Here is a 71,893-nt window from a genome sequence, read left to right as displayed (position 1 = left end):
TACTAGCAACATTGTGGACTGCAACTGATGGACTGTCTGTCCTGAGGTGTCAGTCCCAGGGACACCCCCTTCTCCAACACTGAAAAAGAGTCAAGGAAGAAGTTAGTGACTGGTAAGTGAGATGCTCCCCTCCTTCTGTGCCCTCTCCACTTAGGCCCTTATAGTGATGGGGAAGGCGTTCCTATGATCTCTGTTTGAGTAGCAATTTTTCAGAACAATGAACTTGTGTTGAATTACAGTTGTAAGCGCAAGCAGTTCAGCCTCTGTGACTTTTGGTAGCTATCAAAAATGTACTGTTGCTAACATACATCCTCACATAATCATGGTGGGGAAATCGGTGACCCACATATACAGAAAGGAAGGTGCTTTCACCTGGGATTTTGGTGCATTCCTTTAGTCCCAGCACTCTTGAGGCAGGGACACAGGCAAAGGCATTACAAAGGCAGTGTCAGGCAGATCTTTGTGATTTCAAGGCTAGCCTGATTAGCGAGGTCAGTTCCCAAATATTCAGTGATATGAAGAGAAACATTGTCTCAAGAAACTAAACTTATATATAAATTAATTCTATTTCTTATGTGTCACCCCATACAAGGTTAATGCCATATGCCTCAGAGGACAATGTGTTACAACCTCTGAAACAGTTAGAGCACAGAATAGTGCAAGGAGGTTAAGATTCAGGGACAGGTCAGGATGGAGGAAAATATCAGGCGATCAAATGTCAGTCCATTATGTGTACTCAACTCGGGTTCGATGAGATGGCTCCTTAGAGAAGAACACTTGATTTTCTCGCAGAATCCCCAGGTAGAATTCAGAGCACCTCATGATGGTTTTCAGTCTCTCTTAATTACAGACTCCAGAGAACTGATGCCCAGGTTTGGCCTCTCTGGGCACTCCATACATTTGTTACGCAGTAGTTCATGTGGACGACACACACACACACACACACACACACACACACACACACACACACGAAAAACAAACATGTTAAATGGATAATTTCAAAGATTGATACAATTTGAGACAAACCCAGTAATCCAAATCAACCCATCTCAGAAAGATACTCCGCCTTGTAGAATTTCTTTCAAGGTAGGATCTTGATTATGCACACATGGACCCTATGTTTCATATCATGAAATGCAGGCAGAGTACTGATGTCTAAAGGGCTCGTGTTTGAGGTTTGAAATGGGAGGAGATGTGGCGACAGCAGTAGTGTGTTCACTTTACAGTATGCACTCTAGGAAACTTACCATGTTCAGTAACTCTGACGTGAATAATCAGACAGAAACCACATTAATTACAGTACTGTTCGGCCAATGACCCCAGCATATTCCTGGCTAACTCTAACATCTTAATAAAGCCAAGTAATATTAACCTGTTATCACCGTGAGTCTGTGACCTATTGGCAATGTTCGGGCATTCAGGCATCTTTCTCCTTCGGCAGCTACATGGCATCTCTTTGAGTTTGCCTGCTTTCTCTCTACATCTCAGTTCGAATTTCCTACATGGCTTTGACCTGCTCAGTCATTGGCTGAAACAGATTTACTCATTAATGACCAGTGGTAATAAAACATATTCACAGCATACAGAGGGGACTCCCACATCATCCTAGAATCCTGAAAATTAAATTCCAGGAAAATAATCTTATTGCCACTAGAGCTTTTTGCTACAGCTTTAACATTAAATAAGTAGTACCACTGACTTATAGCATATGTTGTATCTATGTCACATGTATTATTACATAATTAGGAAACATAAATTAATAATAGTAAAGTTCTAAGGAAGACATCAAAGCCCTCTCTATATACTCATGGATAAAATCGCAGTCTTAAGTTTCTACAGTCACTTATAATGTCTTCAAGTATTTATAAATTTATAAACTATTTCTTTCCCTTCACATATATGCATATATCTAAATATTATTCTGCATTACTATGTATGTATCTACATATCTACACATTCAGCTAAGCCTCTAAACTTCATGTATGCATGAATATCTATGTGTATCTACATCTTACCTGTGTGTGATGAATAGCGTTGTGTCCCAAAGGTTTGGGCAGCACTTACACTGCATAGCCATAATATCTCGAAATTTCCATATCTTTCTCCCTCTGAAGGAAAAGCTGTGGTTTTCCCAGAGAGGTACACTTGGCAGCATTCTCTCTCTCCTGTTGAGCCCGCCTCTTCATGGCCTCCCTCTCTGGCCTCTGCTCTTCAGTGATAGGCTGTGAGATGACTGGCCCCGGAATGTTGACTTTCTTCCAAGGAATTGGTAAGTGGCTGAAATCTTGCCGCAGGTATTGGGATTGAGGCTGGGGAGGATCTAGGGTCTTGTTTGTGGCAAAAGAAAGAGGCTCCCTGTGGAGTGAAGTGTGAGATGATGCTCTGTAGGGTGCAGGCAAAGAGGCAGGCGGTTGAGGCCCAGGGCAAGACTGGATGGGCTTGCTTCTAATTGGACGTGTGGCACTGGTGGCAACTGGCAGAGCCGACTTGTCAGAGGCCATCAGTGATGTGCTGGCAGGAGCTGGTTGGGATGACTTGAGTTTGGGTTGCCTAGCAGTGTGGGATTGAGACCTCACTGGGTAAGCTGTAGTGGGCCTGTGCGAAGCCAGGCAGTGAAGCTTTCTGGAAACAGGTCTGTCTTGAGGCTTGTCCAGGGCTAGGAAAGGCAGAGGTACTAATTTGACCTTCCCAGCTGGGGACAGCTCATCCAGGCACAGAGATGGACACCGCTTGGGAGCACTGCTCTCTGTTCTCTGAGCATTGCCCGGGATTCTACCAGGGCCTCGACCCTCACGGGGCGCATCTCCCAGGGATGTGGCGGTTGGGCCTGTCCTGGGATCTTTGTTGCTGCTCAAGTTCAGCAGAGCCCGGGAGGAGGAGACGCCAGTTTTCCTCTCACTCTTCTTCCCCAGTGGGTGAAAGACCTGCACAGACGCCAGCATGTGCATGCCGAGGTGAGTTCGAGGCTTCTTAAAGCTGTCATGGCTGAGCTCAGGTGGATTCCTCTTCCTCTTGGTCTTTGGGATGGCGGGCTTCTCTTCTGCCTTGACTCTGTGACTTGATGGCTCCAGCTCCTCTGTTTTCTTGGAGCTGTTTCCTCTGGTGTCCTTGGCCTTTTCTTTCCCCTGTGCCCTTGCTACGCTGGGCCTCTTGGGTACAAATATCTGAGATTTGCTCTGCACGTGGTTGGCCGTGTTGTCTATGGTTCCAGGATCATCTTCCTTCAGCATATCCTCGTGATGGGTTCTGGCCTGAAGAGCTCCATGAAACACATCAGAGACTTTCTGGTTTTTCTTGATGCCCAGTTCAGATAGTCCACTAAAGATGCTGGTGCGTGACTGGGCCTGGTCCCTCCTGATGTCTTTGGAGTCTTTGGTTTGGCTTGCTGTGTGATCTTCCATTTGGTCAAGGCCAGTGTTGAAGTTTAAGAGTTGGGGAAGGTGAATATCTGCCACCAGAGTAGTCATGTCTGCAAAGTCATTGCTAGACTCCATGACACTCTGCAGAGCCTCAGGGTCTTCCAGACCAAGGCTACTGTTTCCCAAAGTGACATTTTGAGAAGCTAGCTTCTGCCTCAGGCTCCCAACATCACTGTAGTTCAAGGGCTGCTGCATGCCAGGGTATGCTGAAGGGAGGGGTGATGCGTCTTGGTTACATTTTGTGCCCTCATAGGAATCCAGAGGTGTTGATTGCTCAGCATTCATCTCATCTGCATTGTTCTTCTGTGTCTTTTCCAGGCTTGCGGCTGGAGGCAAGGCCAGGAATTCAGAAGGACTGTGCATGAGGGCAATTAATGACCTGTTCCCACTGACAGGTGCTGTCTTCATCTGGGCATCCTGGGTGCAGGCATTGCCGAGGTCTGGACTCTGCAGCAGACACAGTGTCTGCCCTGAAGGTGTCAACCCCAGGGTTGTCTCCCTCTCCACCACTGAAAAAGAGGAAGTTCGAAGTCAGTGCCTGGTAAGTGAGATGCTACCCCCGCTTTCAGTGCACCTGAGCACTGAGGCTCCTGCAGCAGTGTTGCAGGCATTGCTATGAGCTCTGCTGGAGGAGCAGGGAAAGCAGCCCTCTTTGGAGACACATAGTAACTACTCATTTGTTTCTCATGACCGTGTGAGATCACGTTTTCTCTTGTGTTTGTGTGGTGTGTACATGCTTAGTGATCATGGGGAGGTGACAGAATTCCTTGGTGTGCGCTCTTCCCTTTCTCCCCCATTTTCCTTTGAAACAGTGCCTCTCATTGCCTTGGGAGTTTGCTCTGAGACAGGTTGTGTTGCTCACTGTTTCCTAATCTTACTCATCTCCACCAGTTTCTTTCTGTTCATTGTATTACTCATATGGCCCCTGAAGCCTGGATTTTTATTTGGGTTTAGGTATCCATATGAGTTCCTCAATTCTGAAAGGCAAGCGGTTCAAAAGCCCTGACATTCCTTAAGGTTCACGTTTCACAGAATTTTTGTTAGTGATGTCAAAATGTAAGACTGCGAAAGCTTTGAGCATCAACTTTGTAACAGAGAACATGTCTACATAGTCTTGGCCTTGGGTCACTGCTGAAGATTCAGAAAGAAAGAGTAAAAGAAAAAGAGAAAGTGGAAGAGAGATGTAGAGGAGGAAAAGAGACAGAGAAAGAGAGAGAGGTTGACTGTTACAGATAGGGTGAGATGCTTCAACCCTGCTTATCAATATTACACAGGTCAAAGCAGACTGTCACTAGAGCTTAAGTGTTAGAGAATGTCACAGCAGACACTTGGAGTGTGGGAGAAGACTTCCTCCAGGTCAGATTCAGGGTTCCATTTCTCTGGATACTAGTTTCAACTCAGGGGAAACTTAGTTGTACAAAAACAGATAAAATTCTCGATGTCATCTAGAATCTGGAGACATAGATTAGGAAGGAGGTGATTTTAGTGAGCTGCTGCATGGGCCTGATTAGCCTTGGCAGTGAAATGCGTTCCTGTGGTGTGGTCCTTGGACATGTCTTAATGAAGGTTGAATGTCACTCACTTTCCTGTATTCTCTCTCATTATAGAGACTGAATTTAGGGGTAATGAGCCTGAGCCACAGCCTACATGTCAGGACTCCCATTCTTCCTCTGTGTGGACATCCACTTCTGAAAGGTAGAGCTGTGTCTCCTCTGAGGGCTGATCTCACACCTCCCTTCCTGACTTTACTCACCTTGAAGACTGGTGTCTGGCATGGTTTGAGCAGATGTGGGCCAGTAGATGGGAGAGGTGGAGAGAGGTGTTTGGATGTTCATTGGCTGAATCTCCTGTAGTGCCATCACCATCCCTGGGTGCAGAGAGGAAGCCTGATTCCCAGAGCAGGACACAGAGCCATAGGCCTGCAGGCACTGCCAGAATTCTTCAGCCATCGGAGGACCCAGGCTGTTCTGGTCATTGTAATAGACCTGACTTCCATCCAGGTAGCAAGGTGCCAGGATATATCGTTGATCTGGTAGATTTGATGGCGTTGCCTCTACAAGGCAGGCAGACAGTGTTGGATAGGATGGCGGTAATGCATTGATATGGAAAGTATTGTCACACTGGGCTGTTATAGACCTAGACGATGGGGTGGTATTCTGGTCAATGACAGTTACAGGGGCATCCAGGAACGGAGCTTCCCTTCTGGTGGTGCTTTCTCTGAGATCCCAGTGGAGAACACCTGGATAGGAAAATGTCGAAGTAGAGATCTGGTTCTGGTCAGTTGGCTCAGTCAGCATGGTCGTGCCAGCTCGTTGGTAAAGACAGGCACTGTCCATGAGCTGCTGGCAGCATGTGCTGGAGTCTGATGACAGGAGCCATGCTGAGCTCACAGCTGGGGTGCAGACCCCGTAGAAATTGCACACAGTTCCTGCTGAGGGTGTGGCATTCCTCAGCACAGGCACAGAGGGCTGCAGAGCACATTCTGTCCCAGTGAAAGGTGCACTTTGGCAATTTTCTGTAGGAAGCAAGAAGAGAGTTGGAAAAAGTTGAGATGGAGGCTTTCTACCCCCTGGGAGGGACTGTGTTATCTCCAGGTTGTACTGAGTGGGAGAGTCTAGCATCTATGTTCCCTTACATATGCCAAGCAAGTGGGTTAAGATTGATCGGTGGGGCTATGAAGGATGACAATCACGAGATGAACTGTCTGCTTTTTCCTGTGTGGGCATGGAAATCCTGGTCAATCTGGCTTAATCCTCACTCAGATCTAGACACGATGCTCCTTTTCCCTGATTGTAATATAATAATGCCTGTTGGGACACTTCCTCGCAAATATATTCTACAACAGAGGTTATTATTGGGAAGAGACCCATAGGCATATTCCATACCTGGAACTTTGTCCTGTTCTCTGCAGATCTTACAGTATAGAGTGACCTAAACTCACTCTACGTTGATCAGTCTGGCTTTGAAATCACACAGACAGGTCTGCTTCTGCCTCTAAAGTGCTGGTGCTGGAGCCCCTGCCATGTCCACCAGGCCAATCTCTATTTTATTGAGTTTTTTTCTGAAATGATGTTTAACAAATGTGTACCAAATTGAGGTAATTATTCCTGCCCCCTCTCTCTTTTTTCCCCTTGCATTTCTTGTGTAATTGAGGATCTCTTATAATCTTATAACTTTTAAGCATTATTCAAATATGATTTCAGAAATACAACCTACTGACAACATTTCTTCTTGTTTGCACCAGTTTAGTGTGTCCTCTTGAGACTGCTAATGTTTTATGGGGTTCATCTCTGAATATGATTGCTTCTCAATTTAATATCTGTTGATTAAATTGTTTTCTTAACAGCTCCTCAGTAACTTAGTTTTTTTATCTCTTCTAAGGGGGAATCCGTGTGAGAATCCCCCCTCACAACAGCGTGTCAGTTGCCATGGTCAGACTCTAACTGACTGGACTTCGCAGCTTCAGTTGATCCTATCCAACACCACCAGTGCACATGAGACATGGGGAACTGGGCAGAAAGTGGTCTGGATGGAGTGTAAGAGCCAGGGACCAGATCAGGATATTCTTTCTATATGTGCCAGGGAACCTTTGTATAGACTAATCTGAACAGTACGTTTGGTTAAACATGGCTTGGGAAATGACAATGCCTTGTCTGTTTTGATTATAATCTGTGGTCGTCTTCAACATTGTGTTCTAAACTACCATTGTGGACCACCAGGGTCCCCTCTGCAGTGTGCCTTCATATATTTATATACTTTCTAGACCCGTACTGTGTTTGCCCCCTTCCCTGACTTCCTGTGGGTCTGTCCTTCCAGCAACACTGTCAATATTAATTTCAGTACAACAACTGCCTTCTCAGATTCCACAGTCCTCTTATTCTCTTCCACTCTCCATGTTTAATCCAGGGAAGTCCAAGTGACTGCACAACATGGCAGTCGCCATTTTGTCCATAGTCAATATTCATTTGGTGAGTATGGAGAGAGGCCAGTGTAGAGCATGTCAGACTTGAACTGATCTCCATCCCACCCAGTTCTCTCTGTGTTGTGATTATAGTTGTGTGCCACCATCCGTGGTGTGACCAATACTGTTAGAGTCGCCCTGAATTTTAAACTAAGACTGGAAACAGTAGTGGGGGGAGACTGTCTCATTAGTGGTGTGGAGTGCTAGATCTCTGCGTGCCTTGTTCATGTTCCCGTGTCTCTGTAGTTTAATACCATCCAAAAGAGCCTGATTTTATTCCCTCTTCACTTTCTTCTGAAAACCCAACAGTACAGGACCCAAGCATAGTGACACTGTTCACTCCTTGAGGCGGATGGAAAACACTTGAGAATAAACTTTTTGTCTAAAATCACCTACTTAGTAAGAACCAAAGCTAAATGTGACATTCAAATCTAGATATCTATATCAACATCAATACTATCCACATTCAGCAAAGATTTATTAGTATAGTAAAAGTCAATGGAGAAGATCACATGTTTTAAAGTCTCTATCCTTACCTGACATGGTCAAGGGGAGAGGATCAGCAATCCAAAGTACAATGGAGCAAGATGATCGGTCGGCTTTTTCTGATCAGCAGACCTCAGTGGCAAGTGTGTCCAGTATCAGACAGCACTCACTGGTCACTGGTCACCTGGACCTGTGATGATCCAAAGTTGTTTACAGTCATCACCATGGAAACACCAAGATTCTACCAGGTGCTGGTAGGGTTGGAGGGAGAATGATGTCATAAATGAGGCAACAGCCAATGGGAAGGTTCGATTCCTAACTAGAAGATGGGATTGGTTGGAGAAGATGCCAGGAGACCAACAGTAGCCATGGAGGCTGAGGTGTGGGCTAGTGAAAGAGGCAGTCATGGCATGGACGTGCCACTTCCCATGGCGTTTAGCCTAGGCTATCATGGCAGTGCTCTCATAAGGTTCACTGATGAAGTGGTGTGTAATGTACACATGATGCGTCACCTTCCAACAGAAAGTGTCCCATCAGCCTACACTTACATACAGTGAGTAGTCTTGGGCAGGAGGGAGAACTGCTGTTGAGGGAACTCAGGTGATACGCCATTGCAGTGCGTCTGGCTTTTGTGCCATCAGCATCTGTCCATGACCCAAGGAAGAGATCAAAGTGTTCCTTTGTGACTATGTGCAAGGTCAGGGCTCAGTGTGCTGTGTGCATGTTGATGAACTCTAAGACACTTGTCTTCTTGTTGCTTCTGTTATTCTTTTTTGTCTTGTTTGTCTGTCTGTGGGGTTAGAGAGTGGAGACATTACGCGAGACACAGGGCGATTTGGGGTTAGGAAGGAGACACAGACACGCTGCGGTCCCACGTGGGTGCACTTTAATGGGGGGGTAACAACAAGTAAGGGACAGGTGTGCAGAGATGAAAGGAGAGAAGGGCAGAGAGAGAGAGAGAGAGAGAGAGAGAGAGAGAGAGAGAGAAAGAGAGAGAGAGAGCTAGTGGTGACCCCTGTTTTTAACGGGGAACTCACAGGCGTCTGGAAGAAATGCCCTGTGCTTTTGGGGCTTCCAGTCCAGGGGGATGCTGGGAGCTGTAGTCTCCAAAAGGAAGAACAGCTTCTCCTACAGTCCTTCCTTATTCTGTGCTGGCCCATGCTGGACTGACAACTCTCTCGTATTCTTTCATCCCTTCTTTGTATGTTTTTACTCTTGGACCAGCCTGACCCATCATCATTACACTCATGGGTGATGCCACTTTGATCTTCCAGATCAGTGGTCCACTGAGTATCATGAAGATGCTTTTATTTGGATGCTGCTGGTAGGAACAGGCAACCTAATGGCTGAAGGTGGGCATGGATACAACTGTTCCCCTTTTCAGTCTCTTGTTGCTGTTGTGCTGCCTAGACTCAGCTACTCTGAATGGTTTTTAATTGATTATGTTTTAAAAAATTACCAATCCAAGTTACCACTTCTTCCCTTCTCCCAGTCCCTCCTCACATCCTCCCACACAACCCTTATCCAGTCCTCAGAGAGGGTAATGCACATTGGTTTGTGGAAAGTCCAAGGCCCTCCCTACTATATCTAAGCTGAGCAAGGTATACATCCAAAGAGAATGGGTTCCCAAGATGCCAGCCCAAGCAGTAGGGATAAATTCTGGTGCTATTGTCAGTGGCCCCTCAGTCTGCCCCAGCCATGCAACTGGCAACGACTTTCAGAGGGACTAGTTTGGTCCTATTCTTTTTTTTCTTTTCTTTATTCTTTTATTATTTTTCTTTTTGTTTTGGCTTTTCTTGTAGGGTCCTGGTCCCCCTATTCCTGGGGACAGTTTATGATCAGCTAACTAAGCTTCCTGTGTGTTTCTGTGCTCTCCCTGCCCTGCCTGGTGATTAGCTGCAGGGCATTTACTCCTTTGTTAATATGGTCATTTCCCACCTGCCTGGGCAGAGATGCTTGTGCAGTAGTTAGGAACATAAAGATCTCCCCAAGTCTGAATAAATGGCATTTGGCTGATCTTCCTTTGAATGACACTGGTCTCTGTGTGTTGTTCTTTTCAATCTCCATGCTCTTGCTGGACTCGCGTTCGGTACAGTGGCTCGCGAACTGTACCGAGGGTGTAACACAAAATCGGGTGTTACATTTTCTTTTTATTTATTTATTTCTTTATGGAAAAAAAAACATTTCTGCCTCCTCCCAGCCTTCCATTTCCCTCCCAGTCCCCCCACTTCTCTCCCCCTCCCTCTCCAGTCTGAAGAGCAGTCAGGGTTCCCTGCCCTGTGGGAAGTCCAAGGTCTCCCCCATCCATCCAGGTCTAGGAAGGTGAGCATCCAAACTGGCTAGGCTCCCACAAAGCCAGTACATGCAGTAGGATCAAAACCCAGTGCCATCGTCCTTGGCTTTTCATCAGCCCTCATTGTCCACCATGTTCAGAGAGTCCGGTTTTATCCCATGCTTTTTCAGTCCCAGTCCAGCTGGCCTTGGTGAGCTCCCAATAGATCAGCCCCACTGTCTCAGTGGGTGGGTGCACTTCTCGCGGTCCTGACTTCCTTGCTCATGTTCTCCCTCCTTCTGCTCCTCATTGGGACCTTGGGAGCTCATTCCGGTGCTCCAATGTGGGTCTCTGTGTCTATCTCCATCCATCGCCAGAAGAAGGTTCTATGGTGATATGCAAGATATTCATCAGTATGGCTATAGGATAGGGCCATTTCAGGTTCCCTATCCTCAGCTGCCCAAGGAACTAATCGGGGGACATTTCCCTGGGCACCTGGGAGCCCCTTTAGTTCAAGTCTCTTGCCAACCCTAAGATCCCTCCCTTAATTAAGATATATACTTCCCTGCTCCCATATCCACCCTTCCTGTATACCAACCATCCCATTCCCCCAAGTACCCCCCATCCTCCCCTTCTCACTTTTCTCTCCCCATCTCCCTTTACCCCCATCCCACCCCACTCCCAAGATCCCAGTTTTTTGCCCGGCAATCTTGTCTACTCCCAATATCCAGGAGGATAACTATATGTTTTTCTTTGGGTTCACCTTATTTAGCTTCTTGTTCCTTCCCAGTATGGCTGGATTTGGTGAGCTCCCATTAGCTCAGGTAGACTGTTTCAGTGGGTGTCCCCATCATGGTCTTGACCTCTTTGCTCATATTCTTACTCCTCCCATTCTTTAACTGGACTTTGGAAGCTCAGTTCCGTGCTCTGATGCAGGTCTTTGCCTCTGTTTCCATCAATTGCTGGATGAAGGTTCTATGGTGATATTTAAAATATTCATCAGTTTGTTCACAGGGCAAGGCCAGTTCGGGCACCCTCTCCTCTGTTGCTTAGAGTCTTAGCTGGGGTCATCCTTTTGGATTCCTGGGAATTTCTCTAGAGCGAAGGTTTCATACTAGTCCCATAATGGCTCCCTCAATCAAAATATCTCTTTCCTTGCTCTCATCTCTGACCTTCCTCCATCTAGACTATCCTATTCCCTCAAGTTCTCCTCACCCCTCCCCTTCTACTTTCCTCTTCCCCTTCCATCCTCCATTCTCCCCTCTACACCGATATTCCCAATTTTGTCAGGTGATCTTGGCTCTTTCCCCTTCCCAGGTGGATCTATATACGTTTTTCTTAGGGTTCACCTTGTTCCTTAACTTCACTAGGATTATGAAATATAGCCTCAATATCCTTTGTTTATAGCTAGTATCCACTTTTTTACATACATACATAGTGAGTACATACCATATTCATCTGTTTGGGTCTGGGTTACCTCACTCAGGATGGTGTTTTCTAGTTCCACCCTTTTGCACGCAAATTTCAAGATATCATTCATTGGTTGAGGTTGTTTCCATGTTCTGGCTGTTACAAATAATGCTGCTATGAATATAGTCAAACAAACGTCTTTAGAGTATGATTGAACATCTTTTGGGAATATGCCTAGGAGTGGCATTGCTGGATTCTGAGGTAGGTTGATGGCCAATTTTCTGAGAAACCACCATACTGATTTCCAAAGTGGTTGTACAAGTTTTCTTTCCCACCAGCAATGGATGAGTATTCTCCTTATTCCACATCCTCTCCAGCATAAGCATCGTTGGAGTTTTTGATCTTAGTCATTCTGACAGGTGTAAGATGGTATCTCAGAGTTATTTTGATCTTCATTTCCCTGACTGCTAAGGATGTTGAACATTCATATCTATCCCCATGCACAAAACTCAAGTCTAAATGGATCTTAATATAAATCTGACCACACAGAACCTAATAGAAGAGAAAGTGGGAAGTAGTCTTCAATGCATGGACACGTGAGACCACTTCCTAAATATTACCCCAGTAGCACAGACCCTGAGAGCAACAATTAATACATGGAACTTCCTGAAACTGAGAAACTTCTGTAAAGCAAAGGACACAGTCAATAAGAGAAAAAGGCAGCCTACTGAATGGGAAAAGATCTTCACCAACCCCACATCAGACAAAGGACTGATCTCCAAAATATGTAAAGAACTCAAGAAATTAGACATCAACATTTCAAATAACCCAATTAAAAAATGAGATACAGACCTAAACAGAGAAATCTCAGCTAACTTGGTGCAGGATCAAGTGTCTTTCATGTTATGCTTTACAGACCATTGTTTAAGCAATCCAGAACAGGAGACCAAGGCAGTACATTGAGGTAAGAGGTAAATCAGAGACCACAGGGGATTTCTCCTTCCTGGCACTCTTTAGATTTGCTCAGCCAACATTCTTATATATTCCAAGTTCCACTGTGTTTGTATAGTATTGCCGAGCATAGACTAGGTCCTTCTCTGTCATTTAATGATAAAGATCATGTTCCAGGGGCTGGAGAGATGGCTCAGAGGTTAAGAGCATTGCCTGCTGACTTCCAAAGGTCCTGAGTTCAATTCCCAGCAACCACGTGATGGCTCAAAACCATGGGTAATGGGGTCTGGTGCCCTCTTCTGGCCTGCAGGCATACACACAGACAGAATATTGTATACATAATAAATAAATATTCAAAAAAAAAGATCATGTTTCACAATCAGTCTGAGAGGCTACTTCCGGGAGGCAACCACTGAATTGAACTATCCTCTTTCCTTCGGATCCTGGTTTGTTTTATGCTATATAAGCTAAATAGGAGTGTGTGCATTGGTACTTGAAGTCGTCACTATTGCCCCTCTGTTGTATCTCAGTTGTGCTCCAAGTAGCATCGCAAAGTAAGCATTTTTCTGACCAATTTGTTCATTATTATTCAATTTTGGGGTTCCCATTAATAACATGGTCCAGAGGTGTCAATGGAATAGTGCATTGTGGGTGATCTCTGATGTCTTTCTTGTGCCTTGCCCCATTACTAGGGGAGCACTTTACATAGCTGTGTTGCTGGCTTCCATTAATGAAAGAGCCCTAGGGACTTTGATTTCCTGTCCCATATACCATATCCATGTGAGTTTTTGCTTTATTTTACACATCTACATATAAAAATGATGCCCAGTGCTTGTAACCCAACATTCCTTCACTTTCAAGTAACGTGGGTAATCCCACAAGATCATTACTGTTGACTTGGGTGAGAAGGTGTTTGTTCTCCCATTCTGTAGGAATGTACATTGTTAGGTGACATTACTCACGCTGACTGCATTTTATGAAAGAAATTAACTAAAATCCACATACCCTGTCAATGAACTCCTGAAGTCTTTAACTCAAAATGACAAAACTCTTAGTTGTGCCAAGTATATAGGTGAGAGCAAACTAAAACACAGACCATGCTGTGTTCAATAATACACTCAAGTAAATTCAACACTGCATTCATGTGGATGGGTATATGATGGCCATGTTCTTGTCTTTGAGTCAGTGTAAAGAGATTGGTTTGATACTACCAGATGCGTAAGAGCTGTTATGATGTGCCCTGGCCCCATGAGAATCCTGAAAACTAGGAGCTGAAGGGACTTGTTGTATTATCTAGATTACAAAATTCCATGAGAGGGGATCTTTGCAAGCTGCAGTGGAATAGACTGCCCTCCCTATTTAGAGAATCTGCTTAGTGTGTGACTTTGCACAAAGGCTATCCCCTGATAGAATTGGCATTGGCAGGTCTGCACAGAGCCTGCTCACATGTGTACGAAACATTTCTTATCGTCGGTGGTACCGTGGTATCGTCACAGTGCCTGAAAATTATGGATTGCATCTCCAAGGAGAGCAAAAGTAAGTTAGAGAAGTTGAGAAATGGGACCCTGAATGAGTGGAAATGTGGCACTCACTGAAGCCATATGCCTGCTATATTCTATGTCCCAGAAATGATCTTAAGACTCAGGAGATGTCGGTCAAGAAACTCTTCAAGACCTCCCAAAAGATGAAGCTCTTTGGATCCTTTTATTTGGTATGAGTAAGAAGTAGATGATTGTCCCGTCCCTCTGTTTCAGATGTAGGATATCTAGAAGTCAGACTTGGACTGAACTGTAATCTCCCTTCCTGCTAGCAGGCTGGCTTTCATAGAAGGGAATTTTTATGTTGTACCGTGATGCACAACAGAATCTCCTGTGACTCAGAGGATCACAGGTCACAGTGGGAAGGGAACTCCTACTGCTTTATTGAAGGGAATGGATGGGCCTTTGTATTTCCCTTCTAAACCTTTGTGCTTCTGCGTGAGATTAGTGTAGCTGCAAGTGTTGATGGAACTGCTCCAGTCTGTCTCCTTTCTCGACTTCCTTTTCTGTGTGCTTTTGGTGCTGATGGAAAAACTGTAAAAGTTTTGGCTGCTGATACTCAGTGGCTGTGGCTGCTGTTGTGGTGAGATGATTGCCTCTTATGCCAAAATGGATCATGTACAATGCAGTCCATCCAAATATCAGGGGCTGTCATGCAAGCAGGAATGCAGTGTAAGAGCTAATGCAGTCAGGTAGAGTAGTGTAGCCTGGTGTTTTACCCTAGAATAAAATGACTATCCCATCGAGATATTTTAGCTAAGATCAGTTGGACTTGATCTTTCTAGATGGTACAGAATATAAGAAGTGGAGAGTTATCTGAAAGTTGGGGACTTGCAAGTATTGCTTCCGTAGGAGCAGGAGATCAGTTGGTGGGTGTAATGTGAAGTATTGTACCCTCTGTGTATTTCAGTATACAGTGTCTTTAAACACCAACCAGGTCTACCACTCCTCCTGTCCATGCTGTTCCAAGGCGTTGGATGGGTTATTGCTCTGCACATTGCTGTACATTGCAGTTTGTTCAGGATTCGGATACCTGTGTTAGGGCCTGAACTTGGTGTCCAGTAGCAGAGCAAATGATAAGAAATACGTGACGTCTGCACACAGTGGAACTGGTTACAGTAAAAACAATGAATGCAGTCAAGGTGATTGCAGGAGAATCCTTGGAACTCGAGATAATTATATTGTACCAAATGTATCCAGTCCCACAGAAACATCTTCTTATCCTGTCTCACTATGTGGATCCTTGGTGACACATCTCTACATATAGACATTCATGAAATTGTAAGCAGTAGTATAAAGCAGAAGAACATTGCCTAAGATATTTGGTGAGAGCTAAGGAATGGCCAGGTGGTGGGAACTGAGTGCTGTTGTCAGTATACAATATACAGAATAAAATCTGTTCATTGAATAAATAGTACAATGAGACTTAAAGTCCATGAGAAGAATTCAGTACATCTTTTTGTTAATTGCTTTAATATGTAAAATAATTCCTGAGCTTTGTTCAACAAGTGTTATTCTACCAGACACTTAATTTGAAAACATAAAGATTAAAATAATCATCTTAACATGAATGTATATCCATTCAAATGCCTTTCTGTTTTTCTGAGGAGTACAGTGAAGCCCAGTAGAATCACGGAGTCCCAAATTCTGTAGTTAAAAAACACAGAGAGAGTGATCAAACAAGAGACCTCCCTAAACTATTGCTTTCCTTCATTCTCTTGTAGTCAATCGTGCCCCTGTCAGGATGCTTGGATACAGGTTGTGGGATCCTTTCCGGCTGGCTGTGTTATATTTATCTAGACCAGTGACTCTGGACAGCAAATAGGCTTTGTTAGAATGGACAGTATTGTGTCTACACAGTAGCTGGGGATTACCTATTGAGAAAATACAAACACCATAAATATCTAGGGACAGGTTGAATACATTCCTTGAGTCAAATCCAGATGTTGTACTATCTGGAAGTAGATAGGCATTGTCAGAAGTCCAGCCTACAAGTGAAACAAAGGTACTGTCAGAAAAAAGAATCTGAGTTGAGTTGCAGTTGTAAATACATACAGCTAAGTCAATACATTCAGTTAAGTCTCTTGTGATTTTAGGTCAGTAGCAAGAATCGCCTTGCCTACACATGGACTCTTCATCAAATCATGCTGGGAAACCTGGTGATCCACATGTACAGAAAGAATCTTGATTCTACCTGCATTGTTGAAGCACATCTTTAGTCGCAGCACTCTTGAGGCAGGGACTCAAAAGACAGAGGAAGCGGCAGAGGCAGAGTCTAGCAGATCACTGAGTTCAAGGCTAACCTGGTCTATGATGTTATTACCAGGACATATAGTGCTTTGGAGAGAAGTCTCTCTCAAGGAACTAAAAGAAAGTGAATAAAGGTCACCCTGCGAATATCCAATGCCACTTCCCCAGAGATCAAAATTCAATAAACTCTTGTAATAATAGAGTACAGAGTAGCAGGAAGAGTTGACAGAGTTCAGGGGAGGCCAGTTTTCTTCTCTCACTTCCCCCAAAAGAGGTGAAAGCCCTTCCCGGACTCCCGCGTGTGCATGCTGGGGTGGGTTCGAGGCTTCTTAAAGCTGTGGTGGCTGAGCACAGGTGGATTCCTCTTCCTTTTGTTCCTGGGATGGTGTGCTTCTCTTCTGACTTGACTCTTCCTAAACTGCTTCAGCTCCTCTGTTTTCTTGAAGCTGTTTTCTCTGGTCCTCTTGGTTTTGTCTTGCTCATGAGCCCCAGCTTATTCCCTCCTGATGACTATGGAGTCTTTGGATAAGGATGCTGTGCATCTCTGAATATGTTTAATACATTGAGTTATTTGAAAAATTGTGGAAGGTGAATATCTGGCCCCGGTGTAGTCATGTCAGCAAAGTCTATGCTGGAGACCATCACAGTGTGCATGTGCCAGGCTCATGATGGCCAAAGGTGCTGCTTAGCAAGGAGACATGGTCAACAGCAAGCTTCTGCCTCAGGGTGTTAGTGTCAGTAAAGCACAGCGTGTGCTGCAAGTTGGGGTGTGCTAAAGGGAGAAGTGATGGGACTAGGTTTCCTGTGTGCCTTTAAGGGATCCTTAAGCATTGATAGATTGGCTGTCGTCTAATTCACATTGTTTTCTTTTTTTTCCGCCTAGGATGAGAGCTGTTGGCAAGGCCAGGAATTTGGGAGACCTTTGGATAGGGGCAGTCAATGACCTGTCCCTATCAACAGGTGGCATCCTCATCTGTGAATCCAGGGTGGAATACTAGCAACATTGTGGACTGCAACTGATGGACTGTCTGTCCTGAGGTGTCAGTCCCAGGGACACCCCCTTCTCCAACACTGAAAAAGAGTCAAGGAAGAAGTTAGTGACTGGTAAGTGAGATGCTCCCCTCCTTCTGTGCCCTCTCCACTTAGGCCCTTATAGTGATGGGGAAGGCGTTCCTATGATCTCTGTTTGAGTAGCAATTTTTCAGAACAATGAACTTGTGTTGAATTACAGTTGTAAGCGCAAGCAGTTCAGCCTCTGTGACTTTTGGTAGCTATCAAAAATGTACTGTTGCTAACATACATCCTCACATAATCATGGTGGGGAAATCGGTGACCCACATATACAGAAAGGAAGGTGCTTTCACCTGGGATTTTGGTGCATTCCTTTAGTCCCAGCACTCTTGAGGCAGGGACACAGGCAAAGGCATTACAAAGGCAGTGTCAGGCAGATCTTTGTGATTTCAAGGCTAGCCTGATTAGCGAGGTCAGTTCCCAAATATTCAGTGATATGAAGAGAAACATTGTCTCAAGAAACTAAACTTATATATAAATTAATTCTATTTCTTATGTGTCACCCCATACAAGGTTAATGCCATATGCCTCAGAGGACAATGTGTTACAACCTCTGAAACAGTTAGAGCACAGAATAGTGCAAGGAGGTTAAGATTCAGGGACAGGTCAGGATGGAGGAAAATATCAGGCGATCAAATGTCAGTCCATTATGTGTACTCAACTCGGGTTCGATGAGATGGCTCCTTAGAGAAGAACACTTGATTTTCTCGCAGAATCCCCAGGTAGAATTCAGAGCACCTCATGATGGTTTTCAGTCTCTCTTAATTACAGACTCCAGAGAACTGATGCCCAGGTTTGGCCTCTCTGGGCACTCCATACATTTGTTACGCAGTAGTTCATGTGGACGACACACACACACACACACACACACACACACACACGAAAAACAAACATGTTAAATGGATAATTTCAAAGATTGATACAATTTGAGACAAACCCAGTAATCCAAATCAACCCATCTCAGAAAGATACTCCGCCTTGTAGAATTTCTTTCAAGGTAGGATCTTGATTATGCACACATGGACCCTATGTTTCATATCATGAAATGCAGGCAGAGTACTGATGTCTAAAGGGCTCGTGTTTGAGGTTTGAAATGGGAGGAGATGTGGCGACAGCAGTAGTGTGTTCACTTTACAGTATGCACTCTAGGAAACTTACCATGTTCAGTAACTCTGACGTGAATAATCAGACAGAAACCACATTAATTACAGTACTGTTCGGCCAATGACCCCAGCATATTCCTGGCTAACTCTAACATCTTAATAAAGCCAAGTAATATTAACCTGTTATCACCGTGAGTCTGTGACCTATTGGCAATGTTCGGGCATTCAGGCATCTTTCTCCTTCGGCAGCTACATGGCATCTCTTTGAGTTTGCCTGCTTTCTCTCTACATCTCAGTTCGAATTTCCTACATGGCTTTGACCTGCTCAGTCATTGGCTGAAACAGATTTACTCATTAATGACCAGTGGTAATAAAACATATTCACAGCATACAGAGGGGACTCCCACATCATCCTAGAATCCTGAAAATTAAATTCCAGGAAAATAATCTTATTGCCACTAGAGCTTTTTGCTACAGCTTTAACATTAAATAAGTAGTACCACTGACTTATAGCATATGTTGTATCTATGTCACATGTATTATTACATAATTAGGAAACATAAATTAATAATAGTAAAGTTCTAAGGAAGACATCAAAGCCCTCTCTATATACTCATGGATAAAATCGCAGTCTTAAGTTTCTACAGTCACTTATAATGTCTTCAAGTATTTATAAATTTATAAACTATTTCTTTCCCTTCACATATATGCATATATCTAAATATTATTCTGCATTACTATGTATGTATCTACATATCTACACATTCAGCTAAGCCTCTAAACTTCATGTATGCATGAATATCTATGTGTATCTACATCTTACCTGTGTGTGATGAATAGCGTTGTGTCCCAAAGGTTTGGGCAGCACTTACACTGCATAGCCATAATATCTCGAAATTTCCATATCTTTCTCCCTCTGAAGGAAAAGCTGTGGTTTTCCCAGAGAGGTACACTTGGCAGCATTCTCTCTCTCCTGTTGAGCCCGCCTCTTCATGGCCTCCCTCTCTGGCCTCTGCTCTTCAGTGATAGGCTGTGAGATGACTGGCCCCGGAATGTTGACTTTCTTCCAAGGAATTGGTAAGTGGCTGAAATCTTGCCGCAGGTATTGGGATTGAGGCTGGGGAGGATCTAGGGTCTTGTTTGTGGCAAAAGAAAGAGGCTCCCTGTGGAGTGAAGTGTGAGATGATGCTCTGTAGGGTGCAGGCAAAGAGGCAGGCGGTTGAGGCCCAGGGCAAGACTGGATGGGCTTGCTTCTAATTGGACGTGTGGCACTGGTGGCAACTGGCAGAGCCGACTTGTCAGAGGCCATCAGTGATGTGCTGGCAGGAGCTGGTTGGGATGACTTGAGTTTGGGTTGCCTAGCAGTGTGGGATTGAGACCTCACTGGGTAAGCTGTAGTGGGCCTGTGCGAAGCCAGGCAGTGAAGCTTTCTGGAAACAGGTCTGTCTTGAGGCTTGTCCAGGGCTAGGAAAGGCAGAGGTACTAATTTGACCTTCCCAGCTGGGGACAGCTCATCCAGGCACAGAGATGGACACCGCTTGGGAGCACTGCTCTCTGTTCTCTGAGCATTGCCCGGGATTCTACCAGGGCCTCGACCCTCACGGGGCGCATCTCCCAGGGATGTGGCGGTTGGGCCTGTCCTGGGATCTTTGTTGCTGCTCAAGTTCAGCAGAGCCCGGGATGAGGAGACGCCAGTTTTCCTCTCACTCTTCTTCCCCAGTGGGTGAAAGACCTGCACAGACGCCAGCATGTGCATGCCGAGGTGAGTTCGAGGCTTCTTAAAGCTGTCATGGCTGAGCTCAGGTGGATTCCTCTTCCTCTTGGTCTTTGGGATGGCGGGCTTCTCTTCTGCCTTGACTCTGTGACTTGATGGCTTCAGCTCCTCTGTTTTCTTGGAGCTGTTTCCTCTGGTGTCCTTGGCCTTTTCTTTCCCCTGTGCCCTTGCTACGCTGGGCCTCTTGGGTACAAATATCTGAGATTTGCTCTGCACGTGGTTGGCCGTGTTGTCTATGGTTCCAGGATCATCTTCCTTCAGCATATCCTCGTGATGGGTTCTGGCCTGAAGAGCTCCATGAAACACATCAGAGACTTTCTGGTTTTTCTTGATGCCCAGTTCAGATAGTCCATTAAAGATGCTGGTGCGTGACTGGGCCTGGTCCCTCCTGATGTCTTTGGAGTCTTTGGTTTGGCTTGCTGTGTGATCTTCCATTTGGTCAAGGCCAGTGTTGAAGTTTAAGAGTTGGGGAAGGTGAATATCTGCCACCAGAGTAGTCATGTCTGCAAAGTCATTGCTAGACTCCATGACACTCTGCAGAGCCTCAGGGTCTTCCAGACCAAGGCTACTGTTTCCCAAAGTGGCATTTTGAGAAGCTAGCTTCTGCCTCAGGCTCCCAACATCACTGTAGTTCAAGGGCTGCTGCATGCCAGGGTATGCTGAAGGGAGGGGTGATGCGTCTTGGTTACATTTTGTGCCCTCATAGGAATCCAGAGGTGTTGATTGCTCAGCATTCATCTCATCTGCATTGTTCTTCTGTGTCTTTTCCAGGCTTGGGGCTGGAGGCAAGGCCAGGAATTCAGAAGGACTGTGCATGAGGGCAATTAATGACCTGTTCCCACTGACAGGTGCTGTCTTCATCTGGGCATCCTGGGTGCAGGCATTGCCGAGGTCTGGACTCTGCAGCAGACACAGTGTCTGCCCTGAAGGTGTCAACCCCAGGGTTGTCTCCCTCTCCACCACTGAAAAAGAGGAAGTTCGAAGTCAGTGCCTGGTAAGTGAGATGCTACCCCCGCTTTCAGTGCACCTGAGCACTGAGGCTCCTGCAGCAGTGTTGCAGGCATTGCTATGAGCTCTGCTGGAGGAGCAGGGAAAGCAGCCCTCTTTGGAGACACATAGTAACTACTCATTTGTTTCTCATGACCGTGTGAGATCACGTTTTCTCTTGTGTTTGTGTGGTGTGTACATGCTTAGTGATCATGGGGAGGTGACAGAATTCCTTGGTGTGCGCTCTTCCCTTTCTCCCCCATTTTCCTTTGAAACAGTGCCTCTCATTGCCTTGGGAGTTTGCTCTGAGACAGGTTGTGTTGCTCACTGTTTCCTAATCTTACTCATCTCCACCAGTTTCTTTCTGTTCATTGTATTACTCATATGGCCCCTGAAGCCTGGATTTTTATTTGGGTTTAGGTATCCATATCAGTTCCTCAATTCTGAAAGGCAAGCGGTTCAAAAGCCCTGACATTCCTTAAGGTTCACGTTTCACAGAATTTTTGTTAGTGATGTCAAAATGTAAGACTGCGAAAGCTTTGAGCATCAACTTTGTAACAGAGAACATGTCTACATAGTCTTGGCCTTGGGTCACTGCTGAAGATTCAGAAAGAAAGAGTAAAAGAAAAAGAGAAAGTGGAAGAGAGATGTAGAGGAGGAAAAGAGACAGAGAAAAAGAGAGAGGTTGATCGTGACAGATAGGGTGAGATGCTTCAACCCTGCTTATCAATATTACACAGGTCAAAGCAGACTGTCACTAGAGCTTAAGTGTTAGAGAATGTCACAGCAGACACTTGGAGTGTGGGAGAAGACTTCCTCCAGGTCAGATTCAGGGTTCCATTTCTCTGGATACTAGTTTCAACTCAGGGGAAACTTAGTTGTAGAAAAACAGATAAAATTCTCGATGTCATCTAGAATCTGGAGACATAGATTAGGAAGGAGGTGATTTTAGTGAGCTGCTGCATGGGCCTGATTAGCCTTGGCAGTGAAATGCGTTCCTGTGGTGTGGTCCTTGGACATGTCTTAATGAAGGTTGAATGTCACTCACTTTCCTGTATTCTCTCTCATTATAGAGACTGAATTTAGGGGTAATGAGCCTGAGCCACAGCCTACATGTCAGGACTCCCATTCTTCCTCTGTGTGGACATCCACTTCTGAAAGGTAGAGCTGTGTCTCCTCTGAGGGCTGATCTCACACCTCCCTTCCTGACTTTACTCACCTTGAAGACTGGTGTCTGGCATGGTTTGAGCAGATGTGGGCCAGTAGATGGGACAGGTGGAGAGAGGTGTTTGGATGTTCATTGGCTGAATCTCCTGTAGTGCCATCACCATCCCTGGGTGCAGAGAGGAAGCCTGATTCCCAGAGCAGGACACAGAGCCATAGGCCTGCAGGCACTGCCAGAATTCTTCAGCCATCGGAGGACCCAGGCTGTTCTGGTCATTGTAATAGACCTGACTTCCATCCAGGTAGCAAGGTGCCAGGATATATCGTTGATCTGGTAGATTTGATGGCGTTGCCTGTACAAGGCAGGCAGACAGTGTTGGATAGGATGGCGGTAATGCATTGATATGGAAAGTATTGTCACACTGGGCTGTTATAGACCTAGACGAGGGGGTGGTATTCTGGTCAATGACAGTTACAGGGGCATCCAGGAATGGAGCTTCCCTTCTGGTGGTGCTTTCTCTGAGATCCCAGTGGAGAACACCTGGATAGGAAAATGTCGAAGTAGAGATCTGGTTCTGGTCAGTTGGCTCAGTCAGCATGGTCGTGCCAGCTCGTTGGTAAAGACAGGCACTGTCCATGAGCTGCTGGCAGCATGTGCTGGAGTCTGATGACAGGAGCCATGCTGAGCTCACAGCTGGGGTGCAGACCCCGTAGAAATTGCACACAGTTCCTGCTGAGGGTGTGGCATTCCTCAGCACAGGCACAGAGGGCTGCAGAGCACATTCTGTCCCAGTGAAAGGTGCACTTTGGCAATTTTCTGTAGGAAGCAAGAAGAGAGTTGGAAAAAGTTGAGATGGAGGCTTTCTACCCCCTGGGAGGGACTGTGTTATCTCCAGGTTGTACTGAGTGGGAGAGTCTAGCATCTATGTTCCCTTACATATGCCAAGCAAGTGGGTTAAGATTGATCGGTGGGGCTATGAAGGATGACAATCACGAGATGAACTGTCTGCTTTTTCCTGTGTGGGCATGGAAATCCTGGTCAATCTGGCTTAATCCTCACTCAGATCTAGACACGATGCTCCTTTTCCCTGATTGTAATATAATAATGCCTGTTGGGACACTTCCTCGCAAATATATTCTACAACAGAGGTTATTATTGGGAAGAGACCCATAGGCATATTCCATACCTGGAACTTTGTCCTGTTCTCTGCAGATCTTACAGTATAGAGTGACCTAAACTCACTCTACGTTGATCAGTCTGGCTTTGAAATCACACAGACAGGTCTGCTTCTGCCTCTAAAGTGCTGGTGCTGGAGCCCCTGCCATGTCCACCAGGCCAATCTCTATTTTATTGAGTTTTTTTCTGAAATGATGTTTAACAAATGTGTACCAAATTGAGGTAATTATTCCTGCCCCCTCTCTCTTTTTTCCCCTTGCATTTCTTGTGTAATTGAGGATCTCTTATAATCTTATAACTTTTAAGCATTATTCAAATATGATTTCAGAAATACAACCTACTGACAACATTTCTTCTTGTTTGCACCAGTTTAGTGTGTCCTCTTGAGACTGCTAATGTTTTATGGGGTTCATCTCTGAATATGATTGCTTCTCAATTTAATATCTGTTGATTAAATTGTTTTCTTAACAGCTCCTCAGTAACTTAGTTTTTTTATCTCTTCTAAGGGGGAATCCGTGTGAGAATCCCCCCTCACAACAGCGTGTCAGTTGCCATGGTCAGACTCTAACTGACTGGACTTCGCAGCTTCAGTTGATCCTATCCAACACCACCAGTGCACATGAGACATGGGGAACTGGGCAGAAAGTGGTCTGGATGGAGTGTAAGAGCCAGGGACCAGATCAGGATATTCTTTCTATATGTGCCAGGGAACCTTTGTATAGACTAATCTGAACAGTACGTTTGGTTAAACATGGCTTGGGAAATGACAATGCCTTGTCTGTTTTGATTATAATCTGTGGTCGTCTTCAACATTGTGTTCTAAACTACCATTGTGGACCACCAGGGTCCCCTCTGCAGTGTGCCTTCATATATTTATATACTTTCTAGACCCGTACTGTGTTTGCCCCCTTCCCTGACTTCCTGTGGGTCTGTCCTTCCAGCAACACTGTCAATATTAATTTCAGTACAACAACTGCCTTCTCAGATTCCACAGTCCTCTTATTCTCTTCCACTCTCCATGTTTAATCCAGGGAAGTCCAAGTGACTGCACAACATGGCAGTCGCCATTTTGTCCATAGTCAATATTCATTTGGTGAGTATGGAGAGACGCCAGTGTAGAGCATGTCAGACTTGAACTGATCTCCATCCCACCCAGTTCTCTCTGTGTTGTGATTATAGTTGTGTGCCACCATCCGTGGTGTGACCAATACTGTTAGAGTCGCCCTGAATTTTAAACTAAGACTGGAAACAGTAGTGGGGGGAGACTGTCTCATTAGTGGTGTGGAGTGCTAGATCTCTGCGTGCCTTGTTCATGTTCCCGTGTCTCTGTAGTTTAATACCATCCAAAAGAGCCTGATTTTATTCCCTCTTCACTTTCTTCTGAAAACCCAACAGTACAGGACCCAAGCATAGTGACACTGTTCACTCCTTGAGGCGGATGGAAAACACTTGAGAATAAACTTTTTGTCTAAAATCACCTACTTAGTAAGAACCAAAGCTAAATGTGACATTCAAATCTAGATATCTATATCAACATCAATACTATCCACATTCAGCAAAGATTTATTAGTAGAGTAAAAGTCAATGGAGAAGATCACATGTTTTAAAGTCTCTATCCTTACCTGACATGGTCAAGGGGAGAGGATCAGCAATCCAAAGTACAATGGAGCAAGATGATCGGTCGGCTTTTTCTGATCAGCTGACCTCAGTGGCAAGTGTGTCCAGTATCAGACAGCACTCACTGGTCACTGGTCACCTGGACCTGTGATGATCCAAAGTTGTTTACAGTCATCACCATGGAAACACCAAGATTCTACCAGGTGCTGGTAGGGTTGGAGCGAGAATGATGTCATAAATGAGGCAACAGCCAATGGGAAGGTTCGATTCCTAACTAGAAGATGGGATTGGTTGGAGAAGATGCCAGGAGACCAACAGTAGCCATGGAGGCTGAGGTGTGGGCTAGTGAAAGAGGCAGTCATGGCATGGACGTGCCACTTCCCATGGCGTTTAGCCTAGGCTATCATGGCAGTGCTCTCATAAGGTTCACTGATGAAGCGGTGTGTAATGTACACATGATGCGTCACCTTCCAACAGAAAGTGTCCCATCAGCCTACACTTACATACAGTGAGTAGTCTTGGGCAGGAGGGAGAACTGCTGTTGAGGGAACTCAGGTGATAGGCCATTGCAGTGCGTCTGGCTTTTGTGCCATCAGCATCTGTCCATGACCCAAGGAAGAGATCAAAGTGTTCCTTTGTGACTATGTGCAAGGTCAGGGCTCAGTGTGCTGCGTGCATGTTGATGAACTCTAAGACACTTGTCTTCTTGTTGCTTCTGTTATTCTTTTTTGTCTTGTTTGTCTGTCTGTGGGGTTAGAGAGTGGAGACATTACGCGAGACACAGGGCGATTTGGGGTTAGGAAGGAGACACAGACATGCTGCGGTCCCACGTGGGTGCACTTTAATGGGGGGGTAACAACAAGTAAGGGACAGGTGTGCAGAGATGAAAGGAGAGAAGGGCAGAGAGAGAGAGAGAGAGAGAGAGAGAGAGAGAGAGAGAGAGAGAGGTCGTGGTGACCCCTGTTTTTAACGGGGAACTCACAGGCGTCTGGGAGAAATGCCCTGTGCCTTTGGGGCTTCCAGTCCAGGGGGATGCTGGGAGCTGTAGTCTCCAAAAGGAAGAACAGCTTCTCCTACAGTCCTTCCTTATTCTGTGCTGGCCCATGCTGTACTGACAACTCTCTCGTATTCTTTCATCCCTTCTTTGTATGTTTTTACTCTTGGACCAGCCTGACCCATCATCATTACACTCATGGGTGATGCCACTTTGATCTTCCAGATCAGTGGTCCACTGAGTATCATGAAGATGCTTTTATTTGGATGCTGCTGGTAGGAACAGGCAACCTAATGGCTGAAGGTGGGCATGGATACAACTGTTCCCCTTTTCAGTCTCTTGTTGCTGTTGTGCTGCCTAGACTCAGCTACTCTGAATGGTTTTTAATTGATTATGTTTTAAAAAATTACCAATCCAAGTTACCACTTCTTCCCTTCTCCCAGTCCCTCCTCACATCCTCTCACACAACCCTTATCCAATCCTCAGAGAGGGTAATGCACATTGGTTTGTGGAAAGTCCAAGGCCCTCCCTACTATATCTAGGCTGAGCAAGGTATACATCCAAAGAGAATGGGTTCCCAAAAAGCCAGCCCAAGCAGTAGGGATAAATTCTGGTGCTATTGTCAGTGGCCCCTCAGTCTGCCCCAGCCATGCAACTGTCAACAACTTTCAGAGGGACTAGTTTGGTCCTATTCTTTTTTTTTTCTTTTCTTTTTTCTTTTATTATTTTTCTTTTTGTTTTGGCTTTTCTTGTAGGGTCCTGGTCCCCCTATTCCTGGGGTGCATTCGTGGGGACAGTTTATGATCAGCTAACTAAGCTTCCTGTGTGTTTCTGTGCTCTCCCTGCCCTGCCTGGTGATTAGCTGCAGGGCATTTACTCCTTTGTTAATATGGTCATTTCCCACCTGCCTGGGCAGAGATGCTTGTGCAGTAGTTAGGAACATAAAGATCTCCCCAAGTCTGAATAAATGGCATTTGGCTGATCTTCCTTTGAATGACACTGGTCTCTGTGTGTTGTTCTTTTCAATCTCCATGCTCTTGCTGGACTCGCGTTCGGTACAGTGGCTCGCGAACTGTACCGAGGGTGTAACACAAAATCGGGTGTTACATTTTCTTTTTATTTATTTATTTCTTTATGGAAAAAAAAACATTTCTGCCTCCTCCCAGCCTTCCATTTCCCTCCCAGTCCCCCCACTTCTCTCCCCCTCCCTCTCCAGTCTGAAGAGCAGTCAGGGTTCCCTGCCCTGTGGGAAGTCCAAGGTCTCCCCCATCCATCCAGGTCTAGGAAGGTGAGCATCCAAACTGGCTAGGCTCCCACAAAGCCAGTACATGCAGTAGGATCAAAACCCAGTGCCATCGTCCTTGGCTTTTCATCAGCCCTCATTGTCCACCATGTTCAGAGAGTCCGGTTTTATCCCATGCTTTTTCAGTCCCAGTCCAGCTGGCCTTGGTGAGCTCCCAATAGATCAGCCCCACTGTCTCAGTGGGTGGGTGCACTTCTCGCGGTCCTGACTTCCTTGCTCATGTTCTCCCTCCTTCTGCTCCTCATTGGGACCTTGGGAGCTCATTCCGGTGCTCCAATGTGGGTCTCTGTGTCTATCTCCATCCATCGCCAGAAGAAGGTTCTATGGTGATATGCAAGATATTCATCAGTATGGCTATAGGATAGGGCCATTTCAGGTTCCCTATCCTCAGCTGCCCAAGGAACTAATCGGGGGACATTTCTCTGGGCACCTGGGAGCCCCTTTAGTTCAAGTCTCTTGCCAACCCTAAGATCCCTCCCTTAATTAAGATATATACTTCCCTGCTCCCATATCCACCCTTCCTGTATACCAACCATCCCATTCCCCCAAGTACCCCCCATCCTCCCCTTCTCACTTTTCTCTCCCCATCTCCCTTTACCCCCATCCCACCCCACTCCCAAGATCCCAGTTTTTTGCCCGGCAATCTTGTCTACTCCCAATATCCAGGAGGATAACTATATGTTTTTCTTTGGGTTCACCTTCTTATTTAGCTTCTTGTTCCTTCCCAGTATGGCTGGATTTGGTGAGCTCCCATTAGCTCAGGTAGACTGTTTCAGTGGGTGTCCCCATCATGGTCTTGACCTCTTTGCTCATATTCTTACTCCTCCCATTCTTTAACTGGACTTTGGAAGCTCAGTTCCGTGCTCTGATGCAGGTCTTTGCCTCTGTTTCCATCAATTGCTGGATGAAGGTTCTATGGTGATATTTAAAATATTCATCAGTTTGTTCACAGGGCAAGGCCAGTTCGGGCACCCTCTCCTCTGTTGCTTAGAGTCTTAGCTGGGGTCATCCTTTTGGATTCCTGGGAATTTCTCTAGAGCGAAGGTTTCATACTAGTCCCATAATGGCTCCCTCAATCAAAATATCTCTTTCCTTGCTCTCATCTCTGACCTTCCTCCATCTAGACTATCCTATTCCCTCAAGTTCTCCTCACCCCTCCCCTTCTACTTTCCTCTTCCCCTTCCATCCTCCATTCTCCCCTCTACACCGATATTCCCAATTTTGTCAGGTGATCTTGGCTCTTTCCCCTTCCCAGGTGGATCTATATACGTTTTTCTTAGGGTTCACCTTGTTCCTTAACTTCACTAGGATTATGAAATATAGCCTCAATATCCTTTGTTTATAGCTAGTATCCACTTTTTTACATACATACATAGTGAGTACATACCATATTCATCTGTTTGGGTCTGGGTTACCTCACTCAGGATGGTGTTTTCTAGTTCCACCCTTTTGCACGCAAATTTCAAGATATCATTCATTGGTTGAGGTTGTTTCCATGTTCTGGCTGTTACAAATAATGCTGCTATGAACATAGTCAAACAAACGTCTTTAGAGTATGATTGAACATCTTTTGGGAATATGCCTAGGAGTGGCATTGCTGGATTCTGAGGTAGGTTGATGGCCAATTTTCTGAGAAACCACCATACTGATTTCCAAAGTGGTTGTACAAGTTTTCTTTCCCACCAGCAATGGATGAGTATTCTCCTTATTCCACATCCTCTCCAGCATAAGCATCGTTGGAGTTTTTGATCTTAGTCATTCTGACAGGTGTAAGATGGTATCTCAGAGTTATTTTGATCTTCATTTCCCTGACTGCTAAGGATGTTGAACATTCATATCTATCCCCATGCACAAAACTCAAGTCTAAATGGATCTTAATATAAATCTGACCACACAGAACCTAATAGAAGAGAAAGTGGGAAGTAGTCTTCAATGCATGGACACGTGAGACCACTTCCTAAATATTACCCCAGTAGCACAGACCCTGAGAGCAACAATTAATACATGGAACTTCCTGAAACTGAGAAACTTCTGTAAAGCAAAGGACACAGTCAATAAGAGAAAAAGGCAGCCTACTGAATGGGAAAAGATCTTCACCAACCCCACATCAGACAAAGGACTGATCTCCAAAATATGTAAAGAACTCAAGAAATTAGACATCAACATTTCAAATAACCCAATTAAAAAATGAGATACAGACCTAAACAGAGAAATCTCAGCTAACTTGGTGCAGGATCAAGTGTCTTTCATGTTATGCTTTACAGACCATTGTTTAAGCAATCCAGAACAGGAGACCAAGGCAGTACATTGAGGTAAGAGGTAAATCAGAGACCACAGGGGATTTCTCCTTCCTGGCACTCTTTAGATTTGCTCAGCCAACATTCTTATATATTCCAAGTTCCACTGTGTTTGTATAGTATTGCCGAGCATAGACTAGGTCCTTCTCTGTCATTTAATGATAAAGATCATGTTCCAGGGGCTGGAGAGATGGCTCAGAGGTTAAGAGCATTGCCTGCTGACTTCCAAAGGTCCTGAGTTCAATTCCCAGCAACCACGTGATGGCTCAAAACCATGGGTAATGGGGTCTGGTGCCCTCTTCTGGCCTGCAGGCATACACACAGACAGAATATTGTATACATAATAAATAAATATTCAAAAAAAAAGATCATGTTTCACAATCAGTCTGAGAGGCTACTTCCGGGAGGCAACCACTGAATTGAACTATCCTCTTTCCTTCGGATCCTGGTTTGTTTTATGCTATATAAGCTAAATAGGAGTGTGTGCATTGGTACTTGAAGTCGTCACTATTGCCCCTCTGTTGTATCTCAGTTGTGCTCCAAGTAGCATCGCAAAGTAAGCATTTTTCTGACCAATTTGTTCATTATTATTCAATTTTGGGGTTCCCATTAATAACATGGTCCAGAGGTGTCAATGGAATAGTGCATTGTGGGTGATCTCTGATGTCTTTCTTGTGCCTTGCCCCATTACTAGGGGAGCACTTTACATAGCTGTGTTGCTGGCTTCCATTAATGAAAGAGCCCTAGGGACTTTGATTTCCTGTCCCATATACCATATCCATGTGAGTTTTTGCTTTATTTTACACATCTACATATAAAAATGATGCCCAGTGCTTGTAACCCAACATTCCTTCACTTTCAAGTAACGTGGGTAATCCCACAAGATCATTACTGTTGACTTGGGTGAGAAGGTGTTTGTTCTCCCATTCTGTAGGAATGTACATTGTTAGGTGACATTACTCACGCTGACTGCATTTTATGAAAGAAATTAACTAAAATCCACATACCCTGTCAATGAACTCCTGAAGTCTTTAACTCAAAATGACAAAACTCTTAGTTGTGCCAAGTATATAGGTGAGAGCAAACTAAAACACAGACCATGCTGTGTTCAATAATACACTCAAGTAAATTCAACACTGCATTCATGTGGATGGGTATATGATGGCCATGTTCTTGTCTTTGAGTCAGTGTAAAGAGATTGGTTTGATACTACCAGATGCGTAAGAGCTGTTATGATGTGCCCTGGCCCCATGAGAATCCTGAAAACTAGGAGCTGAAGGGACTTGTTGTATTATCTAGATTACAAAATTCCATGAGAGGGGATCTTTGCAAGCTGCAGTGGAATAGACTGCCCTCCCTATTTAGAGAATCTGCTTAGTGTGTGACTTTGCACAAAGGCTATCCCCTGATAGAATTGGCATTGGCAGGTCTGCACAGAGCCTGCTCACATGTGTACGAAACATTTCTTATCGTCGGTGGTACCGTGGTATCGTCACAGTGCCTGAAAATTATGGATTGCATCTCCAAGGAGAGCAAAAGTAAGTTAGAGAAGTTGAGAAATGGGACCCTGAATGAGTGGAAATGTGGCACTCACTGAAGCCATATGCCTGCTATATTCTATGTCCCAGAAATGATCTTAAGACTCAGGAGATGTCGGTCAAGAAACTCTTCAAGACCTCCCAAAAGATGAAGCTCTTTGGATCCTTTTATTTGGTATGAGTAAGAAGTAGATGATTGTCCCGTCCCTCTGTTTCAGATGTAGGATATCTAGAAGTCAGACTTGGACTGAACTGTAATCTCCCTTCCTGCTAGCAGGCTGGCTTTCATAGAAGGGAATTTTTATGTTGTACCGTGATGCACAACAGAATCTCCTGTGACTCAGAGGATCACAGGTCACAGTGGGAAGGGAACTCCTACTGCTTTATTGAAGGGAATGGATGGGCCTTTGTATTTCCCTTCTAAACCTTTGTGCTTCTGCGTGAGATTAGTGTAGCTGCAAGTGTTGATGGAACTGCTCCAGTCTGTCTCCTTTCTCGACTTCCTTTTCTGTGTGCTTTTGGTGCTGATGGAAAAACTGTAAAAGTTTTGGCTGCTGATACTCAGTGGCTGTGGCTGCTGTTGTGGTGAGATGATTGCCTCTTATGCCAAAATGGATCATGTGCAATGCAGTCCATCCAAATATCAGGGGCTGTCATGCAAGCAGGAATGCAGTGTAAGAGCTAATGCAGTCAGGTAGAGTAGTGTAGCCTGGTGTTTTACCCTAGAATAAAATGACTATCCCATCGAGATATTTTAGCTAAGATCAGTTGGACTTGATCTTTCTAGATGGTACAGAATATAAGAAGTGGAGAGTTATCTGAAAGTTGGGGACTTGCAAGTATTGCTTCCGTAGGAGCAGGAGATCAGTTGGTGGGTGTAATGTGAAGTATTGTACCCTCTGTGTATTTCAGTATACAGTGTCTTTAAACACCAAACCAGGTCTACCACTCCTCCTGTCCATGCTGTTCCAAGGCGTTGGATGGGTTATTGCTCTGCACATTGCTGTACATTGCAGTTTGTTCAGGATTCGGATACCTGTGTTAGGGCCTGAACTTGGTGTCCAGTAGCAGAGCAAATGATAAGAAATACGTGACGTCTGCACACAGTGGAACTGGTTACAGTAAAAACAATGAATGCAGTCAAGGTGATTGCAGGAGAATCCTTGGAACTCGAGATAATTATATTGTACCAAATGTATCCAGTCCCACAGAAACATCTTCTTATCCTGTCTCACTATGTGGATCCTTGGTGACACATCTCTACATATAGACATTCATGAAATTGTAAGCAGTAGTATAAAGCAGAAGAACATTGCCTAAGATATTTGGTGAGAGCTAAGGAATGGCCAGGTGGTGGGAACTGAGTGCTGTTGTCAGTATACAATATACAGAATAAAATCTGTTCATTGAATAAATAGTACAATGAGACTTAAAGTCCATGAGAAGAATTCAGTACATCTTTTTGTTAATTGCTTTAATATGTAAAATAATTCCTGAGCTTTGTTCAACAAGTGTTATTCTACCAGACACTTAATTTGAAAACATAAAGATTAAAATAATCATCTTAACATGAATGTATATCCATTCAAATGCCTTTCTGTTTTTCTGAGGAGTACAGTGAAGCCCAGTAGAATCACGGAGTCCCAAATTCTGTAGTTAAAAAACACAGAGAGAGTGATCAAACAAGAGACCTCCCTAAACTATTGCTTTCCTTCATTCTCTTGTAGTCAATCGTGCCCCTGTCAGGATGCTTGGATACAGGTTGTGGGATCCTTTCCGGCTGGCTGTGTTATATTTATCTAGACCAGTGACTCTGGACAGCAAATAGGCTTTGTTAGAATGGACAGTATTGTGTCTACACAGTAGCTGGGGATTACCTATTGAGAAAATACAAACACCATAAATATCTAGGGACAGGTTGAATACATTCCTTGAGTCAAATCCAGATGTTGTACTATCTGGAAGTAGATAGGCATTGTCAGAAGTCCAGCCTACAAGTGAAACAAAGGTACTGTCAGAAAAAAGAATCTGAGTTGAGTTGCAGTTGTAAATACATACAGCTAAGTCAATACATTCAGTTAAGTCTCTTGTGATTTTAGGTCAGTAGCAAGAATCGCCTTGCCTACACATGGACTCTTCATCAAATCATGCTGGGAAACCTGGTGATCCACATGTACAGAAAGAATCTTGATTCTACCTGCATTGTTGAAGCACATCTTTAGTCGCAGCACTCTTGAGGCAGGGACTCAAAAGACAGAGGAAGCGGCAGAGGCAGAGTCTAGCAGATCACTGAGTTCAAGGCTAACCTGGTCTATGATGTTATTACCAGGACATATAGTGCTTTGGAGAGAAGTCTCTCTCAAGGAACTAAAAGAAAGTGAATAAAGGTCACCCTGCGAATATCCAATGCCACTTCCCCAGAGATCAAAATTCAATAAACTCTTGTAATAATAGAGTACAGAGTAGCAGGAAGAGTTGACAGAGTTCAGGGGAGGCCAGTTTTCTTCTCTCACTTCCCCCAAAAGAGGTGAAAGCCCTTCCCGGACTCCCGCCTGTGCATGCTGGGGTGGGTTCGAGGCTTCTTAAAGCTGTGGTGGCTGAGCACAGGTGGATTCCTCTTCCTTTTGTTCCTGGGATGGTGTGCTTCTCTTCTGACTTGACTCTTCCTAAACTGCTTCAGCTCCTCTGTTTTCTTGAAGCTGTTTTCTCTGGTCCTCTTGGTTTTGTCTTGCTCATGAGCCCCAGCTTATTCCCTCCTGATGACTATGGAGTCTTTGGATAAGGATGCTGTGCATCTCTGAATATGTTTAATACATTGAGTTATTTGAAAAATTGTGGAAGGTGAATATCTGGCCCCGGTGTAGTCATGTCAGCAAAGTCTATGCTGGAGACCATCACAGTGTGCATGTGCCAGGCTCATGATGGCCAAAGGTGCTGCTTAGCAAGGAGACATGGTCAACAGCAAGCTTCTGCCTCAGGGTGTTAGTGTCAGTAAAGCACAGCGTGTGCTGCAAGTTGGGGTGTGCTAAAGGGAGAAGTGATGGGACTAGGTTTCCTGTGTGCCTTTAAGGGATCCTTAAGCATTGATAGATTGGCTGTCGTCTAATTCACATTGTTTTCTTTTTTTTCCGCCTAGGATGAGAGCTGTTGGCAAGGCCAGGAATTTGGGAGACCTTTGGATAGGGGCAGTCAATGACCTGTCCCTATCAACAGGTGGCATCCTCATCTGTGAATCCAGGGTGGAATACTAGCAACATTGTGGACTGCAACTGATGGACTGTCTGTCCTGAGGTGTCAGTCCCAGGGACACCCCCTTCTCCAACACTGAAAAAGAGTCAAGGAAGAAGTTAGTGACTGGTAAGTGAGATGCTCCCCTCCTTCTGTGCCCTCTCCACTTAGGCCCTTATAGTGATGGGGAAGGCGTTCCTATGATCTCTGTTTGAGTAGCAATTTTTCAGAACAATGAACTTGTGTTGAATTACAGTTGTAAGCGCAAGCAGTTCAGCCTCTGTGACTTTTGGTAGCTATCAAAAATGTACTGTTGCTAACATACATCCTCACATAATCATGGTGGGGAAATCGGTGACCCACATATACAGAAAGGAAGGTGCTTTCACCTGGGATTTTGGTGCATTCCTTTAGTCCCAGCACTCTTGAGGCAGGGACACAGGCAAAGGCATTACAAAGGCAGTGTCAGGCAGATCTTTGTGATTTCAAGGCTAGCCTGATTAGCGAGGTCAGTTCCCAAATATTCAGTGATATGAAGAGAAACATTGTCTCAAGAAACTAAACTTATATATAAATTAATTCTATTTCTTATGTGTCACCCCATACAAGGTTAATGCCATATGCCTCAGAGGACAATGTGTTACAACCTCTGAAACAGTTAGAGCACAGAATAGTGCAAGGAGGTTAAGATTCAGGGACAGGTCAGGATGGAGGAAAATATCAGGCGATCAAATGTCAGTCCATTATGTGTACTCAACTCGGGTTCGATGAGATGGCTCCTTAGAGAAGAACACTTGATTTTCTCGCAGAATCCCCAGGTAGAATTCAGAGCACCTCATGATGGTTTTCAGTCTCTCTTAATTACAGACTCCAGAGAACTGATGCCCAGGTTTGGCCTCTCTGGGCACTCCATACATTTGTTACGCAGTAGTTCATGTGGACGACACACACACACACACACACACACACACACACGAAAAACAAACATGTTAAATGGATAATTTCAAAGATTGATACAATTTGAGACAAACCCAGTAATCCAAATCAACCCATCTCAGAAAGATACTCCGCCTTGTAGAATTTCTTTCAAGGTAGGATCTTGATTATGCACACATGGACCCTATGTTTCATATCATGAAATGCAGGCAGAGTACTGATGTCTAAAGGGCTCGTGTTTGAGGTTTGAAATGGGAGGAGATGTGGCGACAGCAGTAGTGTGTTCACTTTACAGTATGCACTCTAGGAAACTTACCATGTTCAGTAACTCTGACGTGAATAATCAGACAGAAACCACATTAATTACAGTACTGTTCGGCCAATGACCCCAGCATATTCCTGGCTAACTCTAACATCTTAATAAAGCCAAGTAATATTAACCTGTTATCACCGTGAGTCTGTGACCTATTGGCAATGTTCGGGCATTCAGGCATCTTTCTCCTTCGGCAGCTACATGGCATCTCTTTGAGTTTGCCTGCTTTCTCTCTACATCTCAGTTCGAATTTCCTACATGGCTTTGACCTGCTCAGTCATTGGCTGAAACAGATTTACTCATTAATGACCAGTGGTAATAAAACATATTCACAGCATACAGAGGGGACTCCCACATCATCCTAGAATCCTGAAAATTAAATTCCAGGAAAATAATCTTATTGCCACTAGAGCTTTTTCCTACAGCTTTAACATTAAATAAGTAGTACCACTGACTTATAGCATATGTTGTATCTATGTCACATGTATTATTACATAATTAGGAAACATAAATTAATAATAGTAAAGTTCTAAGGAAGACATCAAAGCCCTCTCTATATACTCATGGATAAAATCGCAGTCTTAAGTTTCTACAGTCACTTATAATGTCTTCAAGTATTTATAAATTTATAAACTATTTCTTTCCCTTCACATATATGCATATATCTAAATATTATTCTGCATTACTATGTATGTATCTACATATCTACACATTCAGCTAAGCCTCTAAACTTCATGTATGCATGAATATCTATGTGTATCTACATCTTACCTGTGTGTGATGAATAGCGTTGTGTCCCAAAGGTTTGGGCAGCACTTACACTGCATAGCCATAATATCTCGAAATTTCCATATCTTTCTCCCTCTGAAGGAAAAGCTGTGGTTTTCCCAGAGAGGTACACTTGGCAGCATTCTCTCTCTCCTGTTGAGCCCGCCTCTTCATGGCCTCCCTCTCTGGCCTCTGCTCTTCAGTGATAGGCTGTGAGATGACTGGCCCCGGAATGTTGACTTTCTTCCAAGGAATTGGTAAGTGGCTGAAATCTTGCCGCAGGTATTGGGATTGAGGCTGGGGAGGATCTAGGGTCTTGTTTGTGGCAAAAGAAAGAGGCTCCCTGTGGAGTGAAGTGTGAGATGATGCTCTGTAGGGTGCAGGCAAAGAGGCAGGCGGTTGAGGCCCAGGGCAAGACTGGATGGGCTTGCTTCTAATTGGACGTGTGGCACTGGTGGCAACTGGCAGAGCCGACTTGTCAGAGGCCATCAGTGATGTGCTGGCAGGAGCTGGTTGGGATGACTTGAGTTTGGGTTGCCTAGCAGTGTGGGATTGAGACCTCACTGGGTAAGCTGTAGTGGGCCTGTGCGAAGCCAGGCAGTGAAGCTTTCTGGAAACAGGTCTGTCTTGAGGCTTGTCCAGGGCTAGGAAAGGCAGAGGTACTAATTTGACCTTCCCAGCTGGGGACAGCTCATCCAGGCACAGAGATGGACACCGCTTGGGAGCACTGCTCTCTGTTCTCTGAGCATTGCCCGGGATTCTACCAGGGCCTCGACCCTCACGGGGCGCATCTCCCAGGGATGTGGCGGTTGGGCCTGTCCTGGGATCTTTGTTGCTGCTCAAGTTCAGCAGAGCCCGGGATGAGGAGACGCCAGTTTTCCTCTCACTCTTCTTCCCCAGTGGGTGAAAGACCTGCACAGACGCCAGCATGTGCATGCCGAGGTGAGTTCGAGGCTTCTTAAAGCTGTCATGGCTGAGCTCAGGTGGATTCCTCTTCCTCTTGGTCTTTGGGATGGCGGGCTTCTCTTCTGCCTTGACTCTGTGACTTGATGGCTTCAGCTCCTCTGTTTTCTTGGAGCTGTTTCCTCTGGTGTCCTTGGCCTTTTCTTTCCCCTGTGCCCTTGCTACGCTGGGCCTCTTGGGTACAAATATCTGAGATTTGCTCTGCACGTGGTTGGCCGTGTTGTCTATGGTTCCAGGATCATCTTCCTTCAGCATATCCTCGTGATGGGTTCTGGCCTGAAGAGCTCCATGAAACACATCAGAGACTTTCTGGTTTTTCTTGATGCCCAGTTCAGATAGTCCATTAAAGATGCTGGTGCGTGACTGGGCCTGGTCCCTCCTGATGTCTTTGGAGTCTTTGGTTTGGCTTGCTGTGTGATCTTCCATTTGGTCAAGGCCAGTGTTGAAGTTTAAGAGTTGGGGAAGGTGAATATCTGCCACCAGAGTAGTCATGTCTGCAAAGTCATTGCTAGACTCCATGACACTCTGCAGAGCCTCAGGGTCTTCCAGACCAAGGCTACTGTTTCCCAAAGTGGCATTTTGAGAAGCTAGCTTCTGCCTCAGGCTCCCAACATCACTGTAGTTCAAGGGCTGCTGCATGCCAGGGTATGCTGAAGGGAGGGGTGATGCGTCTTGGTTACATTTTGTGCCCTCATAGGAATCCAGAGGTGTTGATTGCTCAGCATTCATCTCATCTGCATTGTTCTTCTGTGTCTTTTCCAGGCTTGGGGCTGGAGGCAAGGCCAGGAATTCAGAAGGACTGTGCATGAGGGCAATTAATGACCTGTTCCCACTGACAGGTGCTGTCTTCATCTGGGCATCCTGGGTGCAGGCATTGCCGAGGTCTGGACTCTGCAGCAGACACAGTGTCTGCCCTGAAGGTGTCAACCCCAGGGTTGTCTCCCTCTCCACCACTGAAAAAGAGGAAGTTCGAAGTCAGTGCCTGGTAAGTGAGATGCTACCCCCGCTTTCAGTGCACCTGAGCACTGAGGCTCCTGCAGCAGTGTTGCAGGCATTGCTATGAGCTCTGCTGGAGGAGCAGGGAAAGCAGCCCTCTTTGGAGACACATAGTAACTACTCATTTGTTTCTCATGACCGTGTGAGATCACGTTTTCTCTTGTGTTTGTGTGGTGTGTACATGCTTAGTGATCATGGGGAGGTGACAGAATTCCTTGGTGTGCGCTCTTCCCTTTCTCCCCCATTTTCCTTTGAAACAGTGCCTCTCATTGCCTTGGGAGTTTGCTCTGAGACAGGTTGTGTTGCTCACTGTTTCCTAATCTTACTCATCTCCACCAGTTTCTTTCTGTTCATTGTATTACTCATATGGCCCCTGAAGCCTGGATTTTTATTTGGGTTTAGGTATCCATATCAGTTCCTCAATTCTGAAAGGCAAGCGGTTCAAAAGCCCTGACATTCCTTAAGGTTCACGTTTCACAGAATTTTTGTTAGTGATGTCAAAATGTAAGACTGCGAAAGCTTTGAGCATCAACTTTGTAACAGAGAACATGTCTACATAGTCTTGGCCTTGGGTCACTGCTGAAGATTCAGAAAGAAAGAGTAAAAGAAAAAGAGAAAGTGGAAGAGAGATGTAGAGGAGGAAAAGAGACAGAGAAAAAGAGAGAGGTTGATCGTGACAGATAGGGTGAGATGCTTCAACCCTGCTTATCAATATTACACAGGTCAAAGCAGACTGTCACTAGAGCTTAAGTGTTAGAGAATGTCACAGCAGACACTTGGAGTGTGGGAGAAGACTTCCTCCAGGTCAGATTCAGGGTTCCATTTCTCTGGATACTAGTTTCAACTCAGGGGAAACTTAGTTGTAGAAAAACAGATAAAATTCTCGATGTCATCTAGAATCTGGAGACATAGATTAGGAAGGAGGTGATTTTAGTGAGCTGCTGCATGGGCCTGATTAGCCTTGGCAGTGAAATGCGTTCCTGTGGTGTGGTCCTTGGACATGTCTTAATGAAGGTTGAATGTCACTCACTTTCCTGTATTCTCTCTCATTATAGAGACTGAATTTAGGGGTAATGAGCCTGAGCCACAGCCTACATGTCAGGACTCCCATTCTTCCTCTGTGTGGACATCCACTTCTGAAAGGTAGAGCTGTGTCTCCTCTGAGGGCTGATCTCACACCTCCCTTCCTGACTTTACTCACCTTGAAGACTGGTGTCTGGCATGGTTTGAGCAGATGTGGGCCAGTAGATGGGACAGGTGGAGAGAGGTGTTTGGATGTTCATTGGCTGAATCTCCTGTAGTGCCATCACCATCCCTGGGTGCAGAGAGGAAGCCTGATTCCCAGAGCAGGACACAGAGCCATAGGCCTGCAGGCACTGCCAGAATTCTTCAGCCATCGGAGGACCCAGGCTGTTCTGGTCATTGTAATAGACCTGACTTCCATCCAGGTAGCAAGGTGCCAGGATATATCGTTGATCTGGTAGATTTGATGGCGTTGCCTGTACAAGGCAGGCAGACAGTGTTGGATAGGATGGCGGTAATGCATTGATATGGAAAGTATTGTCACACTGGGCTGTTATAGACCTAGACGAGGGGGTGGTATTCTGGTCAATGACAGTTACAGGGGCATCCAGGAATGGAGCTTCCCTTCTGGTGGTGCTTTCTCTGAGATCCCAGTGGAGAACACCTGGATAGGAAAATGTCGAAGTAGAGATCTGGTTCTGGTCAGTTGGCTCAGTCAGCATGGTCGTGCCAGCTCGTTGGTAAAGACAGGCACTGTCCATGAGCTGCTGGCAGCATGTGCTGGAGTCTGATGACAGGAGCCATGCTGAGCTCACAGCTGGGGTGCAGACCCCGTAGAAATTGCACACAGTTCCTGCTGAGGGTGTGGCATTCCTCAGCACAGGCACAGAGGGCTGCAGAGCACATTCTGTCCCAGTGAAAGGTGCACTTTGGCAATTTTCTGTAGGAAGCAAGAAGAGAGTTGGAAAAAGTTGAGATGGAGGCTTTCTACCCCCTGGGAGGGACTGTGTTATCTCCAGGTTGTACTGAGTGGGAGAGTCTAGCATCTATGTTCCCTTACATATGCCAAGCAAGTGGGTTAAGATTGATCGGTGGGGCTATGAAGGATGACAATCACGAGATGAACTGTCTGCTTTTTCCTGTGTGGGCATGGAAATCCTGGTCAATCTGGCTTAATCCTCACTCAGATCTAGACACGATGCTCCTTTTCCCTGATTGTAATATAATAATGCCTGTTGGGACACTTCCTCGCAAATATATTCTACAACAGAGGTTATTATTGGGAAGAGACCCATAGGCATATTCCATACCTGGAACTTTGTCCTGTTCTCTGCAGATCTTACAGTATAGAGTGACCTAAACTCACTCTACGTTGATCAGTCTGGCTTTGAAATCACACAGACAGGTCTGCTTCTGCCTCTAAAGTGCTGGTGCTGGAGCCCCTGCCATGTCCACCAGGCCAATCTCTATTTTATTGAGTTTTTTTCTGAAATGATGTTTAACAAATGTGTACCAAATTGAGGTAATTATTCCTGCCCCCTCTCTCTTTTTTCCCCTTGCATTTCTTGTGTAATTGAGGATCTCTTATAATCTTATAACTTTTAAGCATTATTCAAATATGATTTCAGAAATACAACCTACTGACAACATTTCTTCTTGTTTGCACCAGTTTAGTGTGTCCTCTTGAGACTGCTAATGTTTTATGGGGTTCATCTCTGAATATGATTGCTTCTCAATTTAATATCTGTTGATTAAATTGTTTTCTTAACAGCTCCTCAGTAACTTAGTTTTTTTATCTCTTCTAAGGGGGAATCCGTGTGAGAATCCCCCCTCACAACAGCGTGTCAGTTGCCATGGTCAGACTCTAACTGACTGGACTTCGCAGCTTCAGTTGATCCTATCCAACACCACCAGTGCACATGAGACATGGGGAACTGGGCAGAAAGTGGTCTGGATGGAGTGTAAGAGCCAGGGACCAGATCAGGATATTCTTTCTATATGTGCCAGGGAACCTTTGTATAGACTAATCTGAACAGTACGTTTGGTTAAACATGGCTTGGGAAATGACAATGCCTTGTCTGTTTTGATTATAATCTGTGGTCGTCTTCAACATTGTGTTCTAAACTACCATTGTGGACCACCAGGGTCCCCTCTGCAGTGTGCCTTCATATATTTATATACTTTCTAGACCCGTACTGTGTTTGCCCCCTTCCCTGACTTCCTGTGGGTCTGTCCTTCCAGCAACACTGTCAATATTAATTTCAGTACAACAACTGCCTTCTCAGATTCCACAGTCCTCTTATTCTCTTCCACTCTCCATGTTTAATCCAGGGAAGTCCAAGTGACTGCACAACATGGCAGTCGCCATTTTGTCCATAGTCAATATTCATTTGGTGAGTATGGAGAGACGCCAGTGTAGAGCATGTCAGACTTGAACTGATCTCCATCCCACCCAGTTCTCTCTGTGTTGTGATTATAGTTGTGTGCCACCATCCGTGGTGTGACCAATACTGTTAGAGTCGCCCTGAATTTTAAACTAAGACTGGAAACAGTAGTGGGGGGAGACTGTCTCATTAGTGGTGTGGAGTGCTAGATCTCTGCGTGCCTTGTTCATGTTCCCGTGTCTCTGTAGTTTAATACCATCCAAAAGAGCCTGATTTTATTCCCTCTTCACTTTCTTCTGAAAACCCAACAGTACAGGACCCAAGCATAGTGACACTGTTCACTCCTTGAGGCGGATGGAAAACACTTGAGAATAAACTTTTTGTCTAAAATCACCTACTTAGTAAGAACCAAAGCTAAATGTGACATTCAAATCTAGATATCTATATCAACATCAATACTATCCACATTCAGCAAAGATTTATTAGTAGAGTAAAAGTCAATGGAGAAGATCACATGTTTTAAAGTCTCTATCCTTACCTGACATGGTCAAGGGGAGAGGATCAGCAATCCAAAGTACAATGGAGCAAGATGATCGGTCGGCTTTTTCTGATCAGCTGACCTCAGTGGCAAGTGTGTCCAGTATCAGACAGCACTCACTGGTCACTGGTCACCTGGACCTGTGATGATCCAAAGTTGTTTACAGTCATCACCATGGAAACACCAAGATTCTACCAGGTGCTGGTAGGGTTGGAGCGAGAATGATGTCATAAATGAGGCAACAGCCAATGGGAAGGTTCGATTCCTAACTAGAAGATGGGATTGGTTGGAGAAGATGCCAGGAGACCAACAGTAGCCATGGAGGCTGAGGTGTGGGCTAGTGAAAGAGGCAGTCATGGCATGGACGTGCCACTTCCCATGGCGTTTAGCCTAGGCTATCATGGCAGTGCTCTCATAAGGTTCACTGATGAAGCGGTGTGTAATGTACACATGATGCGTCACCTTCCAACAGAAAGTGTCCCATCAGCCTACACTTACATACAGTGAGTAGTCTTGGGCAGGAGGGAGAACTGCTGTTGAGGGAACTCAGGTGATAGGCCATTGCAGTGCGTCTGGCTTTTGTGCCATCAGCATCTGTCCATGACCCAAGGAAGAGATCAAAGTGTTCCTTTGTGACTATGTGCAAGGTCAGGGCTCAGTGTGCTGCGTGCATGTTGATGAACTCTAAGACACTTGTCTTCTTGTTGCTTCTGTTATTCTTTTTTGTCTTGTTTGTCTGTCTGTGGGGTTAGAGAGTGGAGACATTACGCGAGACACAGGGCGATTTGGGGTTAGGAAGGAGACACAGACATGCTGCGGTCCCACGTGGGTGCACTTTAATGGGGGGGTAACAACAAGTAAGGGACAGGTGTGCAGAGATGAAAGGAGAGAAGGGCAGAGAGAGAGAGAGAGAGAGAGAGAGAGAGAGAGAGAGAGGTCGTGGTGACCCCTGTTTTTAACGGGGAACTCACAGGCGTCTGGGAGAAATGCCCTGTGCCTTTGGGGCTTCCAGTCCAGGGGGATGCTGGGAGCTGTAGTCTCCAAAAGGAAGAACAGCTTCTCCTACAGTCCTTCCTTATTCTGTGCTGGCCCATGCTGGACTGACAACTCTCTCGTATTCTTTCATCCCTTCTTTGTATGTTTTTACTCTTGGACCAGCCTGACCCATCATCATTACACTCATGGGTGATGCCACTTTGATCTTCCAGATCAGTGGTCCACTGAGTATCATGAAGATGCTTTTATTTGGATGCTGCTGGTAGGAACAGGCAACCTAATGGCTGAAGGTGGGCATGGATACAACTGTTCCCCTTTTCAGTCTCTTGTTGCTGTTGTGCTGCCTAGACTCAGCTACTCTGAATGGTTTTTAATTGATTATGTTTTAAAAAATTACCAATCCAAGTTACCACTTCTTCCCTTCTCCCAGTCCCTCCTCACATCCTCTCACACAACCCTTATCCAATCCTCAGAGAGGGTAATGCACATTGGTTTGTGGAAAGTCCAAGGCCCTCCCTACTATATCTAGGCTGAGCAAGGTATACATCCAAAGAGAATGGGTTCCCAAAAAGCCAGCCCAAGCAGTAGGGATAAATTCTGGTGCTATTGTCAGTGGCCCCTCAGTCTGCCCCAGCCATGCAACTGTCAACAACTTTCAGAGGGACTAGTTTGGTCCTATTCTTTTTTTTTTCTTTTCTTTTTTCTTTTATTATTTTTCTTTTTGTTTTGGCTTTTCTTGTAGGGTCCTGGTCCCCCTATTCCTGGGGTGCATTCGTGGGGACAGTTTATGATCAGCTAACTAAGCTTCCTGTGTGTTTCTGTGCTCTCCCTGCCCTGCCTGGTGATTAGCTGCAGGGCATTTACTCCTTTGTTAATATGGTCATTTCCCACCTGCCTGGGCAGAGATGCTTGTGCAGTAGTTAGGAACATAAAGATCTCCCCAAGTCTGAATAAATGGCATTTGGCTGATCTTCCTTTGAATGACACTGGTCTCTGTGTGTTGTTCTTTTCAATCTCCATGCTCTTGCTGGACTCGCGTTCGGTACAGTGGCTCGCGAACTGTACCGAGGGTGTAACACAAAATCGGGTGTTACATTTTCTTTTTATTTATTTATTTCTTTATGGAAAAAAAAACATTTCTGCCTCCTCCCAGCCTTCCATTTCCCTCCCAGTCCCCCCACTTCTCTCCCCCTCCCTCTCCAGTCTGAAGAGCAGTCAGGGTTCCCTGCCCTGTGGGAAGTCCAAGGTCTCCCCCATCCATCCAGGTCTAGGAAGGTGAGCATCCAAACTGGCTAGGCTCCCACAAAGCCAGTACATGCAGTAGGATCAAAACCCAGTGCCATCGTCCTTGGCTTTTCATCAGCCCTCATTGTCCACCATGTTCAGAGAGTCCGGTTTTATCCCATGCTTTTTCAGTCCCAGTCCAGCTGGCCTTGGTGAGCTCCCAATAGATCAGCCCCACTGTCTCAGTGGGTGGGTGCACTTCTCGCGGTCCTGACTTCCTTGCTCATGTTCTCCCTCCTTCTGCTCCTCATTGGGACCTTGGGAGCTCATTCCGGTGCTCCAATGTGGGTCTCTGTGTCTATCTCCATCCATCGCCAGAAGAAGGTTCTATGGTGATATGCAAGATATTCATCAGTATGGCTATAGGATAGGGCCATTTCAGGTTCCCTATCCTCAGCTGCCCAAGGAACTAATCGGGGGACATTTCTCTGGGCACCTGGGAGCCCCTTTAGTTCAAGTCTCTTGCCAACCCTAAGATCCCTCCCTTAATTAAGATATATACTTCCCTGCTCCCATATCCACCCTTCCTGTATACCAACCATCCCATTCCCCCAAGTACCCCCCATCCTCCCCTTCTCACTTTTCTCTCCCCATCTCCCTTTACCCCCATCCCACCCCACTCCCAAGATCCCAGTTTTTTGCCCGGCAATCTTGTCTACTCCCAATATCCAGGAGGATAACTATATGTTTTTCTTTGGGTTCACCTTCTTATTTAGCTTCTTGTTCCTTCCCAGTATGGCTGGATTTGGTGAGCTCCCATTAGCTCAGGTAGACTGTTTCAGTGGGTGTCCCCATCATGGTCTTGACCTCTTTGCTCATATTCTTACTCCTCCCATTCTTTAACTGGACTTTGGAAGCTCAGTTCCGTGCTCTGATGCAGGTCTTTGCCTCTGTTTCCATCAATTGCTGGATGAAGGTTCTATGGTGATATTTAAAATATTCATCAGTTTGTTCACAGGGCAAGGCCAGTTCGGGCACCCTCTCCTCTGTTGCTTAGAGTCTTAGCTGGGGTCATCCTTTTGGATTCCTGGGAATTTCTCTAGAGCGAAGGTTTCATACTAGTCCCATAATGGCTCCCTCAATCAAAATATCTCTTTCCTTGCTCTCATCTCTGACCTTCCTCCATCTAGACTATCCTATTCCCTCAAGTTCTCCTCACCCCTCCCCTTCTACTTTCCTCTTCCCCTTCCATCCTCCATTCTCCCCTCTACACCGATATTCCCAATTTTGTCAGGTGATCTTGGCTCTTTCCCCTTCCCAGGTGGATCTATATACGTTTTTCTTAGGGTTCACCTTGTTCCTTAACTTCACTAGGATTATGAAATATAGCCTCAATATCCTTTGTTTATAGCTAGTATCCACTTTTTTACATACATACATAGTGAGTACATACCATATTCATCTGTTTGGGTCTGGGTTACCTCACTCAGGATGGTGTTTTCTAGTTCCACCCTTTTGCACGCAAATTTCAAGATATCATTCATTGGTTGAGGTTGTTTCCATGTTCTGGCTGTTACAAATAATGCTGCTATGAACATAGTCAAACAAACGTCTTTAGAGTATGATTGAACATCTTTTGGGAATATGCCTAGGAGTGGCATTGCTGGATTCTGAGGTAGGTTGATGGCCAATTTTCTGAGAAACCACCATACTGATTTCCAAAGTGGTTGTACAAGTTTTCTTTCCCACCAGCAATGGATGAGTATTCTCCTTATTCCACATCCTCTCCAGCATAAGCATCGTTGGAGTTTTTGATCTTAGTCATTCTGACAGGTGTAAGATGGTATCTCAGAGTTATTTTGATCTTCATTTCCCTGACTGCTAAGGATGTTGAACATTCATATCTATCCCCATGCACAAAACTCAAGTCTAAATGGATCTTAATATAAATCTGACCACACAGAACCTAATAGAAGAGAAAGTGGGAAGTAGTCTTCAATGCATGGACACGTGAGACCACTTCCTAAATATTACCCCAGTAGCACAGACTCTGAGAGCAACAATTAATACATGGAACTTCCTGAAACTGAGAAACTTCTGTAAAGCAAAGGACACAGTCAATAAGAGAAAAAGGCAGCCTACTGAATGGGAAAAGATCTTCACCAACCCCACATCAGACAAAGGACTGATCTCCAAAATATGTAAAGAACTCAAGAAATTAGACATCAACATTTCAAATAACCCAATTAAAAAATGAGATACAGACCTAAACAGAGAAATCTCAGCTAACTTGGTGCAGGATCAAGTGTCTTTCATGTTATGCTTTACAGACCATTGTTTAAGCAATCCAGAACAGGAGACCAAGGCAGTACATTGAGGTAAGAGGTAAATCAGAGACCACAGGGGATTTCTCCTTCCTGGCACTCTTTAGATTTGCTCAGCCAACATTCTTATATATTCCAAGTTCCACTGTGTTTGTATAGTATTGCCGAGCATAGACTAGGTCCTTCTCTGTCATTTAATGATAAAGATCATGCTCCAGGGGCTGGAGAGATGGCTCAGAGGTTAAGAGCATTGCCTGCTGACTTCCAAAGGTCCTGAGTTCAATTCCCAGCAACCACGTGATGGCTCAAAACCATGGGTAATGGGGTCTGGTGCCCTCTTCTGGCCTGCAGGCATACACACAGACAGAATATTGTATACATAATAAATAAATATTCAAAAAAAAAGATCATGTTTCACAATCAGTCTGAGAGGCTACTTCCGGGAGGCAACCACTGAATTGAACTATCCTCTTTCCTTCGGATCCTGGTTTGTTTTATGCTATATAAGCTAAATAGGAGTGTGTGCATTGGTACTTGAAGTCGTCACTATTGCCCCTCTGTTGTATCTCAGTTGTGCTCCAAGTAGCATCGCAAAGTAAGCATTTTTCTGACCAATTTGTTCATTATTATTCAATTTTGGGGTTCCCATTAATAACATGGTCCAGAGGTGTCAATGGAATAGTGCATTGTGGGTGATCTCTGATGTCTTTCTTGTGCCTTGCCCCATTACTAGGGGAGCACTTTACATAGCTGTGTTGCTGGCTTCCATTAATGAAAGAGCCCTAGGGACTTTGATTTCCTGTCCCATATACCATATCCATGTGAGTTTTTGCTTTATTTTACACATCTACATATAAAAATGATGCCCAGTGCTTGTAACCCACCATTCCTTCACTTTCAAGTAACGTGGGTAATCCCACAAGATCATTACTGTTGACTTGGGTGAGAAGGTGTTTGTTCTCCCATTCTGTAGGAATGTACATTGTTAGGTGACATTACTCACGCTGACTGCATTTTATGAAAGAAATTAACTAAAATCCACATACCCTGTCAATGAACTCCTGAAGTCTTTAACTCAAAATGACAAAACTCTTAGTTGTGCCAAGTATATAGGTGAGAGCAAACTAAAACACAGACCATGCTGTGTTCAATAATACACTCAAGTAAATTCAACACTGCATTCATGTGGATGGGTATATGATGGCCATGTTCTTGTCTTTGAGTCAGTGTAAAGAGATTGGTTTGATACTACCAGATGTGTAAGAGCTGTTATGATGTGCCCTGGCCCCATGAGAATCCTGAAAACTAGGAGCTGAAGGGACTTGTTGTATTATCTAGATTACAAAATTCCATGAGAGGGGATCTTTGCAAGCTGCAGTGGAATAGACTGCCCTCCCTATTTAGAGAATCTGCTTAGTGTGTGACTTTGCACAAAGGCTATCCCCTGATAGAATTGGCATTGGCAGGTCTGCACAGAGCCTGCTCACATGTGTACGAAACATTTCTTATCGTCGGTGGTACCGTGGTATCATCACAGTGCCTGAAAATTATGGATTGCATCTCCAAGGAGAGCAAAAGTAAGTTAGAGAAGTTGAGAAATGGGACCCTGAATGAGTGGAAATGTGGCACTCACTGAAGCCATATGCCTGCTATATTCTATGTCCCAGAAATGATCTTAAGACTCAGGAGATGTCGGTCAAGAAACTCTTCAAGACCTCCCAAAAGATGAAGCTCTTTGGATCCTTTTATTTGGTATGAGTAAGAAGTAGATGATTGTCCCGTCCCTCTGTTTCAGATGTAGGATATCTAGAAGTCAGACTTGGACTGAACTGTAATCTCCCTTCCTGCTAACAGGCTGGCTTTCATAGAAGGGAATTTTTATGTTGTACCGTGATGCACAACAGAATCTCCTGTGACTCAGAGGATCACAGGTCACAGTGGGAAGGGAACTCCTACTGCTTTATTGAAGGGAATGGATGGGCCTTTGTATTTCCCTTCTAAACCTTTGTGCTTCTGCGTGAGATTAGTGTAGCTGCAAGTGTTGATGGAACTGCTCCAGTCTGTCTCCTTTCTCGACTTCCTTTTCTGTGTGCTTTTGGTGCTGATGGAAAAACTGTAAAAGTTTTGGCTGCTGATACTCAGTGGCTGTGGCTGCTGTTGTGGTGAGATGATTGCCTCTTATGGCAAAATGGATCATGTACAATGCAGTCCATCCAAATATCAGGGGCTGTCATGCAAGCAGGAATGCAGTGTAAGAGCTAATGCAGTCAGGTAGAGTAGTGTAGCCTGGTGTTTTACCCTAGAATAAAATGACTATCCCATCGAGATATTTTAGCTAAGATCAGTTGGACTTGATCTTTCTAGATGGTACAGAAAAAAAGAAGTGGAGAGTTATCTGAAAGTTGGGGACTTGCAAGTATTGCTTCCGTAGGAGCAGGAGATCAGTTGGTGGGTGTAATGTGAAGTATTGTACCCTCTGTGTATTTCAGTATACAGTGTCTTTAAACACCAAACCAGGTCTACCACTCCTCCTGTCCATGCTGTTCCAAGGCGTTGGATGGGTTATTGCTCTGCACATTGCTGTACATTGCAGTTTGTTCAGGATTCGGATACCTGTGTTAGGGCCTGAACTTGGTGTCCAGTAGCAGAGCAAATGATAAGAAATACATGACGTCTGCACACAGTGGAACTGGTTACAGTAAAAACAATGAATGCAGTCAAGGTGATTGCAGGAGAATCCTTGGAACTCGAGATAATTATATTGTACCAAATGTATCCAGTCCCACAGAAACATCTTCTTATCCAGTCTCACTATGTGGATCCTTGGTGACACATCTCTACATATAGACATTCATGAAATTGTAAGCAGTAGTATAAAGCAGAAGAACATTGCCTAAGATATTTGGTGAGAGCTAAGGAATGGCCAGGTGGTGGGAACTGAGTGCTGTTGTCAGTATACAATATACAGAATAAAATCTGTTCATTGAATAAATAGTACAATGAGACTTAAAGTCCATGAGAAGAATTCAGTACATCTTTTTGTTAATTGCTTTAATATGTAAAATAATTCCTGAGCTTTGTTCAACAAGTGTTATTCTACAAGACACTTAATTTGATTTTTTTATTGCGAAAAGAAGAAAAAAAAAACATAAAGAAAAAAACAAGTTTCCACCTCCTCCCAGCCTCCCATTTCCCTTCCCTCCTCCCACCCTTCTCCCCCTCCTCACACCCTTCTCCCCCTCCTCCCACCCTTCTCCCCCTCCCCCCACTCTTCTCCCCCTCCCTCTCCAGTCCACAGAGCAGTCCGGGTTCCCTGCCCTGTGTTAAGTCCTAGGTCCTCCCCCCTCCGTCCATATCTAGGAAGGTGAACATCCAAACTGGCTAGGCTCCCACAAAGCCAGCACATTAAGTAGGATCAAAACCCCCTGCCATTGTTCTTGGTGTCTCATCAGCCCTCATTGTTCGCCATGTTCAGAGAGTCTGGTTTTATCCCATGCTTTTTCGGTCACAGTCCAGCTGGCCTTGGTGAGCTCCCCGTAGATCAGCTCCACTGTCTCAGTGGGTGGATGCACTCCTCGTAGTCCCGAATTCTTTGCTCATGTTCTCCCTCCTTCTGCTCCTCCTTGGGACCTTGGGAGCTCAGTCCAGTGCTCCTGTGTGTGTCTCTGTCTCTATCTCTATCCATCACCAGATGAAGATTCTATGATGATATGCAAGATATTCGTCAGTATTGCTCTAGGATAGGGTCATTTCAGGTTCCCAATCCTCAGCTGCCCAAGGAACTAACTGGGAACCTCATCTTGGGCACTAGTGAGCCCCTCTAGGGTCAAGTCTTTGCCCACCCTAAAGTGGCTCCCTTAACTAAGAATTGTGGTTCCGTGCTCCCCTATCCACCTTTCCTTTATCCCAATTCTCCTGTTTCCCAGGTCCCCCCTCCTTCCCTTCTACCTTTTCTCTCCCCATCTCCCCTTACCCCCATCCCACCCCACCCCCAAGATCCCATTTTCTCCCCGGAAATTTGGTCTACTTCCCTTAGCCAAGAGGACAACTATATGTTTTTCCTTGGGTTCACCTTCTTACTTAGCTTCTTTAGGTTCACCTATTGTAGACTCCGTGGTCCTTATTTATGGCTAGAAACCAATTATGAGTGAGTACATCCCATATTCATCTTTTTGGGTCTGGGACACCTCACTCAGGATAGTGTTTTCTATTTCCATCCATTTGCATGCAAAATTCGAGAAGTCATTGTTTTTTACCGCAGCGTAGTACTCTAGCGTGTATATATTCCATACTTTCTTCATCCATTCTTCCATTGAAGGGCATCTAGGTTGTTTCCAGGTTCTGGCTATTACAAATAATACTGCTATGAACATAGTTGAACAAATGCTTTTGTCATTTGATAGAGCATCTCTTGGGTATATTCCCAAGAGTGGTATTGCTGGGTCCAGGGGTAAGTTGATCCCGAATTTCCTGAGAAACCGAAACACTGACTTCCGCAGTGGTTGCACAAGATTGCATTCCCACCAGCAATGGATGAGGGTACCCGTTCCTCCACAGCCTCTCCAGCAAAGGTTATCCTTGGTGTTTTTGACTTTAGCCATTCTGACAGGTGTAAGATGATATCTCAAAGTTGTTTTGATTTGCATTTCCCTGATTGCTAAGGAAGTTGAGCACGACCTTAAGTGTCTTTTGGCCATTTGAACTTCTGTTGAGAATTCTCTGTTCAGTTCAGTGCCCCATTTTTTAATTGGGTTAATTAGCATTTTAAAGTCTAGTTTCTTGAGTTCTTTATATATTTTGGAGATCAGACCTTTGTCAGTTGCGGGGTTGGTGAAGATCTTCTCCCAGTCAGTAGGTTGCCTTTGTGTCTTAGTGACAATGTCCTTTGCTTTACAGAAGCTTCTCAGTCTCAGGAGGTCCCATTTATTCAATGTTTCCCTTAATGTCTCTGTTGTTGGGGTTACACATAAGAAGCGATCTCCTGTGCGCATCTCCTGTAGGGTACTTCCCACTTTCTCTTCTATCAGGTTCAATGTGTTCGGGCTGATATTGAGGTCTTTAATCCATTTGGACTTGAGTTTTGTGCACGGTGAGAGATATGGGTCTCTTTTCATTCTTCTACAGGTTGACATCCAGTTGTGCCAGCACCATTTGTTGAAGATGCTTTCTTTCTTCCATTGTATACTTTTAGCTCCTTTATCGAAAATGAGGTGTTCATAGGTTTGTGGGATAAAATCCGGGTCTTCTATACGATTCCATTGGTCGACTTCTCTGTTTTTATGCCAGTACCACACTGTTTTCATTACTGTAGCTCTGTAATAGAGTTTGAAGTCAGGGATGGTAATGCCTCCAGACAATCCTTTATTGTATAGGATTGTTTTGGCTATCCTGGGTTTTTTGTTTTTCCATACAAAGTTGATTATTGTCTTCTCCAGATCTGTGAAGAATTTTGATGGGATCTTGATGGGGATTGCATTGAATCTATAAATTGCCTTTGGTACAATTGCCATTTTTACTATGTTGTTCCTCCCAATCCAAGAGCAAGGGAGGTCCATCCATTTTTTGGTATCCTCTTCAATTTCTTTCTTCAATGCCTTAAAGTTCTTGTCAAATAGATCTTTCACTTCCTTGGTTAGATTTACCCCAAGATATTTTATGCTGTTTGTGGCTATCGTGAATGGTCAAGCTTCTCTGAAATCCCTCTCTGCTTCCATATCCTTTGTGTATAAGAGGGCGACTGATTTTTTGGAGTTGATCTTGTATCCTGCCACATTACTAAAGCTGTTTATCAGCTGTATAAGTTCTTTGGTGGAGTTTTGGGGGTCGCTTATGTACACTATCATATCATCTGCAAATAACGAAAGTTTAACTTCTTCCTTTCCAATTCGAATCCCCTTGATTCCATTATGTTGTCTTATTGCTATTGCTAGAACTTCAAGCACTATATTGAAGAGGTATGGGGAGAGTGGACAGCCTTGTCGTGTTCCTGAGTTAAGTGGGATGGCTTTGAGTTTCTCTCCGTTTAATTTGATGTTAGCTGTCGGCTTGCTGTATATAGCTTTTATTATATTTAGGTATGACCCTTGTATCCCTAATCTCTCCAAGACTTTTAACATAAATGGATGTTGAATTTTGTCAAATGCTTTTTCAGCATCTAATGAAATGATCATATGGTTTTTTTCTTTCAGTTTATTTATATGCTGGATTACATTGATAGATTTTCGTATGTTGAACCAGCCCTGCATCTGAGGAATGAAGCCTACTTGATCATAATGGATAATTTTTCGGATGTGTTCTTGGATTCGATTTGCCAGTATTTTGTTGAGGATTTTTGCGTCGATATTCATGAGTGAGATTGGCCTGTAGTTCTCTTTCCTGGTTGAGTCTTTGAGTGGTTTTGGTATCAGAGTAATTGTGGCTTCATAAAAGGAGTTTGGTAATGACCCTTCTGTTTCTATCTTGTGGAATACATTAAGGAGTATAGGTATTAGGTCTTCTTGGAAGTTCTGGTAGAATTCTGCATTGAAACCATCTGGTCCTGGGCTTTTTTTGGTAGGGAGGTTTTTGATAACAGCTTCTAATTCTTCACGACTTACAGGTCTGTTTAGATTGTTCACCTGGTCCTGGTTTAGTTTTGGTAAATGGTATTTATCTAAAAAAGCGTCCATTTCTTTTACATTTTCCAGTTTTGTGGCATACAGGCTTTTGTAGTAAGATCTAATGACTCTCTGAATTTCCTCTGTGTCTGTGGTTATGTCCCCCTTTTCATTTCTGATCTTATTAATTTGCGTGTTCTCTCTCTGTCGTTTGATTAGTTTGGATAGGGGTTTATCAATCTTGTTGATTTTCTCCAGGAACCAGCTTTTTGTTTCATTGATTCTTTGGATTGTTTTCTGTGTTTCTATTTTGTTGATTTCAGCCCTCAATTTGATTATTTCCAGTCTTCTACTCCTCCTAGGTGAGTCTGCTTCTTGTTTTTCTAGAGCTTTCAAGTGGGCTGTTAAGTCTCCAATATGTGCTTTCTCTGTTTTCTTTAGGTGGGCACTTAGTGCTATGAACTTTCCTCTCAGGACTGCTTTCATAGTGTCCCATAAGTTCGAGTATGTTGTTTCTTTATTTTCATTGAATTCAAGGAAGACTTTAATTTCTTTCTTTATTTCTTCCTTAATCCAGGTATGGTTCAGTAGTTGACTGTTCAGTTTCCATGAGTTTGTAGGCTTTCTGGGGGTAGCATTGTTGTTGAATTCTAACTTTAATCCATGGTGATCTGATAAGACACAGGTGGTTACTAATATTTTTTTGTAACTGTGTATGTTAGCTTTGTTACCAAGTATGTCGTCAATTTTCGAGAAGGTTCCATGAGCTGCAGAGAAGAAGGTATATTCTTTCCTCTTTGGGTGGAATAATCTATAGATGTCTGTTAAGTCTATTTGCTTCATTACCTCCATTAATTCTCTAATTTCTCTTTTAGGTTTCTGTCTGATTGACCTGTCCATTGGTGAGAGAGGAGTGTTGAAGTCTCCTACTATTAGTGTGTGCGGTTTGATGGCTGCCTTGAGTTTTAGTAATGTTTCTTTTACGTACGTGGGTGCTTTCATATTAGGGGCATAGATGTTCAGGATTGAGACTTCTTCCTGATGAATTGTTCCTGTTATGAGTATAAAATGTCCCTCTCCATCTCTTCTGATTGATTTAAGTTTGAAGTCAACTTTGTTAGAAATTAGTATGGCCACACCTGCTTGTTTCTTAGGTCCATTTGCTTGATAAGCCTTTTCCCAGCCCTTTACTCTGAGTAGGTGCCTGTCTTTGTGGTTGAGGTGTGTTTCTTGTAGACAGCAGAATGTTGGATCCTGTTTTCTTATCCAATCTCTTAGCCTGTGCCTTTTTTTTAAATTTATTTATTTATTAAAGATTTCTGTCTCTTCCCAGCCACCGCCTCCCATTTCCCTCCCCCTCCCCTAATTAAGTCCCCCCCCCCCTCAGCCCGAAAAGCAATCAGGGTTCCCTGTCCTGTGGGAAGTCCAAGGAACCCCCCACCTCCATCCAGGTCTAGTAAGTTGAGCATCCAAACTGCCTAGGCTCCCACAAAGCCAGTACGTGCAATAGGATCAGAAACCCAGTGCCATTGTTCTTGAGTTCTCAGTAGTCCTCATTGTCCATTATGTTCAGAGAGTCCGGTTTTATCCCAGGCTTTTCCAGACCCAGGCCAGCTGGTCTTGTTGAGTTCCCAGTAGAACATCCCCATTGTCTCAGTGTGTGGGTGCACCCCTCATGGTCCTGAGTTCCTTGCTCGTGCTCTCTCTCCTTCTGCTCCTGATTTGGACCTTGAGAATTCAGTCCTGTGCTCCAATGTGGGTCTCTGTCTCTGTCTCCTTTCATCGCTTGCTGAAGGTTACTATTCAGGAGGATGCCTATATGTTTTTCTTTGGGTTCTCCTTATTTAGCTTCTCTAGGATCACTAATTATAGGCTCAATGTCCTTGGTTTATGGCTAGAAACCAAATATGAGTGAGTACATCCCATGTTCCTCTTTTTGTGTCTGGCTTACCTCACTCAGGATAGTGTTTTCTATTTCCATCCATTTGTATGCAAAATTCAAGAAGTCCTTGTTTCTTACTGCTGAATAATACTCTAATATGTATATATTCCATACTTTCTTCATCCATTCTTCCATTGAAGGGCATCTAGGTTGTTTCCATGTTCTGGCTATGACAAACAATGCTGCTATGAACATAGTAGAGCATATACTTTTGTTGTATGATAAGGCCTCTCTTGGGTATATTCCCAAGAGTGGTATTGCGGGGTCCAGGGGTAAGTTGATCCCAAATTTCCTGAGAAACCGCCACACTGCTTTCCAAAGTGGTTGCACAAGTTTGCATTCCCACCAGCAATGGATGAGTGTACCCCTTTCTCCACAACCTCTCCAACAAAGGCTATCATTGGTGTTTTTGATTTTCACCATTCTGACAGGTGTAAGATGGTATCTTAAAGTTGTCTTGATTTGCATTTCCCTGATCGCTAAGGAAGTTGAGCATGACCTTAAGTGTCTTTTGGCCATTTGAAGTTCTTCTGTTGAGAATTCTCTGTTCAGCTCAATGCCCCATTTTATAATTGGGTTGGTTAGCCTTTTACAGTCTAGTTTCTTGAGTTCTTTATATATTTTGGAGATCAGACCTTTGTCAGTTGCGGGGTTGGTGAAGATCTTCTCCCAGTTAGTGGGTTGCCTTTGTGTCTTAGCGACAGTGTCCTTTGCTTTACAGAAGCTTCTCAGTCTCAGGAGGTCCCATTTATTCAATGAGGTCCTTAATGTCTGTGCTGCTGGGGTTGTATGTAAGAAGTGGTCTCCTGTGCCCATGTGTTGTAGAGTACTTCCCACTTTCTCTTCTATCAGGTTTAGTGTGTTCAGACTGATATTGAGGTCTTTAATCCATTTGGACTTGAGTTTAGTGCATGGTGATAGATATGGATCTATTTTCATTCTTCTACAGGTTGACATCCAGTTTTGCCAGCACAATTTGTTGAAGATGCTCTCTTTTTTCCATTGTATACTTTTAGCTCCTTTATCAAAAATCAGGTGTTCATAGGTTTGTGGGTTAATGTCAGGGTCTTCTATTCAATTCCATTGGTCGACTTCTCTGTTTTTATGCCAATACCAAGCTGTTTTCAATACTGTAGCTCTGTAGTAGAGTTTGAAGTCAGGGATGGTAATGCCTCCAGACGCTCCTTTGTTGTATAAGATTGTTTTGGCTATCCTGGGTTTTTTGTTTTTCCATATAAAGCTGATTATTGGCTTCTCCAGATCTGTGAAGAATTTTGATGGGATCTTGATGGGGATTGCATTGAATCTATAAATTGCTTTTGGTAGAATTGCCATTTTTACTATGTTGATCCTCCCAATCCAGGTGCAAGGAAGATCTTTCCATTTTCTGGTGTCCTCTTCAATTTTTCTTCAAAGACTTAAAGTTCTTGTCAAATAGATCTTTCACATCCTTGGTCAGAGTTACCCCAAGATATTTTATGCTATTTGTGGCTATCGTGAAAGGTGATGCTTCTCTAATTTCCCTCTCTGTTTCCTTATCCTTAGTGTATAGGAAGGCCACTGATTTTTTGGAGTTGATCTTGTATCCTGCCACATTACTAAAGGTGTTTATCAGCTGTAGGAGTTCTTTGGTAGAGTTTTTGGGGTCGCTTATGTATACTATCATATCATCTGCAAATAACGAGAGCTTAACTTCTTCTTTTCCGATACGAATCCCCTTGATCCCTTTATGTTGTCTTATTGCTATTGCTAGAACTTCAAGCACTATATTGAAGAGGTATGGAGAGAGTGGACATCCTTGTCGTGTTCCTGGTTTTAGTGGGATGGCTTTGAGTTTTTCTCCATTTAATTTAATGTTAGCTGACGGCTTGCTGTAAATAGCTTTTATTATATTTAGGTATGACCCTTGTATCCCTAATCTCTCCAAGACTTTTATCATAAAGGGTTGTTGAATTTTGTCAAATGCTTTTTCAGCATCTAATGAAATGATCATATGGTTTTTTTCTTTCAGTTGATTTACATGCTGGATTACATTGATAGATTTGCGTATGTTGAACCAGCCCTGCATCTCTGGGATGAAGCCTACTTGATCATAATGGATAATTTTTCTAATGTGTTCTTGGATTCGGTTTGCCAGTATTTTATTGAGAATTTTTGCGTCGATATTCATGAGTGAGATAGGCCTGTAATTTTCTTTCTTGGTTGGGTCTTTGTGTGGTTTTGGTATCAGGGTAACTGTAGCTTCATAAAAGGAATTTGGCAATGACTCTTCTGTTTCTATATTGTGAAATACATTAAGGAGTATAGGTATTAGCTCTTCTTGGAAGTTCTGGTAGAATTCTGCATTGAAACCATCTGGTCCTGGGCTTTTTTTGGAAGGTAGATTTTTGATAACGGTTTCTAGTTCTTCGCGACTAACAGGTCTATTTAGATCGTTCACCTGGTTTTGGTTTAGCTTTGGTATGTGGCACTTATCTAAAAACATGTCCATTTCTTTTGCATTTTCTAGTTTTGCGGCATACAGGCTTTTGTAGTAAGATCTAACGATTCTCTGAATTTCCTCTGTGTCTGTGGTTATGTCCCCCTTTTCATTTCTGATCTTATTTATTTGCGTGTTCTCTCTCTGTCGTTTAATTAGTTTGGATAGGGGTTTGTCGATCTTGTTGATTTTCTCCAAGAACCAACTTTTTGTTTCATTGATTCTTTGGACTGTTTTCTGCATTTCTATTTTGTTGATTTCAGCCCTCAGTTTGATTATTTCCAGTCTTCTGCTCCTCCTGGGCATGTCTGCTTCTTTTTTTTTCTAAAGCTTTTAGGTGTGCTGTTAAGTCTCTGATGTATGCTTTCTCTGTTTTCTTTAAGTGGGCACTTAGTGCTATGAACTTTCCTCTTAGCACTGCTTTCATAGTGTCCCATAGGTTTGAGTATGTTGTTTCTCTATTTTCATTGAATTCCAGGAAGACTTTAATTTCCTTCTTGATTTCTTCCTTAACCCAGGTGTGGTTCAGTAGTTGACTGTTCAGTTTCCATGAGTTTGTCGGCTTTCTGGAGGTAGGATTGTTGTTGAATTCTAACTTTAATCCGTGGTGATCTGATAAGACGCAGGTGGACACTGATATTTTTTTGTATCTGTGGAGGTTTCCTTTGTTTCCGAGTATGTGGTCAATTTTCGAGAAGGTTCCATGGGCTGCAGAGAAGAAGGTATATTCTTTCCTATTTGGGTGGAATGTTCTATAGATGTCTGTTAAGTCCATTTGCTTCATTACCTCCAGTAGTTCTCTTACTTCTCTATTAGGTTTCTGTCTGATTGACCTGTCCATTGCTGAGAGAGGTGTATTGAAGTCTCCTACTACTAGTGTGTGTGGTTTGATACCTGCCTTGAGTTTTAGTAATATTTCTTTTACATACATGGGTGCTTTTATATTAGGGGCATAAATATTCAGGATTGAGACATCATCCTGACAAATTGTTCCTGTTATGAGTATAAAGTGTCCATCTCGATCTCTTCTGATTGATTTTAGTTTGAAGTCAGTTTTGTTAGAAATTAATATGGCCACACCTGCTTTTTTCTTAGGACCATTTGCTTGAAAGACCTTTTCCCAACCCTTTACTCTGAGTAGATGCCTGTCTTTGTGGTTGAGATGTGTTTCTTGCAAACAGCAGAATGTTGGATCCTGTTTTCGTATCCAATCTCTTAGCCTGTGCCTTTTTATAGGTGAGTTGAGACCATTAATATTAAGTGATATTAATGACCAGTGGTTGTTCATGCCGGATATTCTTGTTGTTTTTGGAAGTAGAATTTGTGTGTCTCCCTTCTTTGAGTTGTGCTAGTGAAGGGTCGCTAGATGCCTGAGTTATTGTAGGCAGTGTTGGCAATGTTGGATTCCTTGGGTTGCGGTTTTCCTTCTATTACTTTCTGTAGGGCTGGATTCGTGGCTACGTATTGCTTAAATTTGTTCTTATCCTGGAATGTCTTGGTTTCTCCATTTATAGTGAACGAAAGCTTGGCTGGGTATAGTAGTCTGGGCTTGCATCCATGGTCTCTTAGCTTCTGCAGTACTTCTATCCAGGACCTTCTGGCTTTCATTGTTTCCATAGAGAAATCAGGTGTAAGTCTGATTGGTTTACCTTTATAAGTTACTTGGCCTTTTTCCTTTGCAGCTCTTAGTATTCTTTCTTTAACCTGTATATTTTGTGTTTTGATTATTATATGGCGAGGGGATGTTTTCCTTTGATCCAGTCTGTTTGGTGTTCTGTATGCTTCTTGAATATTCAAAGGAATATCTTTCTTTAAGTTGGGAAAGTTTTCTTCCATAATTTTGTTCAAAATATTTTCTGGGCCTTTGAGCTGTGACTCTTCTCCTTCTTCTATTCCTATTATTCTTATATTTGGTCTTTTTATTGTGTCCCATAATTCCTGAATGTTTTGTGATGAGAATTTGTTGGCTTTGCAGTTTTCTTTGATCAGAGTGTTTATTTTCTCTATGGTGTCCTCAGAATCTGAGATTCTTTCTTCTATTTCTTGTATTCTATTGATTATGCTTGTTTCTGTAGGCTGTGCTCATTGACCTAGATTTTCCATATCCAGCTGGTCCTCAGTTTGTGTTTTCTTCCTTGCTTCCATTTCAGTTTTCAATTCTTGAACTGTTTCCATTACCTGTTTGATCGTTCTTTCTTGGTTTCCCAGGGTATTATGTACATATTTACTCATTTCTTCAAATTTTTGGTTATACTTCTCATCCATTTCTATAAGGGCATTTTTCACATGTTGTTTAAGGGACTCTACTGCTTTCAAAAAGTCAATTTTTTCCACTTCTTCTGTGTTAGGGTGTTGGAGACCTTCTGTTGTAAGATCATTGGGTTCTGGTGTTTTCATGCTGATTTTCAGATTATTGGGTGAATTCTTTCCTTGATGCCTGCCCATCTCCTCCTATCGATGCTATCTAAGGGGTCTGTTAAAACTGGTTCAGGTTTCCCTGCTGGCCAGGGGCTCCTCTTACAAAATGCCCTTGCTCTGTTTCCTGGTTCCTGCCGGGGGGGCCAAGATCCCTCTCACCCCTCAGAAGGGTCTTCAAGAATAGGACCGGGCTCCTCCTCTGCCAGGGACCTCCCCAACCGAATGCCTACCTCTTTGGTTTAATTGTAGTGGGGCGATCTGTTCTCGGTGTTTCGCGCGGTCCCTGCAGCCTGCTTCTGCTGCTGGGATGGTTCCCGCCACCAGCAGCCTGTGTCCTCTGCTGCCGCTCTGGTCCCCGCCGGTTCCAGCCTGTCCCAGTTGGTCCCCGCCCTAGCCTTTGCCTTTTTATAGGTGAGTTGAGCCCATTGATATTAAGTGATATTAATGACCAGTGGTTGTTAACTCCGGTCACTTTTTTAGTAGTAGGGTTTGTGTGTTTTCCTTCTTTGATTTGCGCTGGTGAAGAGTCTCTAGATGTCTGAGTTATTGTGGTCATTGTTGGACTCCTTGGTTAGTGATTTTCCTTCTATTATTTTCTGTAAGGCTGGATTTGTGGCTACGTATTGTTTAAATTTGTTTTTATCCTGGAAAATTTTGTTTTCTCCATTTATAGTGAATGAAAGTTTGGCTGGATATAGTAGTCTGGGCTTGCATCCGTGGTCTCTTAGTTTTTGGAGAACATCTATCCAGGACCTTCTGGCTTTCATGGTTTCCATAGAGAAGTCAGGTGTAAGTCTGATAGGTTTACCTTCATAAGTAACTTGGCCTTTTTCCTTTGCGGCTCTTAATATTCTTTCTTTATTCTGTATATTTTGTGTTTTGATTATTATATGGCGAGGGGATGTTTTCTTTTGATCCAGCCTATTTGGTGTTCTGTATGCTTCTTGAACCTTCATAGGTACATCTGTCTTCAGGTTGGGAAAATTTTCTTCTATAATTTTATTAAGTATATTTTCTGTACCGTTGAGCTGCACTTCTTCTCCTTCTTCTACTCCAATTATTCTTAGGTTTGGTCTTTTTATTGTGTCCCATATTTCCTGAATGTTTTGTGATGAGAGTTTGTTGGACTTGCTGTTTTCTTTGATCAGAGTGTTTATTTTCTCTATGTTATCCTCAGAATCTGAGATTCTTTTTTCTATCTCTTGTATTCTGCTGGTTATACTTGATTCTGTAGTCTCTATTCGTTTACCTAGATTTTCCATGTCCAGCCGGCCCTCTGTTTGTGTTTTCTTCTTTGCCTCCATTTCAGTTTTCAAGTCATGAACTGTTTCCTTTATCTGCTTGATTGTTTTTCCTTGGTTTCCTAGGGTATCATTCACTGATTTACTCAATTCCTCGAAGTTTCTATTATACTTCTCATCCATTTCTATAAGCGTGTTTGTTATATGCTGTTTAAGGGTGTCAATCACTTTCATGAAGTCAGTTTTTTCTACTTTTTCTTGATTAAGGTGTTCATGTCCTCCTGTTGTGGGGTCACTGGCTTCTGGTGGTTTCGTGTTGTTTTTCAGATTGTTGGGAGAATTCCTGCATTGGCGTCTGCCCATCTCTTCCTCCCAATACTCCCCTTTGGATCTTCTTTTACAGGATCAGGTCTTCTTGCCCACTGATGTACCTTCCCAGTGATGTCACTCCCCAGAGATGTTTCTCCACAATGATGTTTCACTCGGTGCCCAGATCGAAACTCCGCGCTGCTTGGTTAGCTCGCGAACAAAGGGCCCACCCTGCTCGCTGCGGGCAGGCTATGGGAACAAAGGAGCTACCAGCCACCCCTTTGTCCTCCCGGTTCGGGTTCGGTCCCAGCGCCCTAGCAGGCTGGGCAAGGAGGCGCTATGCCCCAAAGGAGGGAGGGAGAGAGGGAGACAGGGGGTGTGGGGATCTGGATGTAAGCTGAATGGGATAGGAAGAGAGAGGCGGTTTGGGCAGTATAGCCCCTGTAGGATGGCCAGGAAGTGTGGGCGGGCTGAGGTATGTTCCCAGCTGCCGCAGCACTCACTCACCACAATGATGTTTCACTTGGTGCCCAGATTGAAACTCCATGCTGCTTGGTTAGCTCACGAACAAAGGGCCCACCACGCTCCCATGGGGAGGCTATGGGAACAAAGGAGCTACCGGCCACCCCTTTGTCCTCCCGGTTTGGATTCGGTCCCAGCGTCCTAGCAGGCTGGGCAGGGAGGCGCTATGCCCCAAAGGAGGGAGGGAGGGAGGGAGACAGGGGATGTGGGGATCTGGATGTAAGCTGAATGGTATAGGAAGAGAGAGGCGGTTTGGGCAGTATTCACTGTAGTCTTAATTTGAAAACATAAATATTAAAATAATAATCTTAACATGAATGTATATCCATTCAAATGCCTTTCTGTTTTTCTGAGGAGTACAGTGAAGCCCAGTAGACTCATGGAGTCCCAAATTCTGTAGTTAAAAAACACAGAGAGAGTGATCAAACCAGAGACCTCCCTAAACTATTGCTTTCCTTCATTCTCTTGTAGTCAATCGTGCCCCTGTCAGGATGCTTGGATACAGGTTGTGGGATCCTTTCCGGCTGGCTGTGTTATATTTATCTAGACCAGTGACTCTGGACAGCAAATAGGCTTTGTTAGAATGGACAGTATTGTGTCTACACAGTAGCTGGGGATTACCTATTGAGAAAATACAAACACCATAAATATCTAGGGACAGGTTGAATACATTCCTTGAGTCAAATCCAGATGTTGTACTATCTGGAAGTAGATAGGCATTGTCAGAAGTCCAGCCTACAAGTGAAACAAAGGTACTGTCAGAAAAAAGAATCTGAGTTGAGTTGCAGTTGTAAATACATACAGCTAAGTCAATACATTCAGTTAAGTCTCTTGTGATTTTAGGTCAGTAGCAAGAATCGCCTTGCCTACACATGGACTCTTCATCAAATCATGCTGGGAAACCTGGTGATCCACATGTACAGAAAGAATCTTGATTCTACCTGCATTGTTGAAGCACATCTTTAGTCGCAGCACTCTTGAGGAAGGGACTCAAAAGACAGAGGAAGCGGCAGAGGCAGAGTCTAGCAGATCACTGAGTTCAAGGCTAACCTGGTCTATGATGTTATTACCAGGACATATAGTGCTTTGGAGAGAAGTCTCTCTCAAGGAACTAAAAGAAAGTGAATAAAGGTCACCCTGCGAATATCCAATGCCACTTCCTCAGAGATCAAAGTTCAATAAACTCTTGTAATAATAGAGTACAGAGAAGCAGGAAGAGTTGACAGAGTTCAGGGGAGGCCAGTTTTCTTCTCTCACTTCCCCCACAAGAGGTGAAAGCCCTTCCCGGACTCCCGCCTGTGCATGCTGGGGTGGGTTCGAGGCTTCTTAAATCTGTGGTGGCTGAGCACAGGTGGATTCCTCCTCCTTTTGGTCCTGGGATGGTGTGCTTCTCTTCTGACTTGACTCTTCCTAAACTGCTTCAGCTCCTCTGTTTTCTTGAAGCTGTTTCCTCTGGTCCTCTTGGTTTTGTCTTGCTCATGAGCCCCAGCTTATTCCCTCCTGATGACTATGGAGTCTTTGGATAAGGATGCTGTGCATCTCTGAATATGTTTAATACATTGAGTTATTTGAAAAATTGTGGAAGGTGAATATCTGGCCCCGGTGTAGTCATGTCAGCAAAGTCTATGCTGGAGACCATCACAGTGTGCATGTGCCAGGCTCATGATGGCCAAAGGTGCTGCTTAGCAAGAGACATGGTCAACAGCACGCTTCTGCCTCAGGGTGTTAGTGTCAGTAAAGCACAGCGTGTGCTGCAAGTTGGGGTGTGCTAAAGGGAGAAGTGATGGGACTAGGTTTCCTGTGTGCCTTTAAGGGATCCTTAAGCATTGATAGATTGGCTGTCGTCTAATTCACATTGTTTTCCCTTTTTTCCGCCTAGGATGAGAGCTGTTGGCAAGGCCAGGAATTTGGGAGACCTTTGGATAGGGGCAGTCAATGACCTGTCCCTATCAACAGGTGGCATCCTCATCTGTGAATCCAGGGTGGAATACTAGCAACATTGTGGACTGCAACTGATGGACTGTCTGTCCTGAGGTGTCAGTCCCAGGGACACCCCCTTCTCCAACACTGAAAAAGAGTCAAGGAAGAAGTTAGTGACTGGTAAGTGAGATGCTCCCCTCCTTCTGTGCCCTCTCCACTTAGGCCCTTATAGTGATGGGGAAGGCGTTCCTATGATCTCTGTTTGAGTAGCAATTTTTCAGAACAATGAACCTGTGTTGAATTACAGTTGTAAGCGCAAGCAGTTCAGCCTCTGTGACTTTTGGTAGCTATCAAAAATGTACTGTTGCTAACATACATCCTCACATAATCATGGTGGGGAAATCGGTGACCCACATATACAGAAAGGAAGGTGCTTTCACCTGGGATTTTGGTGCATTCCTTTAGTCCCAGCACTCTTGAGGCAGGGACACAGGCAAAGGCATTACAAAGGCAGTGTCAGGCAGATCTTTGTGATTTCAAGGCTAGCCTGATTAGCGAGGTCAGTTCCCAAATATTCAGTGATATGAAGAGAAACATTGTCTCAAGAAACTAAACTTATATATAAATTAATTCTATTTCTTATGTGTCACCCCATACAAGGTTAATGCCATATGCCTCAGAGGACAATGTGTTACAAACTCTGAAACAGTTAGAGCACAGAATAGTGCAAGGAGGTTAAGATTCAGGGACAGGTCAGGATGGAGGAAAATATCAGGCGATCAAATGTCAGTCCATTATGTGTACTCAACTCGGGTTCGATGAGATGGCTCCTTAGAGAAGAACACTTGATTTTCTCGCAGAATCCCCAGGTAGAATTCAGAGCACCTCATGATGGTTTTCAGTCTCTCTTAATTACAGACTCCAGAGAACTGATGCCCAGGTTTGGCCTCTCTGGGCACTCCATACATTTGTTACGCAGTAGTTCATGTGGACAACACACACACACACACACACACACACACACACACACGAAAAACAAACATGTTAAATGGATAATTTCAAAGATTGATACAATTTGAGATAAACCCAGTAATCCAAATCAACCCATCTCAGAAAGATACTCCGCCTTGTAGAATTTCTTTCAAGGTAGGATCTTGATTATGCACACATGGACCCTATGTTTCATATCATGAAATGCAGGCAGAGTACTGATGTCTAAAGGGCTCGTGTTTGAGGTTTGAAATGGGAGGAGATGTGGCGACAGCAGTAGTGTGTTCACTTTACAGTATGCACTCTAGGAAACTTACCATGTTCAGTAACTCTGACGTGAATAATCAGACAGAAACCACATTAACTACAGTACTGTTCGGCCAATGACCCCAGCATATTCCTGGCTAACTCTAACATCTTAATAAAGCCAAGTAATATTAACCTGTTATCACCGTGAGTCTGTGACCTATTGGCAATGTTCGGGCATTCAGGCATCTTTCTCCTTCGGCAGCTACATGGCATCTCTTTGAGTTTGCCTGCTTTCTCTCTACATCTCAGTTCGAATTTCCTACATGGCTTTGACCTGCTCAGTCACTGGCTGAAACAGATTTACTTATTAATGACCAGTGGTAATAAAACATATTCACAGCATACAGAGGGGACTCCCACATCATCCTAGAATCTTGAAAATTAAATTCCAGGAAAATAATCTTATTGCCACTAGAGCTTTTTGCTACAGCTTTAACATTAAATAAGTAGTACCACTGACTTATAGCATATGTTGTATCTATGTCACATGTATTATTACATAATTAGGAAACATAAATTAATAATAGTAAAGTTCTAAGGAAGACATCAAAGCCCTCTCTATATACTCATGGATAAAATCGCAGTCTTAAGTTTCTACAGTCACTTATAGTGTCTTCAAGTATTTATAAATTTATAAACTATTTATTTCCCTTCACATATATGCATATATCTAAATATTATTCTGCATTACTATGTATGTATCTACATATCTACACATTCAGCTAAGCCTCTAAACTTCATGTATGCATGAATATCTATGTGTATCTACATCTTACCTGTGTGTGATGAATAGCGTTGTGTCCCAAAGGTTTGGGCAGCACTTACACTGCATAGCCATAATATCTCGAAATTTCCATATCTTTCTCCCTCTGAAGGAAAAGCTGTGGTTTTCCCAGAGAGGTACACTTGGCAGCATTCTCTCTCTCCTGTTGAGCCCGCCTCTTCATGGCCTCCCTCTCTGGCCTCTGCTCTTCAGTGATAGGCTGTGAGATGACTGGCCCCGGAATGTTGACTTTCTTCCAAGGAATTGGTAAGTGGCTGAAATCTTGCCGCAGGTATTGGGATTGAGGCTGGGGAGGATCTAGGGTCTTGTTTGTGGCAAAAGAAAGAGGCTCCCTGTGGAGTGAAGTGTGAGATGATGCTCTGTAGGGTGCAGGCAAAGAGGCAGGCGGTTGAGGCCCAGGGCAAGACTGGATGGGCTTGCTTCTAATTGGACGTGTGGCACTGGTGGCAACTGGCAGAGCCGACTTGTCAGAGGCCATCAGTGATGTGCTGGCAGGAGCTGGTTGGGATGACTTGAGTTTGGGTTGCCTAGCAGTGTGGGATTGAGACCTCACTGGGTAAGCTGTAGTGGGCCTGTGCGAAGCCAGGCAGTGAAGCTTTCTGGAAACAGGTCTGTCTTGAGGCTTGTCCAGGGCTAGGAAAGGCAGAGGTACTAATTTGACCTTCCCAGCTGGGGACAGCTCATCCAGGCACAGAGATGGACACCGCTTGGGAGCACTGCTCTCTGTTCTCTGAGCATTGCCCGGGATTCTACCAGGGCCTCGACCCTCACGGGGCGCATCTCCCAGGGATGTGGCGGTTGGGCCTGTCCTGGGATCTTTGTTGCTGCTCAAGTTCAGCAGAGCCCGGGAGGAGGAGACGCCAGTTTTCCTCTCACTCTTCTTCCCCAGTGGGTGAAAGACCTGCACAGACGCCAGCATGTGCATGCCGAGGTGAGTTCGAGGCTTCTTAAAGCTGTCATGGCTGAGCTCAGGTGGATTCCTCTTCCTCTTGGTCTTTGGGATGGCGGGCTTCTCTTCTGCCTTGACTCTGTGACTTGATGGCTTCAGCTCCTCTGTTTTCTTGGAGCTGTTTCCTCTGGTGTCCTTGGCCTTTTCTTTCCCCTGTGCCCTTGCTACGCTGGGCCTCTTGGGTACAAATATCTGAGATTTGCTCTGCACGTGGTTGGCCGTGTTGTCTATGGTTCCAGGATCATCTTCCTTCAGCATATCCTCGTGATGGGTTCTGGCCTGAAGAGCTCCATGAAACACATCAGAGACTTTCTGGTTTTTCTTGATGCCCAGTTCAGATAGTCCACTAAAGATGCTGGTGCGTGACTGGGCCTGGTCCCTCCTGATGTCTTTGGAGTCTTTGGTTTGGCTTGCTGTGTGATCTTCCATTTGGTCAAGGCCAGTGTTGAAGTTTAAGAGTTGGGGAAGGTGAATATCTGCCACCAGAGTAGTCATGTCTGCAAAGTCATTGCTAGACTCCATGACACTCTGCAGAGCCTCAGGGTCTTCCAGACCAAGGCTACTGTTTCCCAAAGTGGCATTTTGAGAAGCTAGCTTCTGCCTCAGGCTCCCAACATCACTGTAGTTCAAGGGCTGCTGCATGCCAGGGTATGCTGAAGGGAGGGGTGATGCGTCTTGGTTACATTTTGTGCCCTCATAGGAATCCAGAGGTGTTGATTGCTCAGCATTCATCTCATCTGCATTGTTCTTCTGTGTCTTTTCCAGGCTTGGGGCTGGAGGCAAGGCCAGGAATTCAGAAGGACTGTGCATGAGGGCAATTAATGACCTGTTCCCACTGACAGGTGCTGTCTTCATCTGGGCATCCTGGGTGCAGGCATTGCCGAGGTCTGGACTCTGCAGCAGACACAGTGTCTGCCCTGAAGGTGTCAACCCCAGGGTTGTCTCCCTCTCCACCACTGAAAAAGAGGAAGTTCGAAGTCAGTGCCTGGTAAGTGAGATGCTACCCCCGCTTTCAGTGTACCTGAGCACTGAGGCTCGTGCAGCAGTGTTGCAGGCATTGCTATGAGCTCTGCTGGAGGAGCAGGGAAAGCAGCCCTCTTTGGAGACACATAGTAACTACTCATTTGTTTCTCATGACCGTGTGAGATCACGTTTTCTCTTGTGTTTGTGTGGTGTGTACATGCTTAGTGATCATGGGGAGGTGACAGAATTCCTTGGTGTGCGCTCTTCCCTTTCTCCCCCATTTTCCTTTGAAACAGTGCCTCTCATTGCCTTGGGAGTTTGCTCTGAGACAGGTTGTGTTGCTCACTGTTTCCTAATCTTACTCATCTCCACCAGTTTCTTTCTGTTCATTGTATTACTCATATGGCCCCTGAAGCCTGGATTTTTATTTGGGTTTAGGTATCCATATCAGTTCCTCAATTCTGAAAGGCAAGCGGTTCAAAAGCCCTGACATTCCTTAAGGTTCACGTTTCACAGAATTTTTGTTAGTGATGTCAAAATGTAAGACTGCGAAAGCTTTGAGCATCAACTTTGTAACAGAGAACATGTCTACATAGTCTTGGCCTTGGGTCACTGCTGAAGATTCAGAAAGAAAGAGTAAAAGAAAAAGAGAAAGTGGAAGAGAGATGTAGAGGAGGAAAAGAGACAGAGAAAAAGAGAGAGGTTGATCGTGACAGATAGGGTGAGATGCTTCAACCCTGCTTATCAATATTACACAGGTCAAAGCAGACTGTCACTAGAGCTTAAGTGTTAGAGAATGTCACAGCAGACACTTGGAGTGTGGGAGAAGACTTCCTCCAGGTCAGATTCAGGGTTCCATTTCTCTGGATACTAGTTTCAACTCAGGGGAAACTTAGTTGTAGAAAAACAGATAAAATTCTCGATGTCATCTAGAATCTGGAGACATAGATTAGGAAGGAGGTGATTTTAGTGAGCTGCTGCATGGGCCTGATTAGCCTTGGCAGTGAAATGCGTTCCTGTGGTGTGGTCCTTGGACATGTCTTAATGAAGGTTGAATGTCACTCACTTTCCTGTATTCTCTCTCATTATAGAGACTGAATTTAGGGGTAATGAGCCTGAGCCACAGCCTACATGTCAGGACCCCCAATCTTCCTCTGTGTGGACATCCACTTCTGAAAGGTAGAGCTGTGTCTCCTCTGAGGGCTGTTCTCACACCTCATTTCCTGGCTTTACTCACCTTGAAGACTGGTGTCTGGCATGGTTTGAGCAGATGTGGGCCAGTAGATGGGAGAGGTGGAGAGAGGTGTTTGGATGTTCATTGGCTGAATCTCCTGTAGTGCCATCACCATCCCTGGGTGCAGAGAGGAAGCCTGATTCCCAGAGCAGGACACAGAGCCATAGGCCTGCAGGCACTGCCAGAATTCTTCAGCCATCGGAGGACCCAGGCTGTTCTGGTCATTGTAATAGACCTGACTTCCATCCAGGTAGCAAGGTGCCAGGATATATCGTTGATCTGGTAGATTTGATGGCGTTGCCTGTACAAGGCAGGCAGACAGTGTTGGATAGGATGGCGGTAATGCATTGATATGGAAAGTATTGTCACACTGGGCTGTTATAGACCTAGACGAGGGGGTGGTATTCTGGTCAATGACAGTTACAGGGGCATCCAGGAATGGAGCTTCCCTTCTGGTGGTGCTTTCTCTGAGATCCCAGTGGAGAACACCTTGATAGGAAAATGTCGAAGTAGAGATCTGGTTCTGGTCAGTTGGCTCAGTCAGCATGGTCGTGCCAGCTCGTTGGTAAAGACAGGCACTGTCCATGAGCTGCTGGCAGCATGTGCTGGAGTCTGATGACAGGAGCCATGCTGAGCTCACAGCTGGGGTGCAGACCCCGTAGAAATTGCACACAGTTCCTGCTGAGGGTGTGGCATTCCTCAGCACAGGCACAGAGGGCTGCAGAGCACATTCTGTCCCAGTGAAAGGTGCACTTTGGCAATTTTCTGTAGGAAGCAAGAAGAGAGTTGGAAAAAGTTGAGATGGAGGCTTTCTACCCCCTGGGAGGGACTGTGTTATCTCCAGGTTGTACTGAGTGGGAGAGTCTAGCATCTATGTTCCCTTACATTTGCCAAGCAAGTGGGTTAAGATTGATCGGTGGGGCTATGAAGGATGACAATCACGAGATGAACTGTCTGCTTTTTCCTGTGTGGGCATGGAAATCCTGGTCAATCTGGCTTAATCCTCACTCAGATCTAGACACGATGCTCCTTTTCCCTGATTGTAATATAATAATGCCTGTTGGGACACTTCCTCGCAAATATATTCTACAACAGAGGTTATTATTGGGAAGAGACCCATAGGCATATTCCATACCTGGAACTTTGTCCTGTTCTCTGCAGATCTTACAGTATAGAGTGACCTAAACTCACTCTACGTTGATCAGTCTGGCTTTGAAATCACACAGACAGGTCTGCTTCTGCCTCTAAAGTGCTGGTGCTGGAGCCCCTGCCATGTCCACCAGGCCAATCTCTATTTTATTGAGTTTTTTTCTGAAATGATGTTTAACAAATGTGTACCAAATTGAGGTAATTATTCCTTCCCCCTCTCTCTTTTTTCCCCTTGCATTTCTTGTATAATTGAGGATCTCTTATAATCTTATAACTTTTAAGCATTATTCAAATATGATTTCAGAAATACAACCTACTGACAACATTTCTTCGTGTTTGCACCAGTTTAGTGTGTCCTCTTGAGACTGCTAATGTTTTATGGGGTTCATCTCTGAATATGATTGCTTCTCAATTTAATATCTGTTGATTAAATTGTTTTCTTAACAGCTCCTCAGTAACTTAGTTTTTTTATCTCTTCTAAGGGGGAATCCGTGTGAGAATCCCCCCTCACAACAGCGTGTCAGTTGCCATGGTCAGACTCTAACTGACTGGACTTCGCAGCTTCAGTTGATCCTATCCAACACCACCAGTGCACATGAGACATGGGGAACTGGGCAGAAAGTGGTCTGGATGGAGTGTAAGAGCCAGGGACCAGATCAGGATATTCTTTCTATATGTGCCAGGGAACCTTTGTATAGACTAATCTGAACAGTACGTTTGGTTAAACATGGCTTGGGAAATGACAATGCCTTGTCTGTTTTGATTATAATCTGTGGTCGTCTTCAACATTGTGTTCTAAACTACCATTGTGGACCACCAGGGTCCCCTCTGCAGTGTGCCTTCATATATTTATATACTTTCTAGACCCGTACTGTGTTTGCCCCCTTCCCTGACTTCCTGTGGGTCTGTCCTTCCAGCAACACTGTCAATATTAATTTCAGTACAACAACTGCCTTCTCAGATTCCACAGTCCTCTTATTCTCTTCCACTCTCCATGTTTAATCCAGGGAAGTCCAAGTGACTGCACAACATGGCAGTCGCCATTTTGTCCATAGTCAATATTCATTTGGTGAGTATGGAGAG

General features: G+C 44.4%; 3 protein-coding genes across 3 annotated transcripts; all 3 read right to left on the bottom strand.

Annotated features, from left to right (window-relative positions):
- Positions 1–19,329: 19,329 nt before the first annotated feature.
- Positions 19,330–23,201, bottom strand: LOC121443189 (uncharacterized protein C2orf78 homolog; the record flags this gene model as incomplete). The annotated part of the gene is made up of 2 exons (XM_041644862.1): positions 19,330–21,197; positions 22,442–23,201. Coding segments are annotated over 2 exons (2,628 nt in total), but the record flags the coding sequence as incomplete, so codon positions are not given.
- A 13,404-nt stretch (positions 23,202–36,605) lies between these two features.
- Positions 36,606–40,477, bottom strand: LOC121443188 (uncharacterized protein C2orf78 homolog; the record flags this gene model as incomplete). The annotated part of the gene is made up of 2 exons (XM_041644861.1): positions 36,606–38,473; positions 39,718–40,477. Coding segments are annotated over 2 exons (2,628 nt in total), but the record flags the coding sequence as incomplete, so codon positions are not given.
- Positions 40,478–66,552: 26,075 nt separating this feature from the next.
- On the bottom strand, positions 66,553–70,424 carry LOC121443187 (uncharacterized protein C2orf78 homolog; the record flags this gene model as incomplete). The annotated part of the gene is made up of 2 exons (XM_041644860.1): positions 66,553–68,420; positions 69,665–70,424. Coding segments are annotated over 2 exons (2,628 nt in total), but the record flags the coding sequence as incomplete, so codon positions are not given.
- Between the last annotated feature and the right edge of the window lie 1,469 nt (positions 70,425–71,893).

The sequence above is a fragment of the Microtus oregoni genome, unplaced genomic scaffold, assembly GCF_018167655.1.
Source record: "Microtus oregoni isolate MIOR12 unplaced genomic scaffold, Mior012 000102F_ref0000329, whole genome shotgun sequence".
Classification (NCBI taxonomy): Eukaryota; Metazoa; Chordata; class Mammalia; order Rodentia; family Cricetidae; genus Microtus; species Microtus oregoni.
The sequence above is the reverse complement of the archived record's forward strand: the minus strand, read 5'-3'. Positions and strand labels throughout refer to the sequence as shown.